Source organism: Ambystoma mexicanum, chromosome 6p (assembly GCF_040938575.1).
Source record: "Ambystoma mexicanum isolate Mex_15411 chromosome 6p, UKY_AmexF1_1, whole genome shotgun sequence".
Taxonomy (NCBI): Eukaryota; Metazoa; Chordata; class Amphibia; order Caudata; family Ambystomatidae; genus Ambystoma; species Ambystoma mexicanum.
Window position 1 is genome coordinate 1,481,914,233 of NC_090935.1, and position 72,089 is coordinate 1,481,986,321.

Consider the following 72,089-nt stretch of genomic DNA (forward strand, 5'->3'; position numbering starts at 1 on the left):
TCAAATCTGTGTGTTTTATGCCTGCTGTTGTGACTCTAATTTGGGCATTTTTACCACTTGCCCCGTCTCTGAAATCTGTATGTTTTATGCCTGCTGCTGTGTCTCAAATTTTTTCATTTTTTCCACTTGCCGGGTCTCTCCAATCTGTGTCTTTTATGCCTGCATCTGTGTCTCAATTCAATAATCGTTCCCTCTTGTCAGGTCTCTCAAACTCCTGTGTTTTATACCTGACGCTGTTTCTCAAATTTGGTTGTTTTCCCCACTTGCCAGTTCTCTCAAATGGCTGTGTTTTATACCTGCTGGTGTGTCTCAAATTTGAGCATTTTCCCCACTTGCCAGGTCTCTCAAATCTGTGTGTTTTATGCCTGCTGCAGTGTCTCAAATTTTGTTGTTTTATTCCACTTGCATTGTCTCTCAAATAGCTGTGTTTTATATCTGCTGCAGTCTCTCAAATATGAGCATTTTTCCCACTTGCCAGGTATCTCAAACCAGTGTGTTTTATGCCTGCTGCTGTGTCTCAAATTTTGTTTTTTTCTCACTTGCCTGGTCTCTCAAATAGCTGTGTTGTATAACTGCTGCAGTGTCTCAAATCTGAGCATTTATTCCACTTGTCAGGTCTCTCAAATCTGTGTTTTTTATGCCTGCTGCTGTGTCGCAAATGTTGAGGATTTTCCCACTTCTTGGGTCTCTCAAATCTGTGTGTTTTATGCCTGCTGTTGTGACTCTAATTTGGGCATTTTTACCACTTGCCCCATCTCTCAAATCTGTATGTTTTATGCCTGCTGCTGTGTCTCAAATTCCTGCATTTGTCCCACTTGCCGGGTCTCTCCAATCTGTGTCTTTTATGCCTGCATCTGTGTCTCAATTCAATTATTTTTCCCTGTTGTCGGGTCTCTCAAATCTGTGTGTTTTATGCCTGCTGCAGTGTCTCAAATTTCGGTGTTTTATTCCACTTGCATTGTTTCTCAAATAGCTGTGTTTTATATCTGCTCTAGTCTCTCAAATATGAGCATTTTTCCCACTTGCCAGGTCTCTCAAATCTGTGTGTTTTATGCCTGCGGCTGTGTCTCAAATTTGGGGGGTTTTCACACTTGCCATGTCTCTCAAACCCCTGTGTTTTATATCTGCTGCAATCTCTCAAATTTTAGCATTTTTCCCACTTGCCAGGTCTCTCAAATCCCTGTGTTTTATACCTGCTGCTGTGTCGCAAATGTTGGGGATTTCCCACTTCTTGGGTCTCTCAAATCTGTGTGTTTTATGCCTGCTGTTGTGACTCTAATTTGGGCATTTTTACCACTTGCCCCGTCTCTCAAATCTGTATGTTTTATGCCTGCTGCTGTGTCTCAAATTTTTTCATTTTTCCCACTTGCCGGGTCTCTCCAATCTGTATCTTTTATGCCTGCATCTGTGTCTCAATTCAATAATTTTTCCCTATTGTCAGGTCTCTCAAATTCCTGTGTTTTATACCTGATGCTGTTTCTCAAAATTTGGTTGTTTTTCCCACTTGCCAGTTCTCTCAAATGGCAGTGTTTTATACCTGCTGGTGTGTCTCAAATTTGAGCATTTTCCCCACTTGCCAAGTCTCTCAAATCTGTGTGTTTTATGCCTGCTGCAGTGTCTCAAATTTTGGTGTTTTATTCCACTTTCATTGTCTCTCAAATAGCTGTGTTTTATATCTGCTGCAGTCTCTCAAATATGAGCATTTTTCCCACTTGCCAGGTCTTTCAAATCAGTGTGTTTTCTGCCTGCTGCTGTGTCTCAAATTTTGTTTTTCTCTCACTTGCCTGGTCTCTCAAATAGCTGTGTTGTATAACTGCTGCAGTGTCTCAAATCGGAGCATTTATTCCACTTGCCAGGTCTCTCAAATCTGTGTGTTTTATGCCTGCTGCTGTGTCGCAAATGTTGGGGATTTTCCCACTTCTTGGTTCGCTCAAATCTGTGTGTTTTATGCCTGCTGTTGTGACTCTAATTTGGGCATTTTTACCACTTGCCCCGTCTCTCAAATCTGTATGTTTTATGCCTGCTGCTGTGTCTCAAATTCCTGCATTTTTCCCACTTGCCGGGTCTCTCCAATCTGTGTCTTTTATTCCTGCATCTGTGTCTCAATTCAATTATTTTTCCCTCTTGTCGGGTCTCTCAAATCTGTGTGTTTTATGCCTGCTGTTTGGTGTTTTATTCCACTTGCATTGTCTCTCAAATAGCTTTGTTTTATATCTGCTGCAGTCTCTCAAATATGAGCATTTTTCCCACTTGCCAGGTCTCTCAAATCTGTGTGTTTTATGCCTGCATATGTGTCTCAATTCAATAATTTTTCCCTCTTGTCAGGTCTCTCAAATTCCTGTGTTTTATACCTGATGCTGTTTCTCAAATTTGGTTGTTTTTCCCTCTTGCCAGTTCTCTCAAATGGCAGTGTTTTATACCTGCTGGTGTGTCTCAAATTTGAGCATTTTCCCCACTTGCCAGGTCTCTCAAATCTGTGTGTTTTATGCCTTCTGCTGTGTCTCAGACTTGGGCATTTTCCCCACTTGCTGGGTCTCTCAAATCTGTGTATATTACGCCTGCTGCTGCGTCTCAAATTTTGGCATTTTTCACACTTGCCTTGTCTCTCAAATCTGTGCTTTCTATGCCTGCAGCTGTGTCTTAAATGTAGGTTTTTCACCACTTGTCAAATCCTTGTGTTTTATACCTGTTGCTGTGTCTCAGAGTTGGGTGTTATTCCCCAATTGCCAGTTCTCTCAACTAGCAGTGTTTTTTAACTGCTGCTGTGTCTCAAATTTTAGCATTTTTCCCATTCGCAGGTCTCTGAAATCTGTGTGTTTTATGCCTGTTGCTGTCTCTCAAATTTTGGGCATTTTTCCCAATTGCTGGGTCTCTTCAGTCTATGGGCCTCATTACGACCCTGGCGGTAAGTTACCGCCAGGGCCGTGACTTTACCGCCATGGTGCTAACTACGTTAACGCCATGGCGGTAAGGGGATTTACCGCCCCATTCCGACCTTGGCGGGGCGGTAAATCCCCAATCCCCATTTACCCTTCCCCATTCCCATTTTTGCCCCATAGGGCATAATGGGAGTGGGGAAGGCGTTAATTACGCCACCGTAAATTACGGTGGCGTAATTAACACCAAGTTCCCTTACCGCCATGGTTTTTTACACCCGCTAAAAGCAGGTGTAAAAACCGCCATGGCGGAAAGGGAACTCGTAATTGGCGGTAAGGGGTCGGCGCAGCTAACGCTGGCGCTAACCCCTTACCGCCAGGGTCGTAATGAGGCCCTATGTCTTTTACGCCTGCTGCAGTGTCTGAAATGCAGACATTTTTCAAAATTGTCAGGTCTCTCAAATCCCTGTGTTTTATACCTGCTGCTGTTTCTCAATTTTTTTCATTTTTCCCAATTGCCGGGTCTCTCCAATCTGTGTCTTTTATGCCTGCTGCAGTGTCTGAAATGTAGGCATTTTTCGAAATTGTCAGGTCTCTCAAATCCCTGTTTTGTATACCTGCTGCTGTGTCTCAAATGTGGGCGTTTTTTTCTCACTTGCCTGGTCTCTCAAATAGCTGTGTTTTATAACTGCTGCAGTGTCTCAAATCTGAGCATTTATTCCACTTGCCAGGTCTCTCAAATCGGTATGTTTTATGCCTGCTGTGGTGTCTCGAATTTGAGTGTTTTTCAAACTTGCCAGGTCTCTCAAATCGCTGTGTTTTATACCTGCTGCTGTGTTGCAAATCTTGGGGATTTCCCACTTCTTGGGTCTCTCAAATCTGTGTGTTTTATGCCTGCAGTTGTGACTCTAATTTGGGCATTTTTACCGCTTGCCCCATCTCTCAAATCTGTATGTTTTATGCCTGCTGCTGGGTCTCAATTTTTTTCATTTTTCCCACTTGCCGGGTCTCTCCAATCTGTGTCTTTTATGCCTGCATCTGTGTCTCAATTCAATAATTTTTCCCTCTTGTCAGGTCTCTCAAATTCCTTTGTTTTATACCTGATGCTGTTTCTCAAATTTGGTTGTTTTTCCCACTTGCCAGTTCTCTCAATTGGCTGTGTTTTATACCTGCTGGTGTGTCTCAAATTTGAACATTTTCCCCACTTGCCAGGTCTCTCCAATCTGTGTGTTTTATGCCTGCTGCTGTGTCGCAAATGTTGGGGATTTTCCCACTTCTTGGGTATCTCAAATCTGTGTGTTTTATGCCTGCTGTTGTGACCCTAATTTGGGCATTTTTACCACTTGCCCGTCTCTCAAATCTGTATGTTTTATGCCTGCTGCTGTGTCTCAAATTCCTGCATTTTTCCCACTTGCCGGGTCTCTCCAATCTGTGTCTTTTATGCCTGCATCTGTGTCTCAATTCAATTATTTTTCCCTCTTGTCGGGTCTCTCAAATCTGTGTGTTTTATGCCTGCTGCGGTGTCTCAAATTTCGGTGTTTTATTCCACTTGCATTGTCTCTCAAATAGCTGTGTTTTATATCTGCTGCAGTCTCTCAAATATGAGTATTTTTCCCACTTGCCAGGTCTCTCAAATCTGTGTGTTTTATGCCTGCTGCTGTGTCTCAAATTTGGGGGGTTTTCACACTTGCCAGGTCTCTCAAACCCCTGTGTTTTATACCTGCTGCAATCACTCAAATTTGAGCATTTTTCCCACTTGCCAGGTCTCTCAAATCTGTGTGTTTTATGCCTGCTGCTGTGTCTCAATTTTTTTTTTCACACTTGCCAGGTCTCTCAAATCCCTGTGTTTTATACCTGGTGCTGTGTCTCAAATGCAGGTATTCTTTCCACTTGGCAGGTCTCTCGAATAACTGTGTTTTATACCTGCTACACGGTCTCAAATTTGGCGATTTTTCCCACTTGTTGGGTCTCTCAAATCACTTTGTTTTATAACTGCTACTCTGTCTCAATTTCGGCTGTTTTTCCCACTACCAGGTCTCTCAAATCACTGCGTTTTATACCTGCTGCTGTTTCACAAATGTGGGCATTTCCCCACTTGCCGGGTCTCTCAAATCTGTATGTTTTATGCCTGCTGCTGTGTCTCAAATTTTTGCATTTTTCACACTTGCCGGGTCTCTCAAATCTGTATCTTTTATGCCTGCAGCTGTGTCTCAATTCTGTTTTTTCCCCACTTGCCGGGCCTCTCAAATTCCTGTGTTTTATGCCTAATGCTGTGTCTCAAATTTGGGTGTTTTTCCCCACTTGCCAGTTCTCTCAAAGAGCTGTGTTTTATACCTGCTGGTGTGTCTAAAATTTGAGCATTTTCCCCTCTTGCCAGGTCTCTCAAATCTGTGTGTTTTATGCCTTCTGCTGTGTCTCAGACTTGGGCATTTTCCCCACTTGCTGGGTCTCTCAAATCTGTGTATATTACGCCTGCTGCTGTGTCTGAATTGTAGGCATTTTTCCGACTTTTCGGGTCTCTCAAATCCCTGTGTTGTATAGCTGCAGCTGTGTCTCCAATTTTGGTGTTTTTCCCCACTTGCCTGGTCTCTCAAATATCTGTGTTTTATATGTGCTGCAGTCTCTCAAATTTGAGCATTTTTCCCACTTGCCAGGTCTTTCAAATCTGTGTGTTTAATGCTGCTGCTGTGTCTCAAATTTGTTTTTTTTCACACTTGACAGGTCTCTCAAATCCCTGTGTTTTATACCTGCTGCTGTGTCGCAAATGTTGGTGTTTTTTCCCACTTGCCGGTTCTCTCAAAACTGTTTGCTGTGTCTCAAATTTGGCCATTGTTCCCACATGTCGGGTCTCTCAAATCACTGTGTTTTATACCTGCTGCTCTGTCTCAAATGTGGCTGTTTTTCCCACTACCAGGTCTCTCAAATCACTGTGTTTTATACCTGCTGCTCTTTCACAAATGTGGGCATTTCCCCACTTGCCGGGTCTCTCAAATCTGTATGTTTTATGCCTGCTGCTGTGTCTCAAATTTTTGCATTTTTCACACTTGCCGGGTCTCTCAAATCTGTGTCTTTTCTGCTTATAGCTGTATCTCAATTCTATTTTTTTCCCACTTGTCGGGTCTCTCTAATTCCTGTGTTTTATACCTGATGCTGTGCCTGAAATTTGAGTGTTTTTCCCCATTTGCCAGTTCTCTCAAATAGCTGTGTTTTATACCTGCTGGTGTATCTCAAATTTGAGCATTTTGCCAGGTCTCTCAAATCTGTGTTTTTATGCCTGCCGCTGTGTCTCAGACTTGGGCATTTTCCCCTCTTGCTGGGTCTCTCAAATCTGTGTATATTATGCCTGCTGCCGTGTCTGAATTGTAGGCATTTTTCCCACTTTTCGGGTCTCTCAAATTCCTATGTTGTATACCTGCTGCTGTGTCTCAAATTTCGGTGTTTTTTCCCACCTGCCTTGTCTCTCAAATAGGAGTGTTTTATATGTGCTGCAGTCTCTCAAATTTGAGCATTTTTCCCACTTGCCAGGTCTCTCAAATCTGTGTGTTTAATGCCTGCTGCTGTGTCTCAAATTTGGGTTTTTTTCACACTTGACAGGTCTCTCAAATCCCTGTGTTTTATACCTGCTGCTGTGTCGCAAATGTTGGTATTTTTCCCACTTGCTGGTTCTCTCAAATCTGTGTGTTTTATGCCTGCAGCTGTGTCTCAAATGCAGGTATTCTTCCCATTCGGCAGGTCTCTCAAATCTGTGTGTTTTATACCTGCTACAGTGTCTCAAATTTGGCAATTTTTCCCCACTTGTCGGGTCTCTCAAATCACTGTGTTTTATACCTGCTGCTGTGTATCAAATTAAGCTGTTTTCCCAGGACCAGGTCTCTCAATCACTGTGTTTTATACCTGCTACTGTTTCATAAATGTGGGCATTTTCCCACTTGCCGGGTCTCTCAAATCTGTGTGTTTTATGCCTGTGACTGTCTCAAATTTTGACAATTTTTCCCAATTGCTGGGTCTCTCAAATCTGTGTTTTTTACGCCTGGTGCAGTGTATGAAATGTAGGCATTTTTCCAACTTGTCAGGTCTCTCAAATCCCTGTGTACCATACCTGCTGCTGTGTCTCAAATTAGGGTGTTTTTTTTCTCACTTGACTGGTCTCTTAAATAGCTGTGTTTTATAACGGCTGCAGTGCCTCAAATCTGAGCGTTTCTTAAACTTGCCAGGTCTCTCAAATCTGTGTGTTTTATGCATGCTGCTGTGTGTCAAATTTGAGTGTTTTTCACACTTGCAAGATCTCTCAAATCACTGAGTTGTATTCCTGCTGCTGTGTCACAAATGTTGGGATTTTTTTCTACTTGCCAGTTCTCTGAAGTCTGCATGTTTTATGTCTGCTGCTGTGTTTCAAATGCAGGTATTTCCACACTTGGCAGGTCTCTCAAATCACAGTTTTTTAGACCTGCCACAGTGTCTCAAATTTGGCAATTTTTTCCACTTGCTAGGTCCCTCAAATCACTGTGTTTCATACCTGCTGCTGTTTCTGATGTGTGGGTGATTTTCCCACTTGCCGGGTCTCTCAAATCTGTGTGTTTTATGCCTGCTGCTGTGTCTGTAATTTGGGTATTTTTACCACTTGCCGGGTCTCTCAAATCTGTGTCTTTTATGCATGCAGCTGTGTCTCAATGTTCTTCTTTTCCCACTTGTCAGGCCTCTCAAATTCCCATGTTTTATACCTGTTGCTGTGTCTCAAATTTGGGTGTTTTTCCCCACTTGCCAGTTCTTTCCTGCTGCTGTGTCTCAATTTTGGGCATTTTTCCCACTTGCTGGGCCTCTCAAATCTGTGTATTTTATGCCTGCTGCTGTGTCTGAAATGTAGGCATTTTTCCCACTTGTCAGATCTCTCAAATCCCTGTGTTGTATACCTGATGCTGTGTCTCAGATTTGGGTGTTTTTTTCCCACTTGCCAGTTCTCTCAAATAGCTGTGTTTTATACCTGCTGGTGTGTCTCAAATTTGAGCATTTTCCCCACTTGCCAGGTCTCTCAAATCTGTGTGTTTTATGCCTTCTGCTGTGTCTCAGACTTGGGCATTTTCCCCACTTGCTGGGTCTCTCAAATCTGTGTATATTACGCCTGCTGCTGCGTCTCAAATTCTGGCATTTTTCACACTTGCCTTGTCTCTCAAATCTGTGCTTTCTATGCCTGCAGCTGTGTCTTAAATGTAGGTTTTTCACCACTTGTCAAATCCTTGTGTTTTATACCTGTTGCTGTGTCTCAGAGTTGGGTGTTATTCCCCAATTGCCAGTTCTCTCAACTAGCAGTGTTTTTTAACTGCTGCTGTGTCTAAAATTTTAGCATTTTTCCCATTCGCAGGTCTCTGAAATCTGTGTGTTTTATGCCTGTTGCTGTCTCTCAAATTTTGGGCATTTTTCCCAATTGCTGGGTCTCTTCAGTCTATGTCTTTTACGCCTGCTGCAGTGTCTGAAATGCAGACATTTTTCAAAATTGTCAGGTCTCTCAAATCCCTGTGTTTTATACCTGCTGCTGTGTCTCAAATTTCTTCATTTTTCCCAATTGCCGGGTCTCTCCAATCTGTGTCTTTTATGCCTGCTGCAGTGTCTGAAATGTAGGCATTTTTCGAAATTGTCAGGTCTCTCAAATCCCTGTTTTGTATACCTGCTGCTGTGTCTCAAATGTGGCCGTTTTTTTCTCACTTGCCTGGTCTCTCAAATAGCTGTGTTTTATAACTGCTGCAGTGTCTCAAATCTGAGCATTTATTCCACTTGCCAGGTCTCTCAAATCGGTATGTTTTATGCCTGCTGTGGTGTCTCGAATTTGAGTGTTTTTCAAACTTGCCAGGTCTCTCAAATCGCTGTGTTTTATACCTGCTGCTGTGTTGCAAATGTTGGGGATTTCCCACTTCTTGGGTCTCTCAAATCTGTGTGTTTTATGCCTGCAGTTGTGACTCTAATTTGGGCATTTTTACCACTTGCCCCATCTCTCAAATCTGTATGTTTTATGCCTGCTGCTGGGTCTCAATTTTTTTCATTTTTCCCACTTGCCGGGTCTCTCCAATCTGTGTCTTTTATGCCTGCATCTGTGTCTCAATTCAATAATTTTTCCCTCTTGTCAGGTCTCTCAAATTCCTTTGTTTTATACCTGATGCTGTTTCTCAAATTTGGTTGTTTTTCCCACTTGCCAGTTCTCTCAATTGGCTGTGTTTTATACCTGCTGGTGTGTCTCAAATTTGAACATTTTCCCCACTTGCCAGGTCTCTCCAATCTGTGTGTTTTATGCCTGCTGCTGTGTCGCAAATGTTGGGGATTTTCCCACTTCTTGGGTATCTCAAATCTGTGTGTTTTATGCCTGCTGTTGTGACCCTAATTTGGGCATTTTTACCACTTGCCCCGTCTCTCAAATCTGTATGTTTTATGCCTGCTGCTGTGTCTCAAATTCCTGCATTTTTCCCACTTGCCGGGTCTCTCCAATCTGTGTCTTTTATGCCTGCATCTGTGTCTCAATTCAATTATTTTTCCCTCTTGTCGGGTCTCTCAAATCTGTGTGTTTTATGCCTGCTGCGGTGTCTCAAATTTCGGTGTTTTATTCCACTTGCATTGTCTCTCAAATAGCTGTGTTTTATATCTGCTGCAGTCTCTCAAATATGAGTATTTTTCCCACTTGCCAGGTCTCTCAAATCTGTGTGTTTTATGCCTGCTGCTGTGTCTCAAATTTGGGGGGTTTTCACACTTGCCAGGTCTCTCAAACCCCTGTGTTTTATACCTGCTGCAATCACTCAAATTTGAGCATTTTTCCCACTTGCCAGGTCTCTCAAATCTGTGTGTTTTATGCCTGCTGCTGTGTCTCAATTTTTTTTTTCACACTTGCCAGGTCTCTCAAATCCCTGTGTTTTATACCTGGTGCTCTGTCTCAAATGCAGGTATTCTTTCCACTTGGCAGGTCTCTCGAATAACTGTGTTTTATACCTGCTACACGGTCTCAAATTTGGCGATTTTTCCCACTTGTTGGGTCTCTCAAATCACTTTGTTTTATAACTGCTACTCTGTCTCAATTTCGGCTGTTTTTCCCACTACCAGGTCTCTCAAATCACTGCGTTTTATACCTGCTGCTGTTTCACAAATGTGGGCATTTCCCCACTTGCCGGGTCTCTCAAATCTGTATGTTTTATGCCTGCTGCTGTGTCTCAAATTTTTGCATTTTTCACACTTGCCGGGTCTCTCAAATCTGTATCTTTTATGCCTGCAGCTGTGTCTCCATTCTGTTTTTTCCCCACTTGCCGGGCCTCTCAAATTCCTGTGTTTTATGCCTAATGCTGTGTCTCAAATTTGGGTGTTTTTCCTCACTTGCCAGTTCTCTCAAAGAGCTGTGTTTTATACCTGCTGGTGTGTCTAAAATTTGAGCATTTTCCCCTCTTGCCAGGTCGCTCAAATCTGTGTGTTTTATGCCTTCTGCTGTGTCTCAGACTTGGGCATTTTCCCCACTTGCTGGGTCTCTCAAATCTGTGTATATTACGCCTGCTGCTGTGTCTGAATTGTAGGCATTTTTCCGACTTTTCGGGTCTCTCAAATCCCTGTGTTGTATAGCTGCAGCTGTGTCTCCAATTTTGGTGTTTTTCCCCACTTGCCTGGTCTCTCAAATATCTGTGTTTTATATGTGCTGCAGTCTCTCAAATTTGAGCATTTTTCCCACTTGCCAGGTCTTTCAAATCTGTGTGTTTAATGCTGCTGCTGTGTCTCAAATTTGTTTTTTTCACACTTGACAGGTCTCTCAAATCCCTGTGTTTTATACCTGCTGCTGTGTCGCAAATGTTGGTGTTTTTTCCCACTTGCCGGTTCTCTCAAAACTGTTTGCTGTGTCTCAAATTTGGCCATTGTTCCCACATGTCGGGTCTCTCAAATCACTGTGTTTTATACCTGCTGCTCTGTCTCAAATGTGGCTGTTTTTCCCACTACCAGGTCTCTCAAATCACTGTGTTTTATACCTGCTGCTCTTTCACAAATGTGGGCATTTCCCCACTTGCCGGGTCTCTCAAATCTGTATGTTTTATGCCTGCTGCTGTGTCTCAAATTTTTGCATTTTTCACACTTGCCGGGTCTCTCAAATCTGTGTATTTTCTGCTTGTAGCTGTATCTCAATTCTATTTTTTTCCCACTTGTCGGGTCTCTCTAATTCCTGTGTTTTATACCTGATGCTGTGCCTGAAATTTGAGTGTTTTTCCCCATTTGCCAGTTCTCTCAAATAGCTGTGTTTTATACCTGCTGGTGTATCTCAAATTTGAGCATTTTGCCAGGTCTCTCAAATCTGTGTTTTTATGCCTGCTGCTGTGTCTGAATTGTAGGCATTTTTCCCACTTTTCGGGTCTCTCAAATTCCTATGTTGTATACCTGCTGCTGTGTCTCAAATTTCGGTGTTTTTTCCCACCTGCCTTGTCTCTCAAATAGGAGTGTTTTATATGTGCTGCAGTCTCTCAACTTTGAGCATTTTTCCCACTTGCCAGGTCTCTCAAATCTGTGTGTTTAATGCCTGCTGCTGTGTCTCAAATTTGGGGTTTTTTCACACTTGACAGGTCTCTCAAATCCCTGTGTTTTATACCTGCTGCTGTGTCGCAAATGTTGGTATTTTTCCCACTTGCTGGTTCTCTCAAATCTGTGTGTTTTATGCCTGCAGCTGTGTCTCAAATGCAGGTATTCTTCCCATTCGGCAGGTCTCTCAAATCTGTGTGTTTTATACCTGCTACAGTGTCTCAAATTTGGCAATTTTTCCCCACTTGTCGGGTCTCTCAAATCACTGTGTTTTATACCTGCTGCTGTGTATCAAATTAAGCTGTTTTCCCAGGACCAGGTCTCTCAATCACTGTGTTTTATACCTGCTACTGTTTCATAAATGTGGGCATTTTCCCACTTGCCGGGTCTCTCAAATCTGTGTGTTTTATGCCTGTGACTGTCTCAAATTTTGACAATTTTTCCCAATTGCTGGGTCTCTCAAATCTGTGTTTTTTACGCCTGGTGCAGTGTCTGAAATGTAGGCATTTTTCCAACTTGTCAGGTCTCTCAAATCCCTGTGTACCATACCTGCTGCTGTGTCTCAAATTAGGGTGTTTTTTTTCTCACTTGACTGGTCTCTCAAATAGCTGTGTTTTATAACGGCTGCAGTGCCTCAAATCTGAGCGTTTCTTAAACTTGCCAGGTCTCTCAAATCTGTGTGTTTTATGCCTGCTGCTGTGTGTCAAATTTGAGTGTTTTTCACACTTGCAAGGTCTCTCAAATCACTTAGTTGTATTCCTGCTGCTGTGTCACAAATGTTGGGATTTTTTTCTACTTGCCAGTTCTCTGAAGTCTGCATGTTTTATGCCTGCTGCTGTGTTTCAAATGCAGGTATTTCCACACTTGGCAGGTCTCTCAAATCACAGTTTTTTAGACCTGCCACAGTGTCTCAAATTTGGCAATTTTTTCCACTTGCTAGGTCCCTCAAATCACTGTGTTTCATACCTGCTGCTGTTTCTGATGTGTGGGTGATTTTCCCACTTGCCGGGTCTCTCAAATCTGTGTGTTTTATGCCTGCTGCTGTGTCTGTAATTTGGGTATTTTTACCACTTGCCGGGTCTCTCAAATCTGTGTCTATTATGCATGCAGCTGTGTCTCAATGTTCTTCTTTTCCCACTTGTCAGGCCTCTCAAATTCCCATGTTTTATACCTGTTGCTGTGTCTCAAATTTGGGTGTTTTCCCCCACTTGCCAGTTCTTTCAAATAGCTGTGTTTCTATACCTGCTGCTGTGTCTCAATTTTGGGCATTTTTCCCACTTGCTGGGCCGCTCAAATCTGTGTATTTTATGCCTGCTGCTGTGTCTGAAATGTAGGCATTTTTCCCACTTGTCAGATCTCTCAAATCCCTGTGTTGTATACCTGATGCTGTGTCTCAGATTTGGGTGTTTTTTTCCCACTTGCCAGTTCTCTCAAATAGCTGTGTTTTATACCTGCTGGTGTGTCTCAAATGTGAGCATTTTCCCCACTTGCCAGGTCTCTCAAATCTGTGTGTTTTATGCCTTCTGCTGTGTCTCAGACTTGGGCATTTTCCCCACTTGCTGGGTCTCTCAAATCTGTGTATATTACGCCTGCTGCTGCGTCTCAAATTTTGGCATTTTTCACACTTGCCTTGTCTCTCAAATCTGTGCTTTCTATGCCTGCAGCTGTGTCTTAAATGTAGGTTTTTCACCACTTGTCAAATCCTTGTGTTTTATACCTGTTGCTGTGTCTCAGAGTTGGGTGTTATTCCCCAATTGCCAGTTCTCTCAACTAGCAGTGTTTTTTAACTGCTGCTGTGTCTAAAATTTTAGCATTTTTCCCATTCGCAGGTCTCTGAAATCTGTGTGTTTTATGCCTGTTGCTGTCTCTCAAATTTTGGGCATTTTTCCCAATTGCTGGGTCTCTTCAGTCTATGTCTTTTACGCCTGCTGCAGTGTCTGAAATGCAGACATTTTTCAAAATTGTCAGGTCTCTCAAATCCCTGTGTTTTATACCTGCTGCTGTGTCTCAAATTTTTTCATTTTTCCCAATTGCCGGGTCTCTCCAATCTGTGTCTTTTATGCCTGCTGCAGTGTCTGAAATGTAGGCATTTTTCGAAATTGTCAGGTCTCTCAAATCCCTGTTTTGTATACCTGCTGCTGTGTCTCAAATGTGGGCGTTTTTTTCTCACTTGCCTGGTCTCTCAAATAGCTGTGTTTTATAACTGCTGCAGTGTCTCAAATCTGAGCATTTATTCCACTTGCCAGGTCTCTCAAATCGGTATGTTTTATGCCTGCTGTGGTGTCTCGAATTTGAGTGTTTTTCAAACTTGCCAGGTCTCTCAAATCGCTGTGTTTTATACCTGCTGCTGTGTTGCAAATGTTGGGGATTTCCCACTTCTTGGGTCTCTCAAATCTGTGTGTTTTATGCCTGCAGTTGTGACTCTAATTTGGGCATTTTTACCACTTGCCCCATCTCTCAAATCTGTATGTTTTATGCCTGCTGCTGGGTCTCAATTTTTTTCATTTTTCCCACTTGCCGGGTCTCTCCAATCTGTGTCTTTTATGCCTGCATCTGTGTCTCAATTCAATAATTTTTCCCTCTTGTCAGGTCTCTCAAATTCCTTTGTTTTATACCTGATGCTGTTTCTCAAATTTGGTTGTTTTTCCCACTTGCCAGTTCTCTCAATTGGCTGTGTTTTATACCTGCTGGTGTGTCTCAAATTTGAACATTTTCCCCACTTGCCAGGTCTCTCCAATCTGTGTGTTTTATGCCTGCTGCTGTGTCGCAAATGTTGGGGATTTTCCCACTTCTTGGGTATCTCAAATCTGTGTGTTTTATGCCTGCTGTTGTGACCCTAATTTGGGCATTTTTACCACTTGCCCCATCTCTCAAATCTGTATGTTTTATGGCTGCTGCTGTCTCCCAAATTCCTGCATTTTTCCCACTTGCCGGGTCTCTCCAATCTGTGTCTTTTATGCCTGCATCTGTGTCTCAATTCAATTATTTTTCCCTCTTGTCGGGTCTCTCAAATCTGTGTGTTTTATGCCTGCTGCGGTGTCTCAAATTTCGGTGTTTTATTCCACTTGCATTGTCTCTCAAATAGCTGTGTTTTATATCTGCTGCAGTCTCTCAAATATGAGCATTTTTCCCACTTGCCAGGTCTCTCAAATCTGTGTGTTTTATGCATGCTGCTGTGTCTCAAATTTGGGGGGTTTTCACACTTGCCAGGTCTCTCAAACCCCTGTGTTTTATACCTGCTGCAATCACTCAAATTTGAGCATTTTTCCCACTTGCCAGGTCTCTCAAATCCCTGTGTTTTATACCTGGTGCTGTGTCTCAAATGCAGGTATTCTTTCCACTTGGCAGGTCTCTCGAATAACTGTGTTTTATACCTGCTACACGGTCTCAAATTTGGCGATTTTTCCCACTTGTTGGGTCTCTCAAATCACTTTGTTTTATAACTGTTACTCTGTCTCAATTTCGGCTGTTTTTCCCACTACCAGGTCTCTCAAATCACTGCGTTTTATACATGCTGCTGTTTCACAAATGTGGGCATTTCCCCACTTGCCGGGTCTCTCAAATCTGTATGTTTTATGCCTGCTGCTGTGTCTCAAATTTTTGCATTTTTCACACTTGCCGGGTCTCTCAAATCTGTATCTTTTATGCCTGCAGCTGTGTCTCAATTCTGTTTTTTCCCCACTTGCCGGGCCTCTCAAATTCCTGTGTTTTATGCCTAATGCTGTGTCTCAAATTTGGGTGTTTTTCCCCACTTGCCAGTTCTCTCAAATAGCTATGTTTTATACCTGCTGGTGTGTCTAAAATTTGAGCATTTTCCCCTCTTGCCAGGTCTCTCAAATCTGTGTGTTTTATGCCTTCTGCTGTGTCTCAGACTTGGGCATTTTCCCCACTTGCTGGGTCTCTCAAATCTGTGTATATTACTCCTGCTGCTGTGTCTGAATTGTAGGCATTTTTCCGACTTTTCGGGTCGCTCAAATCCCTGTGTTGTATAGCTGCTGCTGTGTCTCCAATTTTGGTGTTTTTCCCCACTTGCCTGGTCTCTCAAATATCTGTGTTTTATATGTGCTGCAGTCTCTCAAATTTGAGCATTTTTCCCACTTGCCAGGTCTTTCAAATCTGTGTGTTTAATGCTGCTGCTGTGTCTCAAATTTGTTTTTTTTCACACTTGACAGGTCTCTCAAATCCCTGTGTTTTATACCTGCTGCTGTGTCGCAAATGTTGGTGTTTTTTCCCACTTGCCGGTTCTCTCAAAACTGTTTGCTGTGTCTCAAATTTGGCCATTGTTCCCACATGTCGGGTCTCTCAAATCACTGTGTTTTATACCTGCTGGTCTGTCTCAAATGTGGCTGTTTTTCCCACTACCAGGTCTCTCAAATCACTGTGTTTTATACCTGCTGCTCTTTCACAAATGTGGGCATTTCCCCACTTGCCGGGTCTCTCAAATCTGTATGTTTTATGCCTGCTGCTGTGTCTCAAATTTTTGCATTTTTCACACTTGCCGGGTCTCTCAAATCTGTGTCTTTTATGCTTGTAGCTGTATCTCAATTCTATTTTTTTCCCACTTGTCGGGTCTCTCTAATTCCTGTGTTTTATACCTGATGCTGTGCCTGAAATTTGAGTGTTTTTCCCCATTTGCCAGTTCTCTCAAATAGCTGTGTTTTATACCTGCTGGTGTATCTCAAATTTGAGCATTTTGCCAGGTCTCTCAAATCTGTGTTTTTATGCCTGCTTCTGTGTCTCAGACTTGGGCATTTTCCCCTCTTGCTGGGTCTCTCAAATCTGTGTATATTACGCCTGCTGCCGTGTCTGAATTGTAGGCATTTTTCCCACTTTTCGGGTCTCTCAAATTCCTGTGTTGTATACCTGCTGCTGTGTCTCAAATTTCGGTGTTTTTTCCCACCTGCCTTGTCTCTCAAATAGGAGTGTTTTATATGTGCTGCAGTCTCTCAAATTTGAGCATTTTTCCCACTTGCCAGGTCTCTCAAATCTGTGTGTTTAATGCCTGCTGCTGTGTCTCAAATTTGGGGTTTTTTCACACTTGACAGGTCTCTCAAATCCCTGTGTTTTATACCTGCTGCTGTGTCGCAAATGTTGGTATTTTTTCCCACTTGCTGGTTCTCTCAAATCTGTGTGTTTTATACCTGCTACAGTGTCTCAAATTTGGCAATTTTTCCCCACTTGTCGGGTCTCTCAAATCACTGTGTTTTATACCTGCTGCTGTGTATCAAATTAAGCTGTTTTCCCAGGACCAGGTCTCTCAATCACTGTGTTTTATACCTGCTGCTGTTTCATGAATGTGGGCATTTTCCCACTTGCCGGGTCTCTCAAATCTGTGTGTTTTACGCCTGGTGCAGTGTCTGAAATGTAGGCATTTTTCCAACTTGTCAGGTCTCTCAAATCCCTGTGTACCATACCTGCTGCTGTGTCTCAAATTAGGGTGTTTTTTTTCTCACTTGACTGGTCTCTCAAATAGCTGTGTTTTATAACGGCTGCAGTGCCTCAAATCTGAGCATTTCTTAAACTTGCCAGGTCTCTCAAATCTGTGTGTTTTATGCCTGCTGCTATGTGTCAAATTTGAGTGTTTTTCACACTTGCAAGGTCTCTCAAATCACTGAGTTGTATTCCTGCTGCTGTGTCACAATGTTGGGATTTTTTTCTACTTGCCAGTTCTCTGAAGTCTGCATGTTTTATGCCTGCTGCTGTGTTTCAAATGCAGGTATTTCCACACTTGGCAGGTCTCTCAAATCAGTTTTTTAGACCTGCTACAGTGTCTCAAATTTGGCAATTTTTTCCACTTGCTAGGTCCCTCAAATCACTGTGTTTCATACCTGCTGCTGTTTCTGATGTGTGGGTGATTTTCCCACTTGCCGGGTCTCTCAAATCTGTGTGTTTTATGCCTGCTGCTGTGTCTGTAATTTGGGTATTTTTACCACTTGCCGGGTCTCTCAAATCTGTGTCTTTTATGCATGCAGCTGTGTCTCAATGTTCTTCTTTTCCCACTTGTCAGGCCTCTCAAATTCCCATGTTTTATACCTGTTGCTGTGTCTCAAATTTGGGTGTTTTCCCCACTTGCCAGTTCTTTAAAATAGCTGTGTTTCTATACCTGCTGCTGTATCTCAATTTTGGGCATTTTTCCCACTTGCTGGGCCTCTCAAATCTGTGTATTTTATGCCTGCTGCTGTGTCTGAAATGTAGGCATTTTTCCCACTTGTCAGATCTTTCAAATCCCTGTGTTGTATACCTGCTGCTGTGTTTCAAATTCGGGCGTTTTTTTCCCACTTGCCTGGTCTCTCAAATCACTGTGTTTTATACATGCTGCTGTTTCACAAATGTGGGCATTTTCCCACTTGATGGGTCTCTCAAATCTTTGTTTTATGCCTGCTGTTGTGTCTCAAATTTTGTCATTTTTCACACTTGCTCGGTCTCTCAAATCTGTGTCTTTTACGCCTGCAGCTGTGTTTCAAATTTAGGTTTTTTCGCTCTTGTCAGGTCTCTCAAATCCCTGTGTTTTATACCTGTTGCTTTGTCTCAGATTTTGGTGTTTTTCCCCACTTGACAGTTCCCTCAAGTGTTTCATACCTGCTGCTGTGTCTCAAATTTGAGATTTTTTCCCATTTGGTAGTCCTCTCAAATCTATGTGTTTTATGTCTGGGGCTGTGCCTCAAATGTAGGCATTTTTCCCACTTGGCAGGTCTCTCAAATCACTGTGTTTTATACCTGCTGCTGTGTCTCAAATTTGGGAATTTTTTCACACTGCCAAGTCTCTCAAATCACTGTTTCATATACCTGCTGCTGTGTGTCAATTTGGGCATTTTTCCCACTTTCTGGGTATCTCATATCTGTGTGTTTTATGCCTGCTGCTGTGTCTCAAATGTAGGCATATTTCCCACTTGGCAGGTCTTTCAAATCACTGTGTTTTATGCCTGCTGCTGTGTCTCAATTTGGGCATTTTTTTCCCACTTGCCGGGTTTCACATATATGTGTGTTTTATGCCTGCTGCGTTGTCTCAGGTTTAGGGAATTTTTTCCATTTGCCAGGTCTCTCAAATCACTGTGTGTTTTATGCCTGCTGCTGTGTCTCAAATGTAGGCATATTTCCCACTTGGCAGGTCTCTCAAATTACTGTGTTTTATACCTGCTGCTGTGTCTCAAATTTGGGAATTTTTTCACACTGCCAAGTCTCTCAAATCGCTGTTTCATATACCATGTGCTGTGTCTCAATTTGGGCATTTTTCCCACTTTCCGGGTATCTCATATCTGTGTGTTTTATGCCTGCTGCTGTGTCTCAAATGTAGGCATATTTCCCACTTGGCAGGTCTCTCAAATCAGTGTGTTTTATACCTGCTGCTGTGTCTCAAATTTGGGATTTTTTTCAGACTGCCAAGTCTCTTAAATTACCGTTTCATATACCTGCTGCTGTGTCTCAATTTGGGCATTTTTCCCACTTTCCGGGTATCTCATATCTGTGTGTTTTATGCCTGCTGCTGTGTCTCAAATTTAGGTTTTTTGGCCACTTGCCAGGTCTCTCAAATCCCTGTGTTTTATACCTGCCTGCTGTGTCTCAAATGTGGCAATTTTTGCAACTTGCCGAGCCTGACATATCTCTGTGTTTTATGCCTGCTGCTGTGACTCAAATTGGCGTGTTTTTCCCATTTGCCGGGTATCTCAAAATCTGTGTGTTTTATGCCTGCTGCTGTGCCTCAAATGTAGGCACATTTCCCACTTGGCAGGTCTCACAAATAACTGTGTTTTATACCTGGTGGTGTGTCTCAAATTTGGCATTTTTTCCCACTTGCCCAGTCTCTCAAATCACTGTGTTTTATACATGCTGATGTGTCTAAAACTTGAGTATTTTCCCCACTTGGCAGGTCTCACAAATCATTGTGTTTTATACCCGCTGCAGTGTCTCAAGTCTGGGCCTTTTTCACACTTGCCGGGTCTCTCAAATCACTGTATTTTATACCTGCTGCTTTGTTTCAAATGTAGGTGTTTTTCCCACTTGCCTGGTCTCTCAAATAACTGTGTTTTATATCTGCTGATGTGTCACAAATGTGGCCATTTTTACCACTTGCCGGATCTCTCAAATATTTGTGTTTTATCCCTGCTGCTGTGACTCAAATTGGGGCTTTTTTCCCACTTGCTGGGTCTCTCAAAATCTGTGAGTTTTATGCCTGCTACTGTGTCTCAAAAGTAGATGTTTTCCCCCTTGCCAGGTCTCTCAAATCACTGTTTGTTTTATGCCTACTGCTGTGTCTCAAATGTAGGCATATTTCCCACTTGGCAGGTCTCTCAAATCACTGTGTTTTGTACCTGCTGCTGTGTCTCAAATGTGGGAATTTTTCCCACTGCAGTTTTGTACCTACTGCTAAGTCTCTCAAATCACTCTTTCATATACCTGCTGCTGTGTCTCGATTTGGGCATTTTTTTCCCACTTGCCGGGTATCATATATATGTGTGTTTTATGCCTGCTGCGGTGTCTCAAGTTTAGGGAATTTTTTCCATTTGCCAGATCTCTCAAATCACTGTCTTTTTTATGCCTGCTGCTGTGTCTCAGATATTTTGCACTCTTCCCACTTGTCTGATCTCTCAAATATGTGTGTTTTATGCCTGCTGCTGTGTCTCAAATTAGGGCGTTTTTAACATTTTCTAGGTCTCTCAAATCACTATGTTTTATACCTGCTGCTGTGTCTCAAATTTGAATGTTTTTTCTCACTTGCCAGGTCTCCCAAATCACTGTGTTTATACCTGTTGCTGTGTCTCAAACATGGGTATTTTTTCCACTTACCGGGTCTCTCAAATCTGTGTGTTTTATGCCTGCTGCTGTGTCTCAAATGTAGTCATATTTCCCACTTGGCAGGTCTCTCAAATCACTGTGTTCTATATACATGCTGCTGTGTCTCAAATCTGGGAATGTTTCCCACTGCCAAGTCTCTCAAATCACTGTTTTATATACCTGCTGCTGTGTCTCAATTTGGGCATTTTTTCCCACTTGCCGGGTATCTCATATATGTGTGTTTTATGCCTGTTGCTGTGGCTCAAATTTAGGGTTTTTGCCACTTGTCAGGTCTCTCAAATCCCTGTCTTTTATACCTGCTGCTGTGTCTCAAATGTGGCAATTTTTGCAACTTGCCGGGCCTGACATATCTCTATGTTTTATGCCTGCTGCTGTGACTCAAATTGGCGTGTTTTCCCGTTTGCCGGGTATCTCAAAATCTGTGTGTTTTATGCCTGCTGCTGTGCCTCAAATGTAGGCACATTTCCCACTTGGCAGGTCTCACAAATCACTGTGTTTTATACCTGGTGGTGTGTCTCAAATTTGGCATTTTTTCCCACTTGCCCAGTCTCTCAAATCACTGTGTTTTATACATGCTGATGTGTCTAAAACTTGAGTATTTTCCCCACTTGGCAGGTCTCACAAATCATTGTGTTTTATACCCGCTGCAGTGTCTCAAGTCTGGGCCTTTTTCACACTTGCCGGGTCTCTCAAATCACTGTATTTTATACCTGCTGCTTTGTTTCAAATGTAGGTGTTTTTCCCACTTGCCTGGTCTCTCAAATCACTGTGTTTTATATCTGCTGATGTGTCACAAATGTGGCCATTTTTACCACTTGCCGGATCTCTCAAATATTTGTGTTTTATCCCTGCTGCTGTGACTCAAATTGGGGCTTTTTTCCCACTTGCTGGGTCTCTCAAAATCTGTGAGTTTTATGCCTGCTACTGTGTCTCAAAAGCAGATGTTTTCCCCCTTGCCAGGTCTCTCAAATCACTGTTTGTTTTATGCCTACTGCTGTGTCTCAAATGTAGGCATATTTCCCACTTGGCAGGTCTCTCAAATCACTGTGTTTTGTACCTGCTGCTGTGTCTCAAATGTGGGAATTTTTCCCACTGCAGTTTTGTACCTACTGCTAAGTCTCTCAAATCACTCTTTCATATACCTGCTGCTGTGTCTCAATTTGGGCATTTTTTTCCCACTTGCCGGGTATCATATATATGTGTGTTTTATGCCTGCTGCGGTGTCTCAAGTTTAGGGAATTTTTTCCATTTGCCAGATCTCTCAAATCACTGTCTTTTTTATGCCTGCTACTGTGTCTCAGATATCTTGCACTCTTCCCACTTGTCTGATCTCTCAAATATGTGTGTTTTATGCCTGCTGCTGTGTCTCAAATTAGGGCATTTTTAACATTTTCTAGGTCTCTCAAATCACTATGTTTTATACCTGCTGCTGTGTCTCAAATTTGAATGTTTTTTCTCACTTGCCAGGTCTCCCAAATCACTGTGTTTATACCTGTTGCTGTGTCTCAAACATGGGTATTTTTTCCACTTACCGGGTCTCTCAAATCTGTGTGTTTTATGCCTGCTGCTGTGTCTCAAATGTAGTCATATTTCCCACTTGGCAGGTCTCTCAAATCACTGTGTTCTATATACATGCTGCTGTGTCTCAAATCTGGGAATGTTTCCCACTGCCAAGTCTCTCAAATCACTGTTTCATATACCTGCTGCTGTGTCTCAATTTGGGCATTTTTTCCCACTTGCCGGGTATCTCATATATGTGTGTTTTATGCCTGTTGCTGTGTCTCAAATTTAGGGTTTTTGCCACTTGTCAGGTCTCTCAAATCCCTGTCTTTTATACCTGCTGCTGTGTCTCAAATGGGGCAATTTTTGCCACTTGCCGGGTCTAATAAATCTCTGTGTTTTATGCCTGCTGCTCTCACTCAAATTGGGGCATTTTTCCCATTTGCTGGGTCTCTCAAAATCTGGGTGTTTTATGCCTGCTGCTGTGTCTCAAATTTAGATGTTTTTCCACTTGTCGGGTCTCTAAAATCCCTCAGTTTTATACATACTGCTGTGTTTCATATTTTTATGTTTTTTCCCACTTGCCAGGTCTCTCAAATCAAGCTGTGTGTTATGCCTGATGTTGTGTCTCAAATGTAGGCACATTTCTAGCTTGCTAGGTCTCTCAAATCACTATGGTTTATACCTGCTGCTGTGTTTCAAACATGGGTATTTTTTTCCACTCACCGGGTCTGTCAAATCTGTGTGTTTTATGCCTGCTGCTGTGTCTCAAATGTAGTCATATTTCCCATTTGCCAGGTCTCTCAAATCCCTGTGTTTTATATGTGCATGCTGATGTGTCTCAAATGTGGCAATTTATACCATTTGCCGGGTCTCTCAAATCTGTTTGTTTTATGCCTGCTGCTGTGACTCAAATTGGGGCTTTTTCCCACCTGCCAGGTCTCTCAAAAGCTGTATGTTTTATGCCTGCTACTGTGTCTCAAATGAAGATGTTTTCCCTCTTGCCAGGTCTCTCAAATCACTGTTTGTTTAATTGTCAGCTGCCGTGTATTAAATATAGTCATATTTCCCACTTGGCAGGTCTCTCAAATCACTGTGTTTTATACCTGCTGCTGTGTCTCAAATTTGGGAATTTCTTCCCACTGCCAAGTCTCTCAAATCACTGTTTCATATACCTGCTGCTGTGTCTCAATTTGGACATTTTTTCCCCACTAGCGGGGTATCACATATATGTGTGTTTTATGCCTGCTGCTGTGTCTCAAATTTAGGGGTTTTGGCCACTTGTCAGGTCTCTAATATCCCTGTCTTTTATACCTGCTGCCGTGACTCAAATGGGGCAATTTTTCCCTCTTGCCAGGTCTCTCAAATCACAGTTTGTTTTTTGCCTGCTGCTTTGTCTCAAATGTAGGCATATTTCCCACTAGGCAGGTCTCTCAAATCACTGTGTTTTATACCTGCTGCTGTATCTCAAATTTGGGAATTTTTTCCCACTGCCAAGTCTCTCAAATCACTGTTTCATATACCTGCTGCTGTGTCTCAATTTGGGCATTTTTTCCCAATAGCGGGGTATAACATATATGTGTGTTTATGCCTGCTGCTGTGTCTCAAATTTAGGGTTTTTGACCATTTGTTAGGTCTCTCAAATCCCTGCCTTTTATATCTGCTGCTGTGACTCAAATGGGGCAATTTTTGCCACTTGCCGGGTCCGACAAATCTCTGTGTTTTATGCCTGCTGCTGTGACTCAAATTAGGGCGTTTTTCCCATTTGCCGGGTCTCTCAAAATCTCTGTATTTTATGCCTGCTGCTGTGTCTCAAATTTAGATGTTTTTCCACTTGTCGGGTCTCTAAAATCCCTGTGTTTTATACCTACTGCTGTGTTCAAATTATGATGTTTTTTCCCACTTGCCAGGTCTCTCAAATCACAGTGTGTTTTATGCCTGCTGCTGTGTCTCAAATATAGGCACATTTCCCACTGTGCAGGTCTCTCAAATCACTGTGTTTTATACCTGCTGGTGTGTCTCAAATTAGGGAATTTTTTCCACTTGCCAGGTCTCTCAAATCACTGTGTTTTTTATGCCTGCTGCTGTGTCTCAGATTTTTTGCACTCTTCCCAATTGCCTGGTCTCTCAAATCTGTGTGTTTTATGCCTGCTGCTGTGTCTCAAATTTGGGCATTTTTAACATTTTCTAGGTCTCTCAAATCTCTGTTTTTTACCTGCTGCTGTGTCTAAAATTGGAATGTTTTTTCCCATTTGCCAGATCTCTCAAATCACTGTGTTTATACCTGCTGCTGTGTCTCAAACATTGGTATTATTTTCCACTTACCAGGTCTCTCAAATCTGTGTGTTTTATGCCTGCTGCTGTGTCTCAAATGTAGTCATATTTCCCACTTGGCAGGTCTCTCAAATCACTATGTTTTATATACATGCTTTTTAGTCTCAAATTTGTGAATTTTTCCCACTGCCAAGTGTCTCAAATCACTGTTTCATATACCTGCTGCTGTGTCTCAAATGGGTCCATTTTAGCCACTTGCCCGGTCTGACAAATCTCTGTGTTTTTAACCTGCTGATGTGTCTCGAATTTGGGATTTTTTTCCACTTGCCAGGTCTCTCAAATTACTGTGTTTTATACCTGCTGCTTTGTTTCAAATGTAGGTGTTTTTCCACTTGCCAGGTCTATCAAATCACTGTCTTTTATACCTGCTGCTGTGTCTCAAATTTGCCAATTTTTTCCCACTTGCTGGGTATTTCAAATATGTGTGTTTTATGCCTGCTGCTGTGTCTCAAATTCTGGAATTTTTCCCAATTGCTAGGTCTTTCATATCTGTGTTTTATAACTGCAGCTGTGTCTCAAATGTGGCAATTTTTACCACTTGCTGGGTCTCTCAAAATCTGTGTGTTTTATCCCTGCTGCTGTGTCTCAAATTCAGAGGTTTTTCCACTTGCCTGGTCTCTCAAATCCCTGTTTTTTAAACTTGCTGCTGTGTCTGAAATGTTGATGTTTTTCCTACTTGCCTGGTCTCTCAAATCACTGTGTGTTTTATGCCTGCTGCTATGTCTCAAATATAGGCATATTTCCCACTTGGCAGGTCTCTCAAACCTGTGTGTGGTATGCCTGCTGCTACGTCTCAGATTGGGGTGTTTTGTCAACTTGCCGGGTCTCTCAAATCTGTGTGTTTTATACCTGCTGTTGCATCTCAAATTTGGGCATTATTCCCACTTGCCGGGTCTCTCAAATGTGTCTGTTTTATACCTGCTGCTGTGTCTCAAATTTAGGGGTTTTTCTTCAATTGCCGGGTCTCTCAAATCACTGTGTTTTACCTGCTGCTGTGTGTCAAATATGGGTATTCATCCCACCTGCCAGGTCTCTCAAATCTGCGTGTTTTATCCCAGCTGCTGAGTCTCAAATTCAAGGGAATTACCCACTTGTCTGGTCCCTCAAATCCCTGTGTTTTATACCTGTTGCTGTGTCTTAACTTTGGGTATATTTTTGCCACTTGGCAGGTCTCTCAAATCACTGTGTTTTATACCTGCTGCAATGTCTCAGGTTTGGGCCTTTTTCCCACTTGCCTGGTCTCTCAAATCACTGTGTGTTTTATGCCTGCTGCTATGTTTCAAATATAGGCATATTTCCCAATTGGCAGGTCTCTCAAACCTGTGTGTGTTATGCCTGCTGCTATGTTTCAGATTGGGGTGTTTTGCCAATTTGCCGGGTCTCTCAAATCTGTGTGTTTTATACCTGCTGTTGCATCTCAAATTTGGGCATCATTCCCACTTGCTGGGTCTCTCAAATGTGTGTGTTTTATGCCTGCTTCTGTGTCTCAAATGCAGGTTTTTTTCCCACTTGTGAGGTCTCCATACTTCCCTTGTTTTATACCTGTTGCTGTGTCTCAAATATGGCAATATTTCCCACTTGCCTGGTCTCTCAAATCTGTGTGTTTTATGCCTGCTGCTATGTCTCAAATTGGGGCGTTTTTCCAACTTGCCAGGTTTCTCAAATCGGTGTGTGTTATGCCAGCTGCTATGTCTCAGATTTGGGTGTTTTGCTCACTTGCCGGGTCTCTCAAATATGGTTGTTTTATACCTGCTGCTGTATTTCAAATTTGGGCATTATTACCACTTGCCGGGTCTCTCAAATGTGTGTGTTTTATGCCTGCTTCTCTGTCTCAAATGTAGTGTTTTTCCCACTTATCAGGTCTCTATACTTCCTTTGTTTCATACCTGGTGCAGTGTCTCAAATGTGGCAATATTTCCCACTTGCCAGGTCTCGCAAATCTGTGTGTTTTATGCCTGCTGCTATGTCGCAAATTGGGGTGTTTTTCCAACTTGCCGAGTTTGTCAAATCTATGTGTGATATGCCAGCTGCTATGTCTCAGATTGGGGTGTTTTGCCAACTTGCTGGGTCTCGAAAATCTGTTTGTTTTATACCTGCTGCTGTATTTCAAATTTGGGCATTATTCCCACTTGCGGGGTCTCTCAAATGTGTGTGTTTTATGCCTGCTTCTCTATTTCAAATCTAGTGTTTTTAACCACTTTTCAGGTCTCTCTACTTCCTTTGTTTCCTACCTGGTGCAGTGTCTCAAATGTGGCAAAATTTCCCACTTGCCAGGTCTCGCAAATCTGTGTGTTTTATGCCTGCTGCTATGTCTCAAATAGGGGCGTTTTTCCAACTTGCCGAGTTTCTCAAATCTGTGTGTGTTATGCCAGCTGCTATGTCTCAGATTGTGGTGTTTTGCCAACTTGCCGGGTCTCTCAAATCTGGTTGTTTTATACCTGCTGCTGTATTTCAAATTTGGGCATTATTCCCACTTGCCAGGTCTCTCAAATGTGTGTGTTTTATGCCTGCTTCTCTGTCTCAAATTTAGTGTTTTTTCCTTTGTTTCATACCTGGCGCAGTGTCTCAAATGTGGCAATATTTCCCACTTGCCAGGTCTTGCAAATCTGTGTGTTTTATGCCTGCTGCTATGTCTCAAATGCTATGCTATGTGTTTTATGTGTTTTATGTGTTTTATGCCTGTTTTATGCCTGTTTTATGCCTGCTGCTATGTCTCAAATTGTGAGACATACTTGCCAGGTCTCGCAAATCTGTGTGTTTTATGCCTGCTGCTATGTCTCAAATTGGGCCGTTTTTCCAACTTGCCGAGTTTCTCAAATCTGTGTGTGTTATGCCAGCTGCTATGTCTCAGATTGGGGTGTTTTTCCAACTTGCCGGGTCTCTCAAATCTGGTTGTTTTATACCTGCTGCTGTATTTCAAATTTGGGCATTATTCCCACTTGCCAGGTCTCTCAAATGTGTGTGTTTTATGCCTGCTTCTCTGTCTCAAATTTAGTGTTTTTTCCTTTGTTTCATACCTGGCGCAGTGTCTCAAATGTGGCAATATTTCCCACTTGCCAGGTCTCGCAAATCTGTGTGTTTTATGCCTGCTGCTATGTCTCAAATTGGGGCGTTTTTCCAACTTGCCGAGTTTCTCAGGTCTGTGTGTGTTATGCCAGCTTCTATGTCTCAGATTGGGGTGTTTTGCCAACTTGCCGGGTCTCTCAAATCTGGTTGTTTTTGTACCTGCTGCTGTATTTCAAATTTGGGCATTATTCCCACTTGCCGGGTCTCTCAAATGTGTGTGTTTTATGCCTGCTTCTCTGTCTCAAATTTAGTGTTTTTTCCCACTTGTCAGGTCTCTATACTTCATTTGTTTTATACCAGTTGCTATGTCTCAAATGTGGCAATATTTCCTATTTGCTGGGTCTCTCAAATCTGTGGGTTTTGTGCCTGCTGCTGTGTCTCAAATTTAGATTTGTTTCCACATGTTGGGTCTCTCAAATCCCTCTGTTTTATACCTGCTGGTTTGTCTCAAGATTTTATATTTTTTCCCACTTGCGAGGTCTCTCAAATCACTGTGTGTTTTATGCCTATTTCCATGTCTCAAATGTAGTCATGTTTCCCACTTGGCAGGTCTCTCTAAGCTGCGTGTCTTTATACTTGCTGCTGTGTCTCAAATTTAGTTTTTTTTGCAAGTCTCTCAATTCACTGTTTTACATATCTGCTGCTGAGTTTCAAATGTGGGTGTTTTTCCCATTTACTAGGTCTCTCAAATCACTGTGCTTTATACCTGTTGCTGTGTGTCAAATGTGGGTATTTTTCCAACTTGTCGGGTCTTTCAAATCTGTGTGTGTTATGCCTGCTGCTAAGTCTCAGATTGAGGTGTTTTGCAACTTGCTGAGACTCTCAATTCTGTGTTATCTGCCTGCCACTTTGTCTCAAATTTTGTCATTTTTCCACTTGCCGGGTCTCTCACATGTGTGTGGTTTATGCATGCTGCTATGTCTCAAATTTAGGGGTTTTTCCCACTTGTCAGGTCTCTATACTTCCCTTGTTTTATACCTGTTGCAGTGTCTCAAATGTGGCAATATTTCCCACTTGCCGGGTCTCTCAAATCTGTTTGGTTTATGCATCCTGCTATGTCTCAAATTGGGGCGTTTTTCTAACTTGCTGTGTCTCTCAAATCTGTGTGTTTTATACCTGCTGCTGTATCTCAAAATTGGGCATTTTACCCGCCTGCCGGGTCTCTCAAATGTGTGTGTTTTATGCCTGCTGCTGTGTCTTAAATTTAATGTTGTTCCCCACTTGTCAGGTCTCTGTACTTCCTTTGTTTTATTCCTGTTGCTGTGTCTCAAAGGTGGCAATATTTCCCACTTGCCGGGTCTCTTAAATCTGTGTGTTTTATGCCTGATGCTATGTCTCAAATTGGGGAATATTTCCAACTTGCCGGGTCTCTCCAACCTGTGTGTTTTTTGCCTGCTGCTGTGTCTCAAATTTAGATGTGTTTCCACATGTCGGGTGTTTCAAATCCCTGTGTTTTATACCTGCTGCTGTGTCTTATATTTCGTCATTTTTTCCCATTTGTCAGGTTTCTGAAATCACTGTGTTTTATACCTGCTGCTTTGTCTCAAGTTTTTATATTTTTCCCACTTGCCAGGTCTCTGAAATCGCTGTGTGTTTTATGCGTGCTTCTATGTTTGAAATGTAGGAATATTTTCCCACTTGACACATCTCTCTAAGCTGTGTGTCTTTATACCTACTGCTCTGTCTCAAATGTAGACTTTTTCCAAGTCTCTTAAATCACTTTTTTACATACCTGCTGCTGTGTCTCAAATGTGCATATTTTTACAAAGTGCCGGGTATCTCAAATCTATGTGTGTTAGGCCTGCTGATATGTCTCAGATTGGGGTGTTTTGCCAACTTGCCATGTCTCTCAAATCTGTGTGTTTTATTCCTGCTGCTGTATCGCAAATGTGGGCATTGTTGCCACTTGCCGGGTCTATCAAATGTGTGTGTTTTATGCCTGCTGCTGTGTCTCAAATTAGTGTTTTTTCCCTCTTGTCAGGTCTCTATACTTCCTTTGTTTTATACTTGCCACTATCAAATGTGTGTATTTTATGCCTGCTGCTATGTCTCAGTTTGGGGTGTTTTTCCAACTTGCTGGGGCTCTGAAATCTAGGCATTTTTCCCACTTGCCAGGTCTCTCAAATATGTGTTTCATACGAGCTGCTTTGTATCAAATGTAAGCGTTTTTCCCACTTTCCAATCTGTGTTTTTTATTCCTTCTGCTGTGTCTCATATTTAGGCGTTTTTTCCACATGCCGGGTCTCTCAGTTCTGTGTTTTATGCCTTGTGCTGTGTCTCAGATTTATGCATTTTTCCCACTTGCCGGGACTCTCAGGTCTGTGTGTCTTTATGACTGCTGACAAATCTAGAGGCACTTCCATAGCTGCTCTATTGCACTTTTAGGGGTCTCTCCATTTGCTGATTTTCCTCCTCTTCTAGGTGTGGTCCCCTTAGCACTGTTTTGGCTCTGAGTGCCTCTCCACTACAGCTGTATCCTAGTCCTGGGTGTTTCCTCCGACTTCAGATTCCTACATTTCTATTCTAGGTATTCCTCCCCAGCATGGTGTTCCAATTTCTAGGGGTCCTTATACGCCACTATTGCTTCAAGTCAAAGCATTCAACCCTATACTGCATTATCCTACTTCTGGCTGCTTTTTCTCTGTTTTGGATAAGTTCACCATTGTGTGCATTCAGGAACCACCTCCCAGCCCTGCCTGTTTCCACCCAACCCACCTTGCAACCCAACAGCCCCCAAACAAGCAGCACTCAACACACCTCCATCCGACAATAACCGAAACCACCAAATAAACCGTGACAAAAAAGGATTGCTAAACTACTAAACAATCAAAAAAATGATATCAATAAATGTATAAACAACCACCCAACAAAACTTTGTAAAAAGTGTTGGAGGTGGGCAAGGGCCCCTATGACCCAAAACACAACATAAGCTTCAAAAACTAGAAAACCTTAAGAGAATAGAATATGTCACACCATAGAACAGGATGACACGAGGGAGAACACAAAGAAAAGATAAACTAAATGGAACCACTGCAGGCTACCACACAATCAGATACCAACACAACGACAGAGCACACACCGATAAGCAAAACAGAAAAAAGAACACACTCAAAAACAAGACAAAAATCATTATACCTAACACCATACCTCACTACGACCACTCTACAGGAGAGCGAACGACCACCCCAAATGTTAGACACACCAACAGGATACCAGGAGAAAGACAGAAACAGACAGAAGGAAAAAAATGGGAAACAACACCATCCAACCATGCATCACCAGAACCCAAGATGAACTACAGCAACAACAACTATACATAGAAGAGGAGCCAGAAGAAGTAATGGACCCAATATGAAACCTAAATAGACAAAGAAGGTCAGGCACGCACTCTAGTTCCCAGTCATTTAATCCTGATTTGAGTAATAACAGGGTTAAATCCCAAAAAGGTTTTAAAAAATGACAGGGTTGAATCCCAGATGCAAATAGTCCCAACAATGTTCAAAAATTACCAGGGTTAAAGCCCAACTTCTGCAGTTCAAATGCACAATAGTTCTACTCCTCCAAGTACTTTCAAGTCTCAAACTCTCATTAGGGAGGTTGTGTTGGCTGTGTTCCTTTTCAGGTGTTGCTAATTACTTTTTCAATTTCAGTCTCAGGGGATTCTGGTTATTGTAGTGATGGCACAAGAGTTTCATTCAGGAGACCAGGAACCAACTCCCCTCCAAACACACAAATCTTAACCAAAATTGGGGGGGAACCATGACTATGGCTCTCCAAAGTAGGGGCATAATAACCCCGGTGCTGCTGCCTCTGGAGCCCGGGTCTCCTGCAACATTAAGTAGAAAAAGAAGGTCAGGCGGGCACTCTAGTTCCCAGTCATTTAATCCTGATGTGGTAATAACAGGGTTAAATCCCAACAAAGTTAAAAACATAACAAGGTTGAATCCCAGATGCAAATAGTCCCAACAATGTTAAAAAATTACCAGGGTTAAATCCCAACTTCTGCAGTTCAAATGCACAATAGTTCTACTCCTCCAAGTACTTTCAAGTCTCAAACTCTCATCAGGGAGGCTGTGTTGGCTGTGTTCCTTTTCAGGTGTTGCTAATTACTTTTTCAATTTCAGTCTGAGGGGATTCTGGTTATTGTAGTGATGGCACAAGAGTTTCATTCGGGAGACCAGGAACCAACTCCCCTCCAAACACACAAATCTTACCCGCTGTCCGCTTTTTCATTTCGGTCAGTCGCTTCCAAGATTGCGATCTATGATTTTGAGGACACACTATTCTTCACAATTCATGGGGGGCAAATGTATCGCACCAGATTACATAATGGGGGAAGGGATAAGTCCAACAGTCAATCAAAACAGATGGCATAGGAAAAGGCACTGCCGCTAACCATTCCTACTAAAAAAAGAAATTATCCTTCCGCATACACCTCAAACTGCAAGTAATAGATTCTCCATTTAATCAATGTCATGCAAGGGATACTGCAACCTTTAGTATCAAATCACTGGTACTTTTTTATTTTTTGTACTTTTTTTATTTGTGTTTATTTGTGTTTATTTGTGTTTTATTGTGTTTGTGGTTAACAAAAATGTAACATCATTTCATATAAAAATGGGAAAGAAAATGTAAGCTAAACATATTCAAAGAATGACTTTTTCTATCATTCCTTTTCAGCCACTTTTAAATTGAACATGTGGAAGAAAATATACATAAAGCACATTTATAAAATAATTGTTCCACTGTTCTTTTCCAACCCCTTCTAAAACAATCATAACTTAATAAATCCTAATTCGTTCAAAAACCTCAAGATACCCATTGATAAAAATGTTTTCCTTTCCTGCCGATAACCTCCACCAAATGTCATCAGTTTCTAACTAGGCCTCTTTATCCACAAATCTTGAGAAAATGTTTGCATCAGTGAATTCCCCTCAGAAATTGCTACCTGCCTGCAGAATTATTGAATCTCCTTTGTTTCAACCAAATTCAAATGGAATCTTAATAGATTGCATTGGGGAAGTGCTGCAGGTATGTCAAAACTTGACATTTTGGTATATCTATCACTGGGAATGATTTGAAGGATTTAGGATCACTGAATCTTGCATTCTCCATCATGGCCTCTTCACCTTCATTGGACTTTCAATCAAGTTGATTACAGACTGATCACATGCTTCCGATATGTTTGACACACCGTTTTTTAAATTGGACAACACCTCACATTTCCCACGCTCAAGGTGAACTGAACCTCAATGTCCACATATAAAGAGGACCCCACAGGCTTCAAAATCAGTCTTTATAAAGAGATCCTCCTCCAGTCATAATATACTTGGAGTGATTTTAGTCCTAACTCATAACCTAAGCGGGCTACTGTTAACGACATCGGGAGGCTCAATACTTCCTTACAAATACGGTCCTCTCTAACTGTCCAATCCATCTTTCGGTCACACAGTTCTATCTCCATGCCATAGAGAAGTATTGGCACCATCTTCCCCTTATAAAATGTTATCAGGGGAAGGAGTGAAAATTTGCAATGAGTAGAGAGTATCTTTTTCATTTGACACTGTAACTACAGTACCTTTTTCCAATTTAATTCTCTATTGCTTTTATCAATGGACGCCCCTGAACTCCGAAACCCAAATATGGTATTTCCTTACTCACTGGTATTATTTGCTCGTCCAACTTCCAACTAAACGTGGAACTTTTTTTCCTAATCGGATTACCAAACATCAAAACGTTAGATTTCACTGAATTGATATTTAAGTCGTTCAGCAATGCAACATTTTGAAAACCTGTCATCAGGCACTGGAGACCTATTGGTGTATGGTCTAACAACACCAAATCATCAACTTAGGCCATCAAAATAATGACACAGTCGCCCTACTCTTAGGCTTGCTAATGCTAGGGGGGCTAAACTTTCAGCAAGTCAACCAGATTTAGGTTAAAGAGGCAGGGAGCCAACATGCATCCCTGCCTCACTCCCCTTTCTGTAGATATTTTAGATGATATATGGCCTTGCATGTCGAGCCTGACTTGAACGTGCTTATTTGTGTGTAGATGGATTATGATAGCAAGTAAACCATCTGGTATCCCCCAGTTTTTTTTTCAGCTTTGCCCATAATCTCCCCCTGTTGACTGTATCAAAAGCTTTTGATCGATCCAGGCTCCATAGACCACCTGAGAATTCTTATTCCAGTGTTTATTATTCACAATGTTCAATATGAGCCCATTTAATGCTGTGGATAGACCCCTATGAAATCCAATTAGGAGCTTTGATAAAATATCCCTTTTTCAGCCCATTCCTCCAGCTCCCCAGAATAATTCCCGAGAAGATCTTACTCTCAACATCTAAGAAAGCAATAGGATGGTAACTAGCTGGATTCTCCCTATCGCCCTTCTTATAGATGGGAATGATTATGGCTTGCTGCCACGAGTCATGACATTTCCTTAATCCCAATATTCCTTCAAACAACTTGAGCAGAATTTGGGTCCACATTGCTACACCATTCTTTAGGATCCTGTTAGAGAGACCATTAGGCCCTGCGCCCTGGAATTAGAAGACCAAGCTACTAGATTGACGATAATCTCCTGTGAAACCGGGAGAACCCACTGAACCTCTTGTGATAGTATATTCCTGACCGGGTTCAATTCCCTGAACTCCAGGCCTAGGTAATTTAAATAAGCTTCTTCAGAAACGGTGTTGCTCTGCATAGACCATTGCCATTGCTTTTGTCCATTAATTATTGCTCTGAAATTCCTACTGGCACTTACTGCCTTCAATATGGAGTGACCATCACTAAGATTATGTCTGAATCTCTGCAATCTCGGCCAATTCCTTTAGGCATTTCTCAGTTCTTTCTTTTTCTGAGCAAACATTATAAGAGGAAGTTGCTGATGTTTGAGCAAATGAATCGTCTTTCTCATCTCTTTTTTATGATTAGATGTATCCTCATCAAAGCTATGTTTATACATATTAAGAGAGCACCTTTTTGTCAATCATGGATGGTCTAAATCCCAGAGAAATTGTACAAAAACATCTGGCCTATACAGCTCTTCAAATTCGAGTTCTGATGCTAAATCTATTGTTTCCAATACTTTTCTATTCAGAGCTCTGCCCTCCTTAACACATTTTGATATACTATTCTTACCAAAGTTTACAGATATATCAACACACAACCCCACTTGGGTGTTCTGTGGTTCCAATGCAAAGGAAACTGATAGGGGACTATGATCACTGGAACCGGTCTCTGTGATATTCATGGTTTCATAGCCAATGAAAAGGTCCGGTGATACTATCAGATAGTCCAAAGTCGAACTAACATTGCCATTTTTCCACATAACTGCAGGAACCAAATAATCTCTTAATTTCAATTTTGGCCACACCGCGGCGATGAGTATCATCCTGCATTGGCACTGCCTGAGTGTATTGATGACTCGTAGCAGGAGAAGCAACAGAGAAAACATGTACAGGGTCAGGCCTTCCCACGGAAAGGACAACGTGTCCCCCAGGCTCCTCAGTTCGTGGAATCTGCTGGCAAACCTCTGGCATTTGGAGTTCGCCACCAACGCAAACAGACTGAACTTGGTTCTGCCCCACTTGATGAAGATGTGGTCCACCTGGTCCTGCTAAAGTTCCCACTCATGGCAGGAGCGCAATTCCCTCTTCCAACTAAACGTGGAACTTTTTTTCCTAATTGGATTACTAAACATCAAAATGTTAGATTTTGCTGAATCTGAGATGGTGTTCTTGATTCCTGCCAGGTGAAGAGGAACAAAGAAAACCCCTTGTCTGACAGCCCAGTGCCACAAGTCCTGTGCCTCTATGGAGAGCACTGGGATCAAGTGCCCCCCTGCTTCCTGATGTAGAACATCATGGTGGTATTGTCTGTGAAGATCCTCACCACCATGCCCTTGAGAGAAGGAAGGAATGACTTGAGGGCCCAGAACACTGCCCGCCGCTCTAGATCCTTCTGCAGCAGCCACAGACCTCTGGCGTGCAGACGTCTGGTGTGGGCTCCCCAGCCTTCAAGGGAAGCGTCCCTGGTGACCGTCTCCTGGTATGGGTGTTTTTGAAACCCTGTGCCCCGGGCAATGTTTGAGAGAACGCCCCACCACCTTATCGCCCAACGGAACTCCTGAAGAGGTTGCATCCGTAACCTGCAGAGCTGGATAAGGTAGATGCAAGATGACATCATACCGGTCTGTACCATGGTGGTCTTCATTGACAACAGCCGTTGCACTTTCCCCTGATTAGCCACTACACTCTCCTCCGAGGGCGTCGCAAGGCAGGAGACCGTGTTGAGTCTGGCTCCCAGGAACAGCGTGTTCTGTGATGGTGTCAAGCAGGACCTCAGATAATTGATGGCGAATCCCAGATCCGTCAGCAGCTGGACGGTCGTCTCCGTGTGTCTTACTGCTAACTCTCGCGAGCAGTCCCAGATGATCCAGTCGTCGAGGTACGAGTACACATGTATCCCCCATAGGTGCCAATGGGCCGCCACAGGTGCCAGGCATTTCGTGAACACCCTGGTGGCCGACTTCAAGCCGAAAGGAAGGGCCTTAACTGGTAGTGCCTCCCCTGCAGTATGAAGCGTAGAAACATTCAGTGCTTCCTATGAATTGGGACGTGGAAGTATGCGTCCTCCAGGTCCGGCAACGCAAAGAAGTCTCCCTTTTCCAGTTGGCCGAGCATGTGCTGCAATGCGACCACCCTGAACTTTTCTGAATTGAGGTACTTGTTCAGACGTCGCAGGTCTATAATTGGCCTCCAGCCCCTGGTCTTTTTTTTTTTTACTATAAAGTATCTGGAATAGACTTTGGAGCCCCAGAGTCGTTGGGGAACCAGCTCTATTGCCCCGTTTCGTAGCATGGTGCGTACCTCCTCCAAGATCTCAGGGAAGTGCTGCTCCTGCCGGGCCCCCGGAGGGTACCGCGGACTCCTGTGCTGAAATTCCAGGATACGTCCTTGGACGAGAGCGTCCAGCACCCATCTGTCATTGGTACATTTTCCCATTTGCTGATGAAACCCTTCAGCCGGCCTCCCACCGGGGTGCTCATGTGGGGGCCCATCATCCTGGCCAGTTCAGATCTGCATTAGCGACAGCATCCTGCCTTGTGGGCAACAGCAGCGCTGACCTGCCCAACAGTAGGCCTGGGAACGGCCTCTGTAGACTTCCCAAGTCGTGGATCTGGAAGGCTCACAGTAGATGAGGAAAAATCTTTTGACAACTTGCTTGACTTCCCTCTGGAGGAACGAAAGGAAGAGCAGTGCTGCTGGAGTGTGCCCAGGGAACGGGATGTCTCTGTATTCGCATTGATGGCCTGCAGGGACTCGTAAACGACCGTCCCAAAAAGGTTACCTCGTTGAAAGGCATGTCCAGTAGCCTCGCCTGGACCTCCTGGCGAAAATGTGTCGCCTTCAACCAGCCTTGATGACAAAGGCAGTCATGGCAGAACCCTGTGTCGGCAACTTCCAACGCCACCGTGATGGCATGATCCGATGCCACCTCTCCCTCCTGGAATAGGTCGATCGCCTCCATCCTCTTGTTGTCAGGGAGGAACTCCAGAATCGGGCCCAGCTCGTACCACAACTCCATGTCGCCGGTGCGTTGGCCACTTTGATGGTGGACATTGTGGTGTAAATGACCTTCCTTCCCATGGCGTTCATGTTCTTCCCCTCACTGTCCGGAGGGACTGAAGACAACGAGGATGGGTTAGCCTATCGTTTCCTTGCCGCTGCCGAAGCTATCAAATCTGGCGATGGTTGCAACCTCAGGCACTTGGGTGCAGATTCTGGCAACAGGTACTTCTTCTCCAGCCTATTCAATTTGGCCGGAGACGTGAAAGGGTTTTTCAAGAGGGCCAGGGCCTCCTACCACACGTCATCCAGAAGGGGCACCGTCATGATGGTCTTCCTCTTGGCCTCGTGCCTCTGGTACAGGAAACCGTCCTTCTTGGTTTCCTCGGGTACAAGTTAGAAAAGCTTGGAGGCTCTGGCGACCATGGAATCGAACGATCCCACCTCATCTGGTGGGGATGCCCTCGGCTGCGGAGACCCGCTGCCCGCTGCAACAATATCGTCATCATCTTGAGTCATCGCCGTGGCCGTATCCATCCCTGTCCCCATGTCCAGGTCCACTGGGGAAGAAGGCGCCTTATGCGGGTGTGGAGGCTGCAATGGGGGCTTTGTATGACGCTTCCTCTTTTTTGCTGGAGGTTGATCAGGGACAGGGGGGCCATAGGAACTGGGCCCCGCGGCATCCTCTTATGGATCTCTGACACAAAAGTGTGGAGGGTTGACAGGATGTCCAGAGATACACCCCTTAGCTGAGCTGGTGTGATCGGAACACTAGGCCCTGTGCCATCATCGCTGTTGTCATCCTCCTCTTCCACGTCCTTGTGGATGTGTGTAAGGACTCCTGGACCTCGTCGTCCGTAGATGAAACTTCCATGGCCAGGAACCCCCTCTGGGGTTGGTCCGGGCCTCCTTGCCCCCCCTTTTTTCCACCCTGATGGGTCAGAGCCGGGCTCAGAGATGGCATCTTCTTCTCCGGCATGCCAGTAGCCAAAGTCACTGCAGCGGTTTCACGCCTCAGAGGCAGGGACACCTTCTGCGCTGTGGGGGTTACCTCTATGGGGTCAGCCTCTTTAGCCTTCGTGAGAGCAGCAGCCACCAGCTCTATCATCTATGAAGATCTCTCCTGAGCTGATTGGGCCTTCTTAGGCAGTTACGCTGTCTTCTCCTCCATCCCTGGCTTCTCGGGTTTCTCCTGCAGCTTAGCACAATGGACGATTTCATTTTCGAGGAGGAGCTCGATCGCTGGCTGGCAATTGAGGCGAATGGTGATGTTTGTGTGGTGACCCCGATGGGACCAGACTTGCAATGCTTGGCCTTGTCTTGGGCCCCCACAGATAAGGTGCCCTCAAAGGATTTAGAAGCCCACTCCTCAGATCGGCCAGCCCTGGATGAGGCATGACCCTGCTCGGAGCACGGGGCAGAGGCTTTGGCGTTTAGCCACGCTGCCAGTCTACTGTGCCTATTCTTCGTCATCTTCTTGGAGAAGCCGAGGCAGATCTTGCACTCTCCCTCCTTGCGGTCTGGATGAAGACAGTAGAGGCATTGCAGGTGCTTGTCCTTCACAAACATATTCCTTAGTGCAGGGCCAGAAGAGGGTTCTCTTCCTTCTTCTCCTTTGTTATGGTCGAAGGGTGCAAGGTCAGCCTTATTGCCTTCTGGAAACTTCGACAAAACTTTGATGATATTCACCCTTGAAGGGCACTGAAATTCACAGACAATGGATCCCCACTGTTGGCAGATGGAGAGAAGAGCACACAGGCACTTTTAGAACAAAAATTGAACCACCTTTTCCATTGAAAATAACGAGCAGTAGCTCGCAGAACAAACTCAAGGGCTCCCAACACTGAAGCGTGCGGTAAAAATCTGAAGATGGCTCCCAGAGGAGGTGCTTAGGGAGAGGGCTGTTCTTGGATGGGGGCAGTACGACCCATAGGACAGTGATTGGTTTAGAGGAGAAATACGAAGTGAAACGGTTTCTTCTTTTACTCAGGATTCCCAGCCTGACAACAGGAATATTCATGAGCATGTGACTCCATGCCAGATCCCATGCTGGAGAACCTAACAAACTCCTCCATCATAGATTGGGATAAAAGTATATCGTCCAACAGGATCTCAGCGATGTCTACCTCTCTTTCCTGTTTATCCCCTTTGCCCACTGTCATCTTTGCACTATTGCGGACTTTCAGGTCTTTTAATGTCACCGCTAATACAGTCCAAATGGAGATTAAGACTACATAGATTTTCTTTAAACTGCCCTAAAGTTAAGAATTGGTAATTGTGTATTCAGATTATTGACTTCAGAGCATCTCTCATAGATGTATTAATTACCCCCCTTAGAACTACCATTGAGGCCCACAACAACTCATTTCTTTCGACATCTCCGGGTGAATACCTGTATGAGTGTGCACCTCACTTTTCAGAAGCTCAAAGACATTTACAATTGAGTTCAAAATGAAACTGAGCACCACCAGCAGAGATTCCTCATCCCTCTGACCTGCAATGACCCCTCTCTTCGCATTCTGTACTGGAACATTACACATATTGGTCCTTGATTCTTCATTTGTAGATAATTGTTGTCCATATGAATTTCCAAGAGAGGGGTGTCTGACTGGCCCAACCACATCATCATCCAAATCATTATTTTTAAACAGAGAGTCCGCAGAAGGTAACCACAACATTCTGGCTGGGGTGGAGACCAAAGGTTCTACTTCCCCCAAACTGTGCGCTCTTTTTTTGTGGAGGAGAACGGTTATCTTTCTATTTATGGAGGTCCTCGATAGAGTGTAATTCAGGGTGTTTTTAAACAAATCCCCCAATGATTACACCAAAGGGGGAGAGTTAGAGACTGCTTGCATGGTCTGCTCCTCTGCCGAGAGATCAAATTTGCGCACCAATGTGTGGCCATTAGACATGCTAGCAGCATTAAAATCAATTGAAAGGTCCAGAGAGCGGACAATGCCACTATTTACACTAGTAGCCCATCCATTTCTGGGGCTCTTAACTCATCTTTCAAGTACCCACTTCTCAAGTAATAGATGTTTAACATTCAATACCCTTTGATGGCTGGCCCCACCTGGCTGTCAATATTCAAATGTCTGTGGAGGTGTGTATAAACATTTGTCGCTGATAGTTAACAGAATCTACACTCTGGACCTCTGGTTCAAAGGGAAAAGAACAAAAATAAAATAAAATAAATAAAAGACATTTCGTCACTCTGCTGTCGCCACAGACACCACCAACTTTACTTGCCTCTGCACAGCCCACTGTAACTGCTCCATAAACTGTCAAGGAGACACCTCCCAATATGCGAATTTCAAAATGTCCCAATGTCCGCTTATTATACAAATTGTGAACAAGTCGCAATTAGAACAGGTCCTTTGTGGAGACCAACTTCTTTTAACAGACAGCCGATAGAGCACGGTGAAGTACTTACTGTTTTGTCGACTTTGTTCTGCCCCCTGTCCAAGCTTTAAAAAGAATACGGTCAAAAACAGGGGCAAGTCTGAAATCAGTGACGGGGGTGCGTAGTCCAATCCTATCGAGAGCACACAGAACAAAAAACACTCTACACACTCTGCACCGCTCCACTTAGGTACAGAGTGTATGTATAGTAAGGACCGCCTCCAACTGCTGCCATGATAGAAAGACTCTCCTCAGGGATAAGGAGCCACACAAAACACTCGACACATTCGGCAGCTATGGACTGTATGCAGGGGTCCAGTCCTAAAAATTGAAGTGGGGGGACTCATCAACAAACGCAATGGGATGTGATGTTGCCAGAACTTAACATATCAAGGTGAAATATGCACATTTCATTAAATTGGCTTTCCATAACCACTCAAATTGAACAGGACAAATGGCATTTGCCTTTCATAAAATCAACACAGACACAAAACCAAGACAGGATATTTTCTTCTAATAGTGTTTTTGAAAACGTTAAAATGTGTGCATGTTTTAAACTCCAAGAACCAATAAAAATGTTTTCCCTGGGACTTGCAGTACCGAAATGATCACCTTCAGTTGTTTATTTTTGATCAGGTTATATAGTGCAGTGGTGAAGTGTCCGGCTGCGGTTTGATCTCTGAGGTCTGCTTTAATTCATAAATTCAAAGAGGATATCCAATGTTTCTTTTTTAGCTGGGGGGACTGAGTCCACCCTCTGAATAAAGTGAGGGGACTCTGTGCCCAGCGTGTACCCTCGACTTGAGCCCTGACTGTATGTAGAGTAAGGACGGCCTCCAACTGCTGCCACAACAGAAAGATGCTCCTGAGTATTAGTGAGCCAGATAAAGCACTCGACACACTCTGCAGCGCTCCGCTTAGGTACGGATGCATGTAGAGTAAGGAACGCCTCCAACTGCTGCCATGATAGAAAGACTATCCCCATGAATAAAGACCCATCAATATACTCTACACACTGCTCTGCTTAGGTACAGAGAGTATGTAGAGTAAGGCCCACCTCCAACTACTGCCACAATGGAAAGACTCTCCTCAAGGAATAACGTGCCACACAAAACACTCTATACACTCACTGATACAATGTCCTGGGAATTATACTGTTATACTGACCTAAAGTTGACAATGTTTTCCATACTTTTTGTAATGTGCCATGCCACAGATAAACATATATGTGAAATGTAATGGTTTAGTTGTAAGTGAATCCTCTGGCTCGTACACTTCACTTCTGTATCGTCAAAATTGTTTGCAGTTTCTAAGACCGGTCTGGTAGATACTGTTCAAGATACTTTGGGTGTGCTTTTATCTGGGCCTGTATAGGTTATGGCAATCTGTTTTTTTCCAAAAGGTTTTTCAGACAGATATAAAGACGGGGCTCCATTCCTGTGAATGTGTACAAAAGGAACAACATGGCTGAGTTGGGTAGGGTGTCAGTAGTTTTGGTGAAATGGTTGAGACCTAAGATGCTGTAAAACCAGTTCTAAAGAGTTTGTTTAGTGATAGAGTGGAGCATAAAGCCATACCCTCTATTCCCATTGTCACTGTAAAAACTGAATTTTGGATACAGCTACATAGACCTGAGCAAATGATGACGAACACCTGCTCCCTTCTTCTGTGGTTGCCCTTCTTTGAAAACCCCATTCCCTACAGCTGGAAGCACACATTAAGCCCCCTCCTTCCTCATACCAGACTGACTACTGAGTGCTATGGTGTTCTGCCCATCCTTCAAGGGTACTATGCGATGTTCCCACATCCATGCTCCAAACTGATTTTCAGGGGACTGTGCAGCCAGAAGCGCTACCTGACACTCATAAGGAACATTGTGCATCTTGTATCTGAGACTCTCTGTCAGTGTTTTTCCACGCAGAATTATTTTAGGGTGAACTTTTAGAGCAATATTTGTCGTACACTGTTACAGAGAATTCTCCAGAATGGCTAATTTCCCTTACCTGTTGAGCCCCTCAGCTGGATTTCTAGGGTTTAATCTTTTTGCGTGGTAAGAGTGTGAGCCTTTTTAGCCACTCTTACATGTGTTTTGCTGTGTGTTGTACATTTTATGCTCATGGGCTATGGAGTCCCACCCACTCGATAGGCATCATCTTTTTACTGTGTGTCACACAGCACCTTCAGTACAGTGACACATGGTTGTCTTTTTAGACTTCCCACTTTAAACTCCATTTTCTGGGACTGACCAGAACATGTTAAGTTGCCATTGACTTTACTAGTCTTTTTAAATTTACAGACCCAGTACAACCTATCTTCCAATAGAGTACTGGAGGGGTTAATAGTTATCCCCTTTTGTCTGATTCTCATGGGACATTTTTATGTTCCCGTTTCTCTAAGATTTGGCTGGTGGCAGTGGTATCTACCATTTTTATTCTACCGCAAGCTATGAAAATAGTCTCTTTAACTTTAGAGGCTATGGTGGTAGCCTCAAACTCTAACCCGCTGGACCCCTTTTATTTTTATTTGGTTCCGGTTGGTTTTATTCGCCATTTCTTTTTGTAAAGTTCTTTCTTGTGTTTTACTCTGCGCGGCAAACCAGGTTTGGTTCCTTTGTTCACCGTCCTTTGGCAGGCTTCTGCACAGAAACCCTCCTTAGACGCCTGAGTGTCTGGGTGGACAGGATGTGAGGGAGGGGTTTGAGGCCCCCTGCACAGGGTCTCCTTGGAGACACAAGTCACACTCTAGTTTGATTGGCTAGGTGACTGTCCTGCCAGGACAGCCACTCTGCTGTGTGATTGACAGTCAGGCTGTGTAAATGGGGGATTTGATGCAGAAAAAAAAGCCAGTCTCTGGGACTGGAAGGCAGAGTCGCCACTGTATCGAGAGAACCGAAGAGAAGCTGAAGGAAGATGACTGCTGCAACTACTGGACATCACTGTGAAGCCCTGCTGCAGGTCTGAATCGCCCGAAACTTCGACAACAGAAGATCTGAAAGGAATCTTCTTCCCTTGAGCTTCGTGGGACCAACCAGCTCGCCAAACACCGAACACCAGCCTCCCTTTCCTGGTCAAATTTGCTGTGCATCACTGCAGTGAACCAGATAGCTAGGAGGAACGGAACCTGTTTGGGTTTTAAGGAGCGCACCTTTTATTTGACGTTTTAGTCCACTGCTGGCTTCTTCCCAGGTCAGTGCAGGACCCTCCAGACGTCCTCCTTCTTGTCACCACGACAGTCGCTTCAGGAACCGTGAGCCTGCAGGAACTGCCAGGAACAACTGCCTCAGCTACAGCATTCTTCTCCATTTAAGGTACTGTGCAAATCTGGTCGTTCGTTCCGTCCGACCATGATGAAAGTGCTTGAAATCATTTGCCTCTCTGTAGGCTTGTCCTTCTCTTCTCCTTTGAATAATTTTTCCTCCGACCAACTTCGTTTTGAACTCTTGGCAAAGACTTAACCACAAACTACTCTGAACTGTGTGATCCTCTGCAAAGACTCTGAACCATTAACATTGGCCCAGGCCTATTGATTTGAATCCTAGTTGTAATAGCCTTTTCTGGATTGCCCTGCCTATAACTTGTTGTTGTTGTTGATTGTGAATAACCTTGTTTTTCCTCCCTTTTAAATTGTGGAGTGCCATTTTGCTCACACTTCATTTTGAGCTTAACTTGTCCAGAATTGATTGGGTGTTGTGTAGCATATTAAGACTGTGATTTTCTGCTGCTTTATGATAGTGAACTGTTTTATAACTGATGGTGTAAATAAATGTATATTCTTTTACTCATAAACCTTGAAACAGTGTTTGCTTGAATCATAGTAATTGTTGTCCTTTGTGTAACTTCTTGTACTGCTCACTTTACTCTTGAGATAAATCTGGCTGCTCAGCCATCGCTACCACTTTACTGTGTAGTACAGGCTTGTACCAAAGGTGAAATTGTACTTACTCTTGTAGTCTTAATTGTATGTGGTGTTCCCAAAGGCTACTGCATATGATTCTGCCTAACATACACCCACCTGCCCCAAGATTTTTTTTTAATGTGGAGGTATTAACACATATATATATTTTTTGTTGTTGCATGTTTTAGTTGCATTGCAATTTTTACAGCACTTTTTATTAAAAGAAAGCATTTCATTTGTTAATTCTTTGGTAAATGTCACCCTTTCTGCAGTCCTTTGGTTTTAACCTTAAGTTTTGGGTAAGCAGGACTGTGTCCCTGTTGCTAAGTGCAATATTTAAAAAATATTGTGCCAAGGAGATCACCAATGACGTTCTTCCACCACACATCAACTTTGCCCACCAACCCTCTCCAATATTGGTCCAGAAGTCCAGAAAATTATGGGCCAACAAGGTGGTCCTTAGTTTTGTCAGACCCGGAAAAGATAATAACAGATGCCTTGCAGTTTTGACTTGTTCAGTAGTTGTACAATAGCAATATTTGTTTGATAATGACTTCCTCCTAATTGCTCTGATTTCATTGGTCAGAAACAAATTCAGACGTACTCTCAGGAAGATATCTCGGAGGGATTTATTTGGGAATTTAACCATGTATCCCGGGAGCTGATTCAACCTCTTTGTATTCATTGGTGTATTGTTTGTCAGCTTATTCTTTGATGCAGTCTCCAGGGTCCGGATCCAGTCCCATACCTCCAGTTTTTTCTTCACTTTCGTTGGATTTCAACTGAGATCATGTTCAGTGCAATTAACGTCATCCAATTTGCTTTTGTTTTTCTTTGCCCTATTTATTAACATCTTGTTGGATCCCCTCTTGAGTTCATTATTTATGATGTCATAAATATGTGGTCGTACATTTGCTATTATCTTTTCTGTAGAGCATTTGGCCATTTATATCAACCTTTGATCTAAGTGAGAATAGGCCCAGCTCACGACAAATGGAAGCCATTGTTGTTGATGCTGGGAGATGCAGGACACAACGCCAAAAATATCCTTCTCGTCTTTTACAAATTGTGTCAGGAATCTATGACATCGCCTCCACTCCGTACCTTTGCTTTATAGAAGTCTCTTACTGGTATTATGGAAAATCGGCCGAATTTCCTGTCAATTGCTTTTGCTTGTGCTGTCAGCTTTTTGATTTTTCCAGGCAGTACTACTTGCATTGAGTATTCGACTGCGCTGTTATTTACAGTCACCCAAGATACTTACATTCTTTGACCTGTTCAATTTTAGATCCTTCCAGATACCAATGGAGTTTTTCTGTTCATTTGGGGTTTCTTTCCAAACACATTATTTTAGTTTTTTCTTTATTTATCTCCAAGTTGTTCAGCTTGGTATATCTTGCAAGGTTATCCAGTTGCCGCTGTAGGCCGACTGCTGTCTGATCTAATAAAATTAGATCATCAGCGTAGAGGAGGCGAGTAATTTTAGTTCCTCCTAATGCGGGTGGGAAGGACCGTATTTCTTCCTCGAAATATTGAAAGTCTCCCAGGTATGAGATAAATAAGGTCAGTGGGCAGCCCTGCTTTACTCCTCTTGCTGTTTTGATTTCTGTTGACAGCAAACCCACACGATTTCCGGCACACCCTCATAGATGTGTTAACATGGAGGGCTTTAAAGTTTCCAAGATCTCTAATAGACATCTCCAACTTGAGAGTTTCCACCATAAGGTTTAGTGGTTGATCTGGTCTATGTTTGGACCAGGTCAATAAAGGCAGCAAATATCCTGGGGGTGCCTTCCAGGATTTTTGCCTTCAGGGCACTCAAGAGGAGAATATTTGCAGTTGCCCCATGTTCTTCACGAACCCTGCTTGGAATTTATCAGCACAGCCTCCTGTATTCGCCCATAACTGGAAGCCGTCTAGAACCAAAGAGCCAAGGACCTTGCCAATCACGTCTAATAAGGCAATTGGACGACAGTTCATAGGATTCTCTTTACATCTTTTTTGTAAATAAGCACTATTGTTGATGTCTTCCATGATGTTGGGATGGGTTTGGTTCATAGACATTTCCTGATAACTTCATGTATAAATATAGCCCATTCATCCGGATGGTGCTTGAGGTCTGCATTTGTTATCCCATCCGGGCCTGGCGCCCTTGACCTATTAAGCTTGTTGATTTTTGTCAAGATTGTTTCCACATCATGTGGCAGATTCCAAGACGTTTGTGTGTTTTCTTACGAAATGCGTGTTTCCTCTCCTGGTTTTTGGAATAGAGAAGACAAATGCTCCGCCCATCGTTTTTCACCTACATTGTTCTGTAGGGATCATTGGTTTCATTAGCTGACGCTTTGATTAGGGACCAAAATTCTCTCGATTTCCTTCCTCACATTGTTTTAAGAATTTGTTCCGAGTCCACTTGATACATTTTGGCTCAGTGGGCCATAAGCCATTTTTTGTATGTGTTTTTCGCGAGCTTGGCCCTTTCGGTATCTTTGATATTGTTGGTCTTGGCTGCCACACGTCTTGCGGCCTTAGGACTCTTCTCTTATCTACCACACACTTGTCATAAAGGTGAAGGTTAGCCTTTGTGTCATCTTTTATTCTCTTTCTTTTTATCATTGTCTGATATGCTGTTAACAAAGGTTGGTAGTCGACCATTAGGTCATTTGAGTCTTCATTGGCACAGTTGATAGCTGTCATATATTTAGTTGTTAAATCTTTAATGGTTTTGATGTTTAACATTAAACGAGTGCCGCTGTTGCACTCCTCTGCTTTAGCCTTCATTCTGGCTCTCGGTGCTCTCTCGGTCTTCCATGTTGTTTTTAGCAGATTATGATCACTATGATTTGTTCGTACTACTTCAAAAGAAGTGATTAATGGAATAAATTCCCTAGAAACAAAGATGTGGTCGATGGTAGCAGTTTTACCTTCTCTCTCCCAAGTTGGTATTGCCAGCCTGTTATGGTCCAGCAGTACGTTGAAGTTGAAAAAATCTCGAGAATCCATCATGGCTTCCCATAAAGTTCCTCTTTTGACTTTAGGCAATTGTTTTTTAAGTCCATTCGTCCTAACTGAATTTGTTGGACAAATTGCATTTAGATCTCCACAGATGATTATGTACTTTGCATGATAGTCAGAATTTAGGTCGCAAATTATGGTTTCAGCCATTGAGAGGAACTTTTAATTGTGCATTGTCAGAGGATTCCAATATGTATTTATAATCACTATGAGGTCATCCATTTTAGCGTCTGTACACGTTCCTTGACAAATCCATCTCATAAACAAAACTTGGAAAGATTGATTTGACGTTAAGATCTTGTCAAGGTGTACATCACTGCCCGATCTTACAGTTGTTATGAGGCCAGAGGATGGACGTCCTTTTGGACCTTTCTGGGCAGGTGAAATGAAGAATTTGTAACCATCAAAATGAGGCTTTTCCAATAGCCATGTCTCTTGGAGGCACAAGATGCCAAAATGTCCAATATTGACATCACTAGGGACTGTAAGATGGCTAAAGCCCCTAGTGTTCCATGAACCCATGGTTATTAAGCTTGTGGTTTGAGCATGCTCTTCCGTAGATGTCTTTTCCTCGTATCAGATTTGGTGCTCTATGAATGGCTATCTTCGCAATTGCGTTGCAAGGGCCTCTGGAATCCATCCCCACGTTTGTTGTTCTGTCTCTTTTTGCTTTTTCGCTAAATTGGTAGTAACTTCCTTTTGGTTGCTCCCAGCGATATCAGATTAAATGTCACCCTCAGTTTAGGTAAAGGGCATTTTGGTACCCTTCCTATGTTGAAGGGGTCTATAAGGATTAGGTTCTCTTCTCGCTACTCCTTGCTCTCCTCTTTCCTTACTCTGTAGATTTCTACATAAGGGGTCCTTGACTGGGGTCTCGGACGCTCTTTCGCTGGTATTAATGCAATGTGTGGTGTTATTTGTTGCCGTTAGAGGTTCTCGCCTCTTTTCACTTTGTTTGTCGTTGGCTGGTTGGCACGCAGAGGGACAATAATCTGGTGGAGTTAGATGTTCCTCCACCCTTTTATTCAGGTTTTGGGCCATTTTTTAATCGAATTTGCTTTCCGTCATATCAAACCCGAGCATCAGGAAACTTTCTGTGCCGGCTAATAACATGCCCTTCACCACCGGAGAAGTAACATGAAGATAAACACTATCTGTCTGACATCTGATCCCAAATTCAACAGTTTTCAGATCTTCAGAACAGAGCTGTCTCAAATTTGTAATACAGAGAAACAGGGTCATGATAGATGTTCTGTTCAATATTACCTCAACCCCTTGTCCCAAATTTGTTCCAGCTTAAAAGTAAGAGTACTTCTGTCTTTGTTGTGCCTACGATCACCTTCCCTATGGTGGTTTGACCTTTTGTTATTCGATTAAGAGATCTTCTTTCACTGAAATAGTAATTTCGAGATGATGATGCCTCTCTGTCATATGTTGGAGACGTTCTTCTCAAAGGCCTTTCCTTTTTTAAGTGGTTGCTTCGACTTCTTGATGGTAACTTTTCGATCCTTGTGTGAGGAGATCTTCTCCTCTTGTCTGTTTCTGCAAACCTGCTTTGACTTCTTGATGATGTCTTTTCCATTCTTGTATGAGGGAATCTTCTCCTCTCATCTATTTCTACAAACCAACCGTTTGACCTTCGGTTTGCCGTATGCCCCACCTCAGTAAATTTTTGGAATCTGTCTGCCAAACTCAGAAAGACAGGAGAGTCTGTCTCTTTAGGGGAGCAGTGTAATTCTGCTTCCGGCAATGTCGAGCTCTGTTGATTTGGTGTTATTGGGTTTTGTTCAGATGCTGTAGTCATCAGCTCTGATTCTGATTCTTCGAGTGAATATTTGGATAGATCCACCAGATCGATTTCCTCATCAGGTTCTTCAATAACTATTACAGATTTAGTTGGAGGGTCAACTTTGTCTTGGCGGAATCCGCCATTTCTTTCAGTGGTCTGTTGCTGTTTATTTTTCTTGGTGCTTAGCATTCAAAACTCTGTTTGAACCACTTTTCTTTAACATTGTGGACTTGTCGTTCACATTTCCTTTAAGAGGCAAAGCTCTTGCATCCTCTTGGTTTTTATTTCCCATTTGAGAAAAGATGAGCAAATTTGTGAATTTGTTCAGTATGTTGTTGTTTTCGGTATTGGTCATGTGATGCAAAGAACTTATGTTTGAATCCTGTCCAAGTATTTCCAGCACTATGCATCCATTACATGAATTCTTTTGTTATTTTTGGGGTTTATCTGAGTCTGCATCCTTTTTATTTCTAGATGCCTTATCCAAACACCAGGGGAGTTGCTAGGTCTGGAAAAGACCCGGGGCTACGCTGATGTCGGAACTGTTGGGACTGGGGGCTAGCTAGTCTTTTGGCTGTAGCTCCTGAGATTCTATCCGGGGCTATAACCAAAAGATCAGGGGCTATAGCCCCCTCAGCCCCCCCCTAGCAACGCCCCTGCCAAACACTCTATTTTATTGACTGTGTCCTGTCTCTGCAAAGAATGTTTAATAGTTCTTTGTGCATCACTAGCGATCATGAAGTTTCCTTCTAAAGTTTCAGGATCTCTTGGTGTGGCAAAGCAGTTTGATGTATTGTGCTGAGTGAGTGTTTGGGTACCTATTTCTGATAAATTTTTTATCTCACTTATTTTGGCCTCTTGTGTGGGTCCGAGGTCTGGTGGCTCCGTTCTTATAATAGGTAGATTCGATTCTCTTGTATATTGTTTTCTTCGTTCGATCGCTGTTATATACTCCTCCAAGCAAATTAACTTGGAGTGCATCAGTGCAGTCGTAGAATGATCGTTTAAGGTGTCATTTAGTGCTCATACAGTTTACTAAACAGTGTAAGAGCAATCGTTACTGCAGAAATTATTGAAAAAATATCCATTTTTTTACTTGCCGTTTTCTTTCCATTACTCTGTGGTTGTTCCATTAATCTTCTGGTACGTACAGTGTGAGAAAAGAGTGGCCAGGGTGGAGGACGAGGAGGCATTTGAAAGTTATCAAAATCGCATTCTCAAGGTTTTTCAGATGTGATCCGAGAATCCTCGATTCTTGGCAGTGGGCATTTTTCCGGCGTCTCATGCTCACCCAAAATTAATATGTTGTCTCAGCGGTGGTTTATTATTTATTGGCATAATGGTCTCACTTGATGACTGAATTTTGTCAGAGGAGGGATCTGATAACCCACCTTCTGGAATTCCCACTTCCTTTATGACGTTTACTTTTTGGTGATATGTTGTCCTTTTACTGATCGTCGCCCCACTTAATGATCGAGTTGATACTGCTTGTGCCTAAGGAAAACTCTCCTTCTTTCAACGGGTACTGTTCATACACTGAATGTCCTGGCTGATTCAAATGACCTTGAAGGTGTTCCATGGCCTGGTTAGGATTTAAATTTGGAGGCCGACCAAAATACCATTGTTGCCTTGCTGGTTCCGGCAGGGTTACTCGAATCGTGGTTATACCTATACTGCCATGTTTCATTTCCTGGGCTGTTGCACGCCCTGGGTGGTCAGTGCCATATTCCAGGATCTCTTTGTTTGATAGCTCCCCTATATTCCCTATACCACCTTTTCCCTTTTTGGCAAAAAGTGTAATACGGTACCCGCAGTGCCCGTATCCGATGACCTCATTGGAATACTCTTCCTGTATGTTCAGGCTTTTTTTGGTAGTTTCGGGTAATCTACATTAAGTTTATTCAGAGTAGATTTTGGTACTTCAGGAGCTTTGATTTTGAATATAGGTTTTATTCTGTTTGTTACTTGGGTCGATTCCGCATTTTTTGTTTTCTTTCCGAAATGTTGATTCATCAATGTTTTTTTCTTCCCTCACTTACAGGGCATAGAATCTCTGTTGATAGAATTGAGTGGCCTAAACTTGTCTTGTTGAGATAGGTCCAGCTCTCTCTGCGACCCATTGCTGGAGTTCGATGCTAATAGAGCCTCACCATCTGTCTCCTCCACAATTTCAACTTCTTCTGATGAACTGGTTTTGTCCAAATGGAGGATTTCTTGATCGTGGGAAGAAGGTGAGGGGCTCCGCAAATCTTCTCTTTCGTCTGCATTGTAGACTTCGTTTTCCACCACTAGTGATGATAGTTTGTCACTGTGTCTTGGTCTATGGTGGGTTCCGGTTTTCCTTCGGGGTCATTTTCCTGTGTTGTTTAGTCGAGCCACTTCTCTCATGTTCACCCCTGGTATTTTGGCAATCATCCACCATTTGGGGATTTCTTAGACTAGTGTCAGAGAACGTTACTCTCTCAACAGATTCCACAATAATTACTCAGTTTTCCACTGGTATTTTGGCAATGATCCACCATTTGGGGATTTCTTAGAGCAGTGTCAAAGAACTTTACTCTCTCAACAGATTCCACAACAATTACTCCGTTTTCCACTGGATCATGTAAACAGAAGTCATTTTCAATGAACGTCAGATGCTCATATGCCTGACCCGAGGAAGTCTGAGTGCTCGCAGGAGTTTCTCCAACTCCGGCACCACCCTCACTGCCTCCCCACCTCTCCCAGCAGGCATATTGGCAGGTGGAGGCTCACCCTTCGCTTCCAGAGTAAGTTCTGGGCTATCATTTTGACTTTTACTTCTGTCTTTGCTCAGCGTTTTATATGCGTCTGGCTGCTGATTAGCAAAGTCATTTAGTTTTAGTTTGGAAAAGGAATCAGAGCCAGGAAAACAGGTGGAAAAAGACGTCAAAGTTTTGCAGTCTGATTTAAAGCAGGTCTTCTTCCTGGTGTTATTTCTTCACTGTTTAATCCTATGAACAATGTAGAATTAGTTCCCAGCAGCGATGGCAAGGGTGGGATATGAGGCAGGCTCCTGGGCTCCAAAGTTTCTGGGTCTTCACGTCTGGACTGCATACTTCGCAGACACTGGCCACCTTCTTCCTTATTCCTCCATTGTGCCGTTGCTGCCATAGACTGCTACAGACTGCAGTACACTCAGCAGCCTCATTCTGCGTCCGCAATGGGGTTTTGTAGAAAAACGCCATGCAGGGCAAGCTCCTCCTCCGCCCAACAATGAACACATCAAAAAGACTCACAGTCCTCCAATGCTACAGACTACAGCACACTCAGCAGCCTCACTCCATGGCCCGCAATGTTTTTTTTTAGAAAAACGCTGTGCAGGGCAAGCTCCTCCTCAGCCCAACAATGAACACGGCAAAAAGACTCACAGTCCTCCAATGCTACAGACTGCAGCACACTCATCAGCCTCACCCCACATATATCTATGCCCCCCTCTCTGAATGGAGACCACAATGCTCAAGGAGGAGAACATCCATCCAAAATGCCAAGATCAAGAGGAATTTCCCATCCCTTTACTTCATTATAGGACATTGAAGGGTTTGGTATAGGGGTGCATTACTATATGCTGTGTTGATCTCATCTTCCTGGGTATCAGTCATTTTCCATTGGGATTGGAAATCCTTGATATGGGGCTACAATGCTGTTAGATATGTGTGTTCCCGTGACTTCCAATTTAACTAGTTCCATGACATTAACATGCTCTACTTTACATTTTCACTGGTACCTGCAAAAGAGCATGGCACCTACAAGGCTGCCTCTGCCCCATGGAGTAGGAGCTGATGAGCCAGATGTGTCAACAGTGTTTTCTAAGAAATAATGTGTACTGTTCAACTGAAACTGTCTCCCTGTGTATGTGCTTCAACAAAGACTGGGCCTCATTACGAGTTTAGTGGTATATGGGTGGCAAATCTGCCCAGATACCATCAAACTGAATTACTGTTACCACCGGATTACAAGTGGTTGTGGCAGTGTAATTCCCCATTTAATTTGAGTCCATTGGATTCAATGGGGCAGAATTACCCATCCTTTTCTTAATTATAGGATGTTTGTTATGGCAATTCTGCCGGTTTTTCGGTGGTGAGTTGGAGGATTTACCTCCAGGATTTTCCTGGAGGCAAATCCTCCACTCCAGGCTAAAACTCGTATTTTGGCGTAGTGGAGTTACCACAAACTTTACCACTTACCGCCAAACTTATAATGAGGCCGATTTTTGCTGAACCCAACCTCTGTAATTACTAGAGCAATCTCTCCTGCTACCTCAGCTTCCGCTTTACATCATGATTGTCGGGGAAAATGTTTCATGACCAAAAGCCCCCCAAACCTATTACTCCAATTCCCACACCAATTAATTTCCCATAAAATGTTACCAAAGTGGGTATGACATATAATAATAATACACAAGATCACATATTTGTTTTATTGTACTAGAGCTGAAGGCTTAGAAACCTAATCTGAATATGTGGAATTGTAAATGGTCCCCTGAGGGTGTTAAATATCTTGGTATTTATGTTATTGGTGATCTAAACAAAATTGTGCAGAACAACATTGATAGGGTATTAGACTAAATTTCTTACTCTATACGATGATGGGAAAGATATAAACTTTCTTTATGGGCGAAAATCAATGCCATTAAGATGGTTTTATTACCAAAAGTACTGTATATTATTCAGTCGATTTCATTTTTGATCAGTAAAAAGCAGATTATGCAGGTTGATAAGGTTTTCCAAAGTTATTTGTGGGGTTTGGATAAGAGACCACAAATCCGACAGTATATTTTGATGCAGAAGGTTGATGAGGGGGGATTTGGCTATCCAGATTTACATAAATACTGTAAGGCGTTTTTGCTTAAAAAAGGCTCTTATTATTATAGAGATGATGATTTTGATGGACCTCTTTGGTTGCGCATGGAAAAGGATATCTGCATTCCGTATCATTTAAAAAGCCTTTATACTATGGGGAATTTGTCGACCAATAGATTACAGCTAAAATCAATAGTGGCTACTAGACAGGTTTTATGGATGTAGTTTGGAGAGAATAAACAGTTGTACGGATTTAGTGAGGATGCTTCTCTGTGGTATAATGAGGTGCTGAAACTCAACAATAGATGCCTTAATTGGCAAAGTTGGATGAAGAGGCTTATTCTCACTTTAGGGGATTTACTTTGTGGAGACCATTTTCTGTCATTTGAGGAGATGCAGAGAAATATGGTCTGCATGCTAGAGAAATTAATATTAATATTCGGAAAGGCATGTTGAATGGTTCCATGGGAGCTAAACCGGATTTGTGTCAGCTACTTTTGGGACAAGAGTATAATGCTCATACATATATGAACTTTATGCAATTAGAAATTAGACATGTTGAGGCTTGGGGAAAATTGAGAGGGATATGGTCAGTGGATATGAATATGGACTTTACGGATAGAGATTGGAGAGCTATATTAAGCGAAGGTGCCAGTCTAGGAGCAGACTTAAATCTACGTATGATCAAGCAGAACATAATGGGTTGAGTATACTGGACGCCGGTTAAGATGTATACATCGAACTTACAGACAGATTATTTATGCTGGGGGTGTAGGACAGACAGGGGTTACTTGTTACACCTTTTTTGGAGTTGACTGTGAGTTCATAGCTTTTGGAATGAAGTGATTGATAGAGTTGAATTGACGCTAAAAGTAATCTTACAGAGATCAGCAGTTAATATAATCCTTCTTCTACGTAGGGGTAGATGTGCAGATTCTATGGAATATAACAATTAGATTGATAAAGCTCTGTTAGTTGCGATGAGACTGATTCTTCGGGTTTGAAAAAACCAGGAAGAAACCCTCAGTGGAGGACTGGTTAATGGAGTTGCAGACCCTGTCTACTTATGAAAAAATGTCTTTCAAGGCGAGAGAGAAGGAGGAGGAATACATTTTGGTGTGGGGGCCATTCAATGCCTTATATGGCTGAATATCTGAGGTGTGGTTAATATTGAGAAGTAGGATTATTTTGTTTATTTTTTTTCTCTTCTTTCTCTCTCTTCTCTTCCCTCTTTCTCTTTTCTTTCTACTTTTTCTTATCTTTCTCCTTTGCTCTCTTTCTTATTGTATTGGTTTGGTGTTGGTCTATGTGGAATCTTGTGTCTATGTATGTCTTCTGATAGGAGGGGTGGTTATATTTTTTTGCAAATGTTGTTCTTTACATACACTGAAAGTGATTTAGTGTGTCCAAGGGGGGTGTGTTGGATTGTAATGTTTACTTTGAATTATATACTTATTGAAATGTAGTTAAACAAAGTGTTTATACTTCTACTAAAAACATGTGTATCATATAGATATGAAATGTATTTGTTGACATGCTAATAAATAGATGTTTTTTAAAAAAAAAGAAACCTAATCAAATCCATAGAACATGTATTAACACACATCAGTTATTCTTCACTGTCCCAATCCTGGACCTTATAACCTGGGCAATTGTCCTAAAGCTAATGTATTGTAAAACTACATCAAACCAAATCTGTGGGATGCCATCCATTAGTCTTGTTCATGGATGATATCATACGGATATGACTGTACCATGCGTATTGAATTTTAGTCTTGTGATTTAAGAGGAGTTTGTATCCAATAAAGGATCTTGGGCGAATCCTGCATTCGAGCAATGTTTGGGATTGTTCTGTATTATGTTGTGCTTTCAGGTTTCCAGACTATAAAACCTTTGCACATGTTGGACCAGCGCCCTACAGCCAATATGTTCCTTGAAGTCTTGTCACAAAGGCAAATATCATCAACAATTGCTCCCCATGGAAATATAACTACTATCCAGCAGGATTTATCAGGAGTATTTACAGGTTTTAGACAAATGGCGAAATGATTGAAACACAAAGCAATGTCCAAGAACAACAGTTGGAGATTTTCACCTTGGATTAATCAAATCACAATCCGGGTTCCATTCATAGAGATGCCAATATGTTCAAACTAACTCACAATCCTGGGGGTGTCAGTGACCCCAATGTTTCTTTCTTGTCTCTGTTCCCGGTCATCCGGTCCTTGTCTTTGATGTCACAGAAGGCCTGTCCCAGGCACCTAAAGATCCACCTGTGCCCACAAATGACAGTTAAGGGGCTTGGAATAGACTGTCAACACCGAGAGGTTCCACCAAGAAATAAATGACATGCACCTTTCTACAATCTCTTCCTCTCTTTCTCCCTACTCCAGCATGCTATCACGGTTGTCTACCAACTCAACAATTTGCAAGTGTCTCATTTCTAAGTGAGCCTTTTTGTCCTCTTTCCATTCCCTGTCCCTTATCATGTACCTCATGAGTTCCATCTCCAAACACTTTGGATTTCTTCTCCTGTCATTTTACTACCTTCTGCACTATACTCATCTTCAACTTCTTTCTGACTGACCTCTTTGTCTTAACCTTAGTGCTCTCCTCCTTCCTCCTCAGAGTTCCTTGCAATATTCCCCTGCCCATCATTCCCTGATGTTCTTGTAACTCCTGCTGGCCTCCTCATCAGAGCTTCTGCCCACTTCTTTCTCACCACTTGTCCAACCTCCCCTCAGTCCTTTTGCCCACCTACCTCTGCAAGGTACTTCCAATGTCCTTCTCCCCACCTTGGTCACCCTCCTCCTCATTCCTCCTGCCCTCTTTCTTCTTTCATCCTCCGTCAAACTTCTGGATATTCTCCCTAAACTTCCTCCTGGACTTTCCCAATTCTCTTGGGCAGTCAAATGTTACCAATCCCCTTTCTCCTTTGGTCTCCTTTCTGCCAACAGCTCCTCTCCATAACCTTGTCTGCCATCTCCTTACACCTACACCCCAATTTAAGAGACAGGTGGTCCAGTTAGATCAGCAAAGGCTCCATAAAATCTGCAGCTGCCAAGGGTGCGTCTGTGAACAGTAATACATTTGTGGATGTGATTAAATGATTCATTTATTGTATTTTATTACAGGTATTTGTTTTAGCATGGACCTTGCGCAAAAATGCTCTTGTCTTGGGTTCCTCACATCCCCTTTGGGAATGGGTATTGCCCGTTCAACGGTCTGACCTAAATTAAGCTCTGAGGGTTGGAGTTACCTGCATATAGGTGTATCTGTTGGTCGTGTGTAGAAGGGGTAATGGAGGAAATGTGCTCTAAATTAGGTTTTTGGTTGAATATCTGTTCTAATTGTATACCACAGAGTGAGCAGTGTTGCAAGTGGTATTAGTAGTAGCAGCAGTGTAAAGGTATGTTCATAATGTGTTCATCCTTTTGCATTCAGACATGGATAAAAACAATACATTAGAATACTTATTTTAGTTGCATTCAAACAAAATCCAAGTGTTGATACCTTTTATTGAAGTACATAAAATATGTTATGCTCTGATTGTAGATGCATACTCTTTTGAAGTCCCAAAGACTTCTTCATCAAATGGTGGTCACACGATAAGTGATTTTAACGGTGTGGCTGCCATCTGATGGAGAAGTTTCTGGGTCTTTTAAAGCTTATGATCTCAGCATAACATTTTCACTTTCTCCAAATAAAGGTATCACAACTGGAATTTTGTTTGATTTTAAAACATGACTAACACAGCATCACACAATTTGTTGTTTTTCTTCTTTTTCTAGCTAATTTATATACCCAGAAATATTGCTTGTTATTGTCATTTACAACAGTCTTTTGGTATTAGACCGTCGAAAAACATGTACACCTATGGCTCTATCTGAAAATGCTTAAACCTTGTCAGTAAGGGTTCTTCTGCCGGTCTTGTCAGAGTTCTTAACACACTTCCATGGATGATTGTGAGAACACACTTGCTTTTCTGCCGAAGGTGGTCTCCGTGGTTCACATAAATGAGGAGATAGCATTACTGGTGTTTTTCACAGACCCAAAAGCACAAGCGCAAAGGACGCTTTAAACATTAGATGTGGCAAGAGCATTGACATTCTACCTGGAGCATACTAAATTGACAAGAAAGATGACTGGACTGTTTGTGACTTATGGTGGCCCAACAGCCGCAAAATAAATCATGCACTGGATGGTTACGGTTATCATAGAGGTGAACAAAACAAGGCATAGGTCTCCAACTGAAAGGCTGCATTCCTGCTAGGCCCTGAAGACCCTCCGCATATGGAAACTAAGGCACAATCACCATATACTAGTGATACGACAGACACGAGGTTCGATTTTCCAAGTACTATGGTTTATTGCAAAGTATGCTCAGTCGGCCGACTGGGTCTAACATCTCGCAACGTGTGTCACCCAGACCTCGTGAGATGCAAGAGCGCGAACATCATTCAAGCAGTATACAAACATGCAATCTTTGAAGACACATCAAAACCGCCCATAATGTATCTTCTAGAGCTAGGGTTCGGTGATTGACATTTAGGACAAATATGACACATTATGACAAGTTTCTTATTCAATCTAATTATACTTATTTTAGCAATAGTTGTAGACACAGTTCTTTGTTATAGGGAACATAAAGCACTTGTTCAGCAAGGATATCATGTTCACAAGGGAGACACATTCCAAAGCATGTTATCTACCAGTTTCTATTCGTGTTTCTATTCGTGAACTAGGGGTCAGCCTGTTCTAAGGAAGATCCGCGAAGGAGGACCGCTAGAAGAGTATAATTCATGGTTTAACTGCCTATTGCTACAGCTTTAGTGAGACAGGCCGGCACCTGGGCCGCTGATTAAATGCCGTTTGTGCTTGCCTCCAAGGACTTTGTGAGGGAGGAAAACAATGTATTTCTGTACTGTTTGGCAACCTGTCTGGGTTGATCTTTCAACATGCAGGCTGTGGCCTCGCACCATGTATGAGCTTTCAGAATAGAATACATTTTGCAAAGCATTTGACAGAAAGGAAAAAAACAAATGATGGATGTTACACAACATGGACGCCCTGTGGTTCTACTGATGATCCTGTGTTCGCAGTGTTGGTCATATGATGCGATTGGTTTCCGGCCAAAATATTATACATACTATACTGGGTTAGGGTCGTTTCTAGACTAACAAACTCTCCTCTTGGTCGTAAGCCAAGAGCATCATCCGTCTGACACATCTGACCATGTATCTAATTCTGAACTATGCATGCTACTATAATCCTCATCTTCAACATTAATTGACATGAATTCCTTGATTGTTTCAATTTCATGATTTTAACCCTTATTCAATATGGGAGTGTGTTTTTCCTTCATCGGCTGTACACATTCATTTATAATTTCAGAACAATATAGTGGCAGGCAGTGTATGCAACAACAGCAAAACATGAGGATCCCAAGTATTGTGACTAAAATTGCAATTAGTTTCCATCCCCATGAACGCAGTAGTTCCCAAAACAATGTGCTTATGTTCAGATTCCAACCACCTATCGGAACATGAATGTCAGAACTCAGGATGTGCAATTTCTTGGGCGGAGTCACTTATGTATACACAGCACGCTGACCCCGCGATTTTGCACACCCCCCCATGATCAGCCAAAATTATATCAAGAGCCATTCTATTCTGAAGTGTCATTAATCTAACTGCTTTCTCTTCTAATGTCATGTTATAGAGTATATCGGTAGTTCTATTTATCATTCTTTCTAGCACCCTAGACAGTTTTCTTATATTCCATGAATTTATTGCTTGCCCCCAAAATGGTATAAATGACTTTGCTATGTCTTCTGCAATCAGTCCTGTATCCTCCCGCCGTGGCCTGGATCTGGAGAGTTTGGATATGTCTGAAGTTCTGGAAAGGAAAACACAGGGAAAAGAATTCCTAAGTAACAGGTCCCTCCCCAATCTCTAGGTAACCAGGGATAAGCCTGTTCCCCACATATAAAATAAACGGGATCACCTACATATATTGGTTCTTCTTCTTTCTCAGCACTGCAGTGTTCATACATCTAGTAAACGTTCCTACCAAATAGGATCCCTTTTTCCGTAAGCAAAATGGGACAGTACATGGACTATAATTGATAGTATAGGAGGGAGGCCCAACATCCTTATTCCCTACTGGGGTCATGTGAAAAGTGATTCCAGACGATTTGTAAGGCACAAAGAGCCTATCTACTTGTTTTGCGATTGGATTTATTATTCTCGCTCTGTTAAATATGGAACAACCACTCTTTCGAACTCATCTATGTTTGTTCCATCCAGTTGACCAGTATCACTCTTATTCCATTTCCCATAAAATAGTGCACTCAATGATACATAACATGCCGTATTAAGCAGTAATGGCTGCACATACCAACCCATTCCTTTTCCGCCATGCTGAGGTAAATGGAGCAGACCCAAAAATTTGTCCTATTCAGGATAGTATGAGTCATATTCATAATCAAAAGCAATGTGATATTATCGTACCCTCTTCTGTGCTCACTTATAATGAGGGGAGAGTATAAGAGAGCACATGTACTGGACTGCTTGTGGCAGGAGCATTGGTAGCAGGTAAAAGCGAGCTTAAAGGATGCACAGTTTCCAAATACCAAAATATTGGGACCAGTGTAATTAAGATGCAAAGTGGTGTCATAATTATTAGCACATCTTTCCCACAACAAATTCTTCTGGGTACTCGTTTAGTCTAGATCTTTATAATATCATCAGTGTTGGTGCAGGAGGGGGCAGAGGTGTATGCAGGCATTTTCTAATGGAAAGTCTCAATGTTTGTCGCGGAAATAAGTTCTCCACAGCAGCACACGTGAAACACAGCAAAGCGTTTAAGAAACAGCAAAGCGTTCATTCCAGTTCAGGTTAGCCTGCTTATCAAATGTGGCAAGCTTATGTGATTCTGCACAGTGCTCCAAATGGTCAGAGCAAGCATCAATTATGTTGGTACCATATGCGCCCCGTTTGTTCCCACGGGGTGATCACACTGGTCCTTCGCTTTTCAAAGGTAGCACCGGGAAACCGCGTTTCAGAGCTTTCAATTTGATGCAGATTGATACAGCTCATACTCTCCATTTCCCTAGGCCTCCGATTCCCATTTCATCCGTGTTGGGAACAGAGGCAAAACAAACACGCAGATCAGATCACTTCCGGTTTTGAGAACGTAGGTTGTACCTTATCGCTCCAGGTACTGTATGATTCATGAACAATGCACGCTCATTTCCAGATGCAGGATCAGTGCCAACCTGCGATGCAATGAGTGATGCTGCGGCAGTAGTCTGACAATGCTGAGGCACCTTTGGCCTTTCGATCTTTGTTGCATTCTCCCCAGGCCCTTTCTCGGGTTTAGGAAGCACTTCTGGTAGTGGACTGGCGATTGTGTCTTCAATCGAGTGCAGCTGTTTCTCTTTCGGCGTTCAGATCAGGCAGCTCTTTCAAAGGGAACGGAACTCTTTTAGTGTGCGTAGCATGGATCCATGACTTGCGACCATCCACTCGGACTGCAGTCTGTGTTGCCAGGAGGACCTGGTAAGGCCCCTTCCACCTCGGTGCAAGTGAAGATTTCCGCTCCAAATTTTTTGGTTAGGACCCAATCTCCTGGCTTCAGACAATGCCCCGGGCCGGTATATCTGACAGGAAGAGCCTCCTGCACCTGCTCATGAAATAAACGCAAGTTTTGAGTTAACAGTTTACAGTAAGTGATGAGCAACGAGTATTCGATCTCTCTCAGACGCTTAGGATGTGGGGCACTCCAAACATTTGCTGGTCTCCCCATCACAATCTCGTATGGGGAAAGTCCAGTCTTTGCCTGCACAGATGTTGTTCTCATACATAATAAAGCTAATGGCAACGCATCAGGCCACTTCAACTGACTTCCTGTGAATATCTTACTGAGTTTATTCTTCAAAATCTGGAGGCCTGCGCAAATCTGTAGTATCACGGCTTCAATAAAATGCGGGCCATTATCTGACCATATTACACGTGGCAAGCCAAAACGGGAAAAATACTCTTTTAACATGACTTTCGCTGTGCTCATTGCAGTACAGTCTTTCAATGGATATGCCTTCACCCATTTGCTGAATGCACAGACCACTACAAGGACGTATTTATAATTCTGACACCTCTCCATTTCTATAAGATCAAAATGGATCACTTCAAATGGCATAGAGGTGGGGCCAAAACTACCCACTGGCGTCGCTGTACCTTTTCCAATGTTATGTTGTAAACAAGTCATGCAGTTTTGAACTAGCCTGTCAGCAGTCTTTCTAATATGCGGATTCTGCCATACAGTGTCTAGATGCTGAATCATTTTCTTAGCACATATGTGAGTTGGGCTATGGGCCATAGTGATCATCGCTATTACATAGGCCTTTGGCCTCATCCACTTTTTATTTTTTTTGTCCACCCAGCAACATTCTATGTCTAATTCTGCTGTACCTTCAGACCAGGCTTGTATTTCGTCTGCAGTTGCTTCTGTTTGCATCTCTTTAACTGTGGCAATTCCATTTTCTACCATGCAGGGTACCTCTTTTGACTTCTCAATATAAATGTTTGCGTGCAAATCAGTGGCAGTTTGTTTCGCAATTTTGCCCGCGAATGCGTTTCCCTTCCCGATGTGACATGTTACCTTTTTATGAGCTTTGCATTTCATTATTGCTAATCGTTTAGGGAGCGCAAGGGCGGACAACAATCTCACTATCAAAGTGCCATGTTGGATATTGGTTCCGTGTGATGTCAGAAAACCCCTTTCAGCCCATAGTCGACCAAAATTGTGTACTACCCCAAATGCGTACTGACTGTCAGTATATATGTTTACATTTAGGTTTTCAGTAATTTCACATGCTCTGGTTAACGCTATTATCTCTGCAGCCTGTGCTGAATTGTATGGGATTCATTTGCTCTCTACAATATTCTTCAATGTCGTGATGGCATATGCAGCAGTTGATGTATCATTGGGTAATTTAAAACAAGAACCATCACAAAACAGTTCTCCATCTGGCTCTTTCTGTGGGGTATCTGTTAGATCAATTCTTCCTTTAGTGTCTTGCTCAGTAACCATTAAACAATCATGGGGGAATTCTTTTTCACCCATTTTTTCATTGGGAGGATGCTTTAACTCAGCCGGATTCTTCATAATTTGGATATGTGGTGCCAATAGAACTATTTCATACCTCGTCAGCCTGGCTGATGTAAGGTGTTGTGTCTGCGTTCTATTTAAAAGAACGTCTACTGCGTGAGGCACCATGACGGTTAAAGTGTGACCCAAAACCATCCCCTCGGTTTGTTTTACTGACGCAGCAGCCGTAGCAACAGCTCGCAAACAGCACGGCAAAGCGCATGCAACAGGATCCAGCGCGGAAGAAAAATAACCACATGGTCTATTTCTCCCTCCTTGTTCCTGAGTCAAGCCAGACAAAGCACAACCATTGTTTTCATGTTAATGTTAATGTTAAAGGACATTTGTACCGCGCACTATCACCACCAGAGTGGTCCCTGGCACTCTGGCAGCTCTGAAAGAGGAGGGGAGAGCGGTTCATGGGAGGAAGCTGGAAAAGTGCAAGAGCTCAGTGATGTGCTGTTGGCGGCCTCAGCCTGGTGGGCCCGTTGGCTGGGCCTGGGTTGTTTGCGGCTGGTAGTCATCGTGTACTGTTGTGCGGGTCTATGTGTGTTTTTGTTTTGTTGTTGTAATTTAGTGAAGTTTGTACGGTTTGTTGTGCAGTAGGTTTGTGGTTGTGTTTGGTTTGTAGTTTGAGAGATGTATGCGGAGGGGGGAAATAGTGTAAGTTGGTTAGTTGGCATCTCTATCCTGACTTGAGGCGGTGGGTCTCGGCTTCTGTAATCTCCCCAGATGGGTTTCGGGAGCACCTCTGCGCCTCTGTCCTGATCTGGGTCCATCTGGCCTTCAAGGTCCCTTTCACATCTGGCCAGCTCCTCCTCCCACCTCTCTCGAAGCCCTACCTGTCTTCCCTTCCCACTTATACGGCCAGTCCACCTGCCAATGTCCACAGCTCAGTTATTGCGGTGTTTGATAATATCCTGACAATTTCACAATACTGTGGTACCTAGTGGCAACTAAGGGGCGAGTGCGGGTGTTGTGTGGGGTTAGGGTGGGGTTGTTGACTCCGTCTCCATGGGTGTCACCTGAGTTCCACTCTTTACTCTGCGTCACTCAGTGCCGTGGGGGCTTCCCAGTCGGTTCTGGGAGTTGTTCCGTGTCCACTCTAGTTTTAGTCATCCCTTTTCCTTTCTGTTTCTGTTTTCAGTTTGAGGCTCTGGTGTTGAAGAGCTGGGTTTTTAGTAATTTCCTAAATTTTAGGTGCTCTTTGGTGTTTCTTATTTCTTTTGGGATGTTGTTCCAGGTATTTGCGACTAAGTGGTAGAAGGAGGTGCCTCCAAATATTTTCTTGAGGTATGGTTTTGGTTCCAGGTGGATTTCGTTGCTTGACTCGAGGATTCTTGTTGGCTTGTATTTAATTATTTTTTTTGTAGGAATTCTGCACCATGTCCGCTGATTGCCCTGCGCGTTATGGCCATTGTTTTGAAGGTGATGCAATGTTTTACTGGGAGCCAATGTAGTGTTTTTATAGCAGGAGTGATGTGTTCTCTTCTCGATAGTTTGAGGAGTAGTCTGCATGCTGCATTTTGGATCCATTGTAGTTTCTTCAGGAGGTATTCTGGTATTCTGAGGTAGAGGCTGTTTGCATAGTCGATTCTTGACATGATGAGGGCGATGATAGTGAGTGTTTTGTGTGTGAAGGAGAGGAAAGGTAGGATTCTTCTTGCTGTGTGGAGGAGAAAAAAACATTTCTTGACTGTTGCATGTATTTGTGGTTCTAAGGTTAGGGTGTTATCATCAGGACTCAGCTTTTTTACTACCTTAGATGGTGATGGTGCGGTTCCCATTTCCATTGGCCATGGGATGGTGGTTTTGTTCTCTTGGTTTTTGGATATGATCATGATTTCTGTCTTTCCTGGGTTGATTTTCAGGTTGTTGGCAGGCATCCATTTGAAGACTTCTTTTAGACACTCGATTGGGGTTGAATGATCGGCTTGGGTGTCTTTGAGTTTGTAGATGATTTGAGTATCATCTGCGTAGTTGTAGCATGTGATGATGTACTTTTTGATGATTCTGATAACCGGAGTCTGGTAGATGTTGAAGTACAGTGGTGATAGTGAGGATCCTTGTGGCACTCCACAGTTGCTAGCTCTCGGAGTGGATTTGAAGGGTTTAATCCATACGGTTTCTGTTCTGTCTGCTGGGAATTCTTTAGTACAGAGTAGTGCTGTCTGTTATGCCTATATCTTCTAGTCTTTTGGTTAGGGTGTCATGACTAACTGAGTCGAAGGCTGCGGAGAGGTCGAGTAGGATAAGGGCTGAGGTTGTGTTTGAGTCTGCGTTAGTTTTTAGGTCGTCCCAGATGGATAGTTGTGCTGTTTCCGTTCCTCTAGGGGGTCTAAAACCAACTTGAGCTTGGTCTAGCAGGTGGTGCTTTTCTACGTGCCCTTAGGTTAGTTTATATACGTAGGTTTCCAGGAGTTTTGCCTGGTAGGGAATGTTTGAAATCGACCTGTAGTTGGAGAGGTCTTCTAAGACGCCACTTCTGTTTTTCAGAAGTGGTTTGATATATGCTGATTTGGAGGTCCTTGGTCCAGTTCCTGTTGCTAATGATAGGTTCAGAAGGTTTCTGTAGTATTCTGCTGGCGTTCCTTGTGCGAGGATTGATTTGTAGATGTTCGGGGGACAGAGATCCATGGGCGATCCAGCTTTCTTGCTGTGTTTTACCAGCATTGCGAATGATTCTGCTGTAAGTAGAATAGATCACATGTACTTGTTAGACAGTGCAAATAGTTTCAGTTCACCAGAAGAGTTCAAATCAAGTCAATAGGCCAGGCCAAAGTCAATGGGCTAGTGTTCTGGATAGGAAAGAGCAGTTCCGGTATCAAACGGTTAAGTCTTTGCAAAAGTTTTCAGAAGTAGTTAGGTGAAAAAGAATTATATGTCGGGTCATAAGCTTATTAGGCCTGTAAGTTGGGAAAGTTTCACAAACTTTCACTGCGAGAGTGGCGTTCTCTCAATCGGGTTGGCACAGTACCTTAGTATGAAGAACAAAATGAAGTTGAAGACATTGGTTCCTGCAGATCTCACTGTTCTTGAGCCTCCACCACCTCAAAGGAATAAGTCGTCCTTGAAGGGGCTTCTCTGTAGAGGTGAACTTGGCAATTTGGACCTGCAGCAGGGCTTCACCGGGCAAACCAATGGTCCAGGAGTTGCAGCAGCTGTCCTGTTCCAGCCCGTCTTCGGTTCTTTTGTTCCAGTGGTCGACTCTGCTTTCCAGTCCAAGAGACTCGCCTTTTAAACAGTTTTCTCCCTTTCATGCCAGCCTAGCTGCCCCTCACCCAGCAGGGTGGTTTTCCTTGCCAGACAGTCAGCCAGCCAACCACGCCAGAGTGCATTTGGGTCTCCTAGGCGACTAAGCACAGGGGGTTTCGGGCACCTCCCTCACTTCCTGCCCACCCCACACACTCAGGCATCAGAGGCGGTCATCAGTACTGAAGCCCGCCAAATGCATAGAAACAAAGGGACCAAACCTAGTTTGGTGCACAGAGACAAACTCTACAAGGACCTTTACAAAAAGAAATGGGGAAAAAAGAAGACCGGGACCCGTTTAAACAAAGGGGCTTAAGGCACCATCTTGAAAAACATGGCTCCCACGATTTTTCGCTACCGGTTTTCGCGGTCGGGAAAAATCATGGTTGTTCATTGTAAAACCACTGCCACCAGCCATTTCGATAGGGAAGGGTAGTATTTGACTGCTATATGAGTTTCTAGACATAGGGACTACTAGGTACCCCTCCAGCACTCTAGAGGAAGATAGTGCATGCTGGGTCTAGGAAAGTTAATTTAACTTTACATCCTCTGGGAAACAGTAGTGTATCCTAGAGAAGGTATTTAAACCTTTGGGAAGTCTAAAAAGACATCCCTGTGTCATGCACAAATAACTTAAAACTCTTGTCATAATTTGGTGTGCCCAAAGCTGGAGCTGAACACAATGCAGCTTTGAGCAGATCAAATGCTTCTTGGCATTCCATGCTCCATGGCAAAGGCTGAGCAGCATCCTTCCTTGTCAATGCCACCATTGGTTTCACAATCATGGCGAAGTTCGCGATCCACTGCCTACAATATGAAGCCATGCCAATTATAGCCCTGACTTCCTTCTGTGTTTTTGGAATAGGCATACCAGAGATGCTTTCTATCCTTTCTGGTGGCAGTCTTCTTCCCTCCTTCGAAAGGAGGTAGCCCAAGTAGGCCACTTCCTTTCGACAATACTGGAATTTCTTTAATGAAGCTTTGTGTCCGTGTGCTGCTAAATGTGTCAATAATGTAGCTGTACTCTCTTTGCAAATGTCTTCTGTGTCTGCTGCAATCAGTGAGTCATCAATGTACTGCAACAATACGCAACCTGTTGGTAGCTCTAACATGTCTAGTTGTTCCTTCAATGCTCGACTATAGATACTCAGGCTTTCAGTGTAACCCTGCGGAATGTGAATGAAAGTCCTCCTAGAGTAAAAGCAAATAAATATCTACTATCTGGATGTACTGGAATGCTGAAAAACACATTCTTTAAATCTACAACACTAAAATACAATGCAGATGTTGGAATCATAGTCAAAATTGTAGTCACATCCGGGACTAATGGAAATTGTGGATTAACAACTTTATTCAATCCGCGCAAATCAATTATGAAACGGTACAGTATGTCATTACCTCCTTTCTTGTAAATTGCGAGGAAGTGGACTATTGCAAATGCTACCTGAAATCTCTTCAATTACGTTTCTTTTAATCAAATCAGAAACAATGCATTTCAATGCTTTCTCTCCTTCTGCTGTGATTTTATATTGCGTAATACGCGGCAACATAATTCCTTCTTTCAAGACAATTGGCTCTACTTTTAAACAACCAACATCGTTATCATTCATTGCCTATATGTTTTTTACTCAATTCGGTCGGTAATGGTTTAGATAAAAATTGTGATACAGGAGCTTTTTGTGGTGATATTGTCAAATACACTCCATCAGGAGAACAATGAATAACCACATTCAATTTCTTCAATAAATTTAAACCCAACAAATTTTTGCCGCAATTTTGTGTCAAAACAAATGGGCAAGACTCATTGAATGGACCTAGTGTTATAGGTACTGACTGTGACACTAGATTAATTACTGGTGTACCTGTGAACCATACTGAGATGTTATTTTTCCGTGACAGTGGTATATCTGGAACCCGGTGATGGTCAATTAAACATTTCTGTGCAGCTGTGTCCACTTGAAATGTGTGCTCCCTATTCCCAACCTTTATTTCTACGTAGGGCCCTTTCTGGTCTACGGGACTAGATACTGTTTCCAACCCCTGTCTTGGGCTGTCCTAGTAAAACAATACATCATCAGATGTAAAGTCGCAGGAGTAATATGCATTGGACTGACTATGGAAAACATTTCCATCCCCCGAACTATTCTGCTGTTGCTGGTCTTGGTTCTGATTCTGGTTCTGATTGTGATTTCCCTGCTTCTTCTGACTTTGTGGCGCTCTTGGGTTTCTATTCTGTCCTTGTGTTCCCGGGCGACCTCTATTCTGCCTTCTCGTGAAATTCCCATTCCGATTCTGTATCTGCTGGCACTGTGCTCACCAATGGCCTTCTTGTTTAAAATAAGCACATTGATTAAGCCCAATTGGACCACCGTGCATGTTGGAAAAATTAGCTCTGGTTTGTGCGTTCCCACCACCTCTGTTATTGTTTGCTACTTGCTGCATTAATACTCTTGTTTTTAAATTCACTTTGTCCCATATTTCTTTCTCCTCTGCATTTACTCTAGTCTCATAATATTGGGCCATGTGTAATACTTCACTCTGTGATTTTGCTTGCCATGCACTTTCAGATGTCATTATTAAATTTAGAATTTTTGGTAACAACCCTTGCACAAACTTATCAACAAACAACCTCTTCCCGGGTTCAGTACTCAAATCCTGGACACTGAAATCTGCAAATACTTCTTCAAATCGAGTAAAATAATCTGTTGCAGCTTCATTTTTGCCCTGTACGCAAGCCGTTAATTTATTCCAAACAATTATTTTCTCAGGTATTAGAATTTTCAACTTCTGTACTATTCGCGCTGGTAAGGCCAACATGACCGCCGGTGGTTTTTCGCCAGCTTTTCTGTCTGCATCAATTCTAATCAAATTTTGCCATGTATCACCCAAAATATCTCTGTCATCTATATTCCTAATCTGTTTCCATATGTATACAGGAAGAATCACGGGGAATAATAGATCAATATCACTCATTGTAAAAACAGAGGAATTCAAAACAGACTCAATTTCCTTATATAATCCCGTCAGATTTTTTCTAAGATCAGTGATCGTCTGCTTAATATTATTTACCTCCTGTCTAGAGAAAGGGACATGCACAAATTGCGCTGTATAATGGGCTTCTATCTTGCACGCTGAATTTCCATCAGCGGCAGCAATCTCTACTTTCGGGACAAACGTGGGGGGCACTTCCCTCATTGGTAATTGTAAACTAGGTGTTTCTTCATCAGTTCATTTGTTAAGTAACTAAATCGAGAGAAAAGGCAGCCATTCCAGTTTCAGACGAAAATGCTCTTTTGTATATTGTCATCAAATCAGGGGACAACATAATTTTTTCCTCAAACACTCATCTTGCAAATACTCAACCATTACCTGCAATACCTTTCTCTGCATCTCTAGTGTCTACTGACTAAATGTATCATGCACTTCTATTGGGGAAATGGTAATCCATCTAACCGCCTCTCGCGTACACATTTTCATCTCTTCACTAATAGGCTTTAACGGCGGCAAAAATCGCTGCTGGACATATTGCACTACCTGCTGTTTCCCTCTTTTCATCTCTTCGTTTAATTGATCAAGCTCGTTTTTAAACACAATTAGCCGTCCTACATGTTCTTGTACTTCAGTCGCACTATCCCGTAAACGAAAAAAAAAAATAAAGATCACGCAACTCCTGCGGTGCTGATGTACCAGTCAATTTTTTCCATTCCTCCACAAGATAGTCCCCCATGCATTCCAACAATACCTGCTGTTTGCTGAGCTCCTTGTAGTCATACATGGAACTCTGCACGGGTCCCTCATCATTGACTTCGATAAATGTTTTTGCCCATTCTTTCAGCTGCTCTTTCCTCTCTTTACTTAGTCTACTGCTTCCTTTTGGCGCAGGCCCCACCTCTGTAGAACTGCCGCCTGGAGCGGCTGCTAATTCACGCTCTGTCGGCAGTGGAGGAAATTGTGTCACGTGCACAGGGGGAGATGGTGATGATGGAGCAACAGGAGTGGGCGGTGGCAACTGAAGTGGAGGAGCAATGGGTAGAGGTGCAATAAGGTCAATACTACTTTGAGGACGTTCATTTCTTCGTTCATTCAGAATTTTGTTTATTAGCTCATCTGATGTATGCAAATCTTGTTGTGGATATATTTTGTATACTCCTAATTGAAAAGCCCTGTCCATTCTTCTAAGATCCTGTCACTTTATGCTCATCAAGTTCTAGCGCTTTCTCTGAATTTGATTTGTGTCTGCGTGCATGTTTCTCCCTACTTCTCAGACGGAGGTTTGCTTTTTTCCTCCAGTCTCTCATAACACCGAATGCCGCTGGGCGTGCTTTCTTGCATAGCAATGCTGATTCTAAGTGTTCTATACGTGCCAATTCAAAAGTCCCATCGTTAGGCCACTGCAAGTCTGCTACATGTCTGGTCTGCTTATGCCAAATTGCATTAAATATTATTGCCCCTACTCCATACTTCACATACATTTCGAATGCTGGCAACCCTGCAGGTGGCGCAACCTGGCCAGTTTCCAAAGATTGTTTACCGCAGTGGAAAAATCCCACTAGGCAGGAAGACAATCTCCCAGGCATAATTGATTCTTACTAGCCTCTCAACCTGGGCATTTGATCTTGCAAGAGCAACACTCAACCAATATCAGGGCGATTAAGAATCGGGGCACGACTCACCTGATCAATCAGTTTGTCACTCAAGACGCAATTCAACCGTATACAGACACAACAAAGAATCGTTGTGACTGCGTATCTGGCTCAATCAGCCTCGTTTCGGGACCCTCACCTCGATGCTCTCTGGATGCTGCTCGTCGATCAGGGACCGGCTGTGTACAGACCTGCAAAGGAGTTTCTCATCACTTTTACAGGGGCGCCCCGAACACCTTTCGATCCCGGCTTGACAGCTTCGTCCACGATTCGTTTTTGCCTTCTTCAAACTTAATGTATACAATGGAGCAAAAGGGGGAGGGTGTCTATTCGGGCGCCAATTTTTGCTAGGCCCTGCAGACCCTCCACATATGGAAACTAAGGCACAATCATCATATACTAGTGATACTACAGACACGATGTTCGATTTTCCAAGTACTATGGTTTATTGCAAAGTATGCTCAGTCGGCCGAACATCATTCAAGCAGTAACATATATACAAACATGCAATCTTTGAAGACACATCAAAACCGCCCATAATGTATCTTCTATAGCTAGGGTTCAGTGATTGACAATTATGACAAATATGACACATTGTGACAAGTTTCTTATTCGATCTAATTATACTTATTTTAGCAACAGCTGCAGACACAGTTCTTTGTTATAGAGAACATAAAGCAATTGTTCAGCAAGGATATCGTGTTCGCGAGAGAGGCACATTCCAAAGCACGTTATCTACCTGTTTCTATTCGTGAACTAGGGGTCAGCCTGTTCTAAGGAAGATCCGCGAAGGAGGACCGCTACAAGAGTATAATTCATGCTTTAACTGCCTATTGCTACAGCTTTAGTGAGACATACCGGCACCTGGGCAGCTGGTTAAATGCCATTTCTGCTTGCCCCAAGGACTTTGTGAGGGAGGAAAACAATGTATTTCTGTACTGTTTGGCATTCCTGTCTGGGTTGATCTTTCCACATGCAGGCTGTGGCCTCGCACCGTGTATGAGCTTTCAGAATAGAATACATTTTGCAAAGCATTTGACAGAAAGGAAAAAAAGCAAATGTCGGATGTTACACAAGATGGATGCCCTGTGGTTATACTGACGATTCTGTGTTTGCGATGTTGGTCATATGATGCGATTGGTTTCATTGAATATAAAAGCGGGGCAACCCGTTCAGTGTTTCTGTATGGTAGACTAAAGGCAGGAGAAGGAATCCCCCAGATGTTTTTCTCAGTTTCAATCAACTTGATTGGTACAGCTCGCATCGTGCAAAAGTGTCATGAGACATTCCAATTTACCAACTGCATAGTGATCAGGTCCCAAATAGAGATTTAGCAGTAAATAACTATGAAACAGGGCAAATCTAGTCTGCGTGTCATTATGTCTGGGTAATCTACACCCAGAAAAATACAAATGATATCGAATGCAGTATCAATCCAGATCAGCAAAGGCC